Source organism: Fundulus heteroclitus, unplaced genomic scaffold (genome assembly GCF_011125445.2).
Source record: "Fundulus heteroclitus isolate FHET01 unplaced genomic scaffold, MU-UCD_Fhet_4.1 scaffold_503, whole genome shotgun sequence".
Lineage (NCBI taxonomy): Eukaryota > Metazoa > Chordata > Actinopteri > Cyprinodontiformes > Fundulidae > Fundulus > Fundulus heteroclitus.
Window position 1 is genome coordinate 3,498 of NW_023396927.1, and position 71,128 is coordinate 74,625.

At 39.5% G+C, this 71,128-nt stretch overlaps 4 protein-coding genes across 4 annotated transcripts in view; 3 read left to right on the forward strand and 1 right to left on the reverse strand.

Annotated features, from left to right (window-relative positions):
- The first annotated feature begins 3,387 nt into the window (after nucleotides 1-3,387).
- Nucleotides 3,388-32,372, forward strand: LOC118560888 (usherin-like). Its single transcript, XM_036132428.1, has 22 exons — nucleotides 3,388-3,396; nucleotides 3,824-3,874; nucleotides 11,850-11,931; nucleotides 12,025-12,170; nucleotides 13,120-13,461; nucleotides 13,630-13,991; nucleotides 14,098-14,467; nucleotides 14,898-15,179; nucleotides 15,280-15,449; nucleotides 16,783-17,110; nucleotides 21,921-22,127; nucleotides 22,294-22,386; nucleotides 23,433-23,578; nucleotides 23,669-23,787; nucleotides 24,683-24,781; nucleotides 24,880-25,056; nucleotides 26,207-26,290; nucleotides 26,387-26,528; nucleotides 26,636-26,723; nucleotides 28,989-29,057; nucleotides 30,178-30,378; nucleotides 31,166-32,372. Exons 1-22 carry the CDS (start codon nucleotides 3,388-3,390, stop codon nucleotides 31,253-31,255), a joined length of 3,657 nt encoding a protein of 1,218 aa, XP_035988321.1. The 3' UTR covers nucleotides 31,256-32,372.
- Nucleotides 32,373-35,054: 2,682 nt separating this feature from the next.
- On the reverse strand, nucleotides 35,055-49,029 carry kctd3 (potassium channel tetramerization domain containing 3). The gene is made up of 19 exons (XM_012881530.3): nucleotides 48,525-49,029; nucleotides 48,143-48,196; nucleotides 46,932-46,977; nucleotides 46,704-46,777; nucleotides 46,527-46,585; nucleotides 45,172-45,252; nucleotides 44,908-45,036; nucleotides 44,346-44,436; nucleotides 43,076-43,266; nucleotides 42,831-42,946; nucleotides 42,612-42,699; nucleotides 42,268-42,384; nucleotides 41,345-41,515; nucleotides 41,082-41,237; nucleotides 40,810-40,906; nucleotides 40,521-40,714; nucleotides 40,275-40,413; nucleotides 40,058-40,180; nucleotides 35,055-38,779 (listed from the first exon to the last, which is right to left on the reverse strand). Exons 1-19 carry the CDS (start codon nucleotides 48,593-48,595, stop codon nucleotides 38,269-38,271), a joined length of 2,508 nt encoding a protein of 835 aa, XP_012736984.2. The 5' UTR covers nucleotides 48,596-49,029; the 3' UTR covers nucleotides 35,055-38,268.
- Nucleotides 49,030-49,808: 779 nt separating this feature from the next.
- On the forward strand, nucleotides 49,809-64,168 carry LOC105939392 (nuclear receptor-binding protein). The gene is made up of 18 exons (XM_012881521.3): nucleotides 49,809-50,109; nucleotides 50,293-50,694; nucleotides 52,785-52,907; nucleotides 53,206-53,307; nucleotides 53,410-53,499; nucleotides 53,654-53,694; nucleotides 53,815-53,909; nucleotides 54,438-54,521; nucleotides 54,701-54,759; nucleotides 54,846-54,944; nucleotides 55,081-55,213; nucleotides 56,210-56,297; nucleotides 56,726-56,776; nucleotides 57,111-57,246; nucleotides 57,392-57,445; nucleotides 57,555-57,618; nucleotides 61,238-61,293; nucleotides 62,184-64,168. The coding sequence occupies exons 2-18, from the start codon at nucleotides 50,461-50,463 to the stop codon at nucleotides 62,241-62,243; spliced, it is 1,569 nt and encodes a 522-aa protein (XP_012736975.2). The 5' UTR covers nucleotides 49,809-50,109; nucleotides 50,293-50,460; the 3' UTR covers nucleotides 62,244-64,168.
- A 1,387-nt stretch (nucleotides 64,169-65,555) lies between these two features.
- LOC105939393 (keratinocyte-associated protein 3) overlaps nucleotides 65,556-71,128 on the forward strand; it is a 7,097-nt gene continuing 1,524 nt past the window's right edge. Inside the window, exons 1-5 of the mRNA XM_012881523.3 lie at nucleotides 65,556-65,689; nucleotides 66,935-67,119; nucleotides 69,839-69,898; nucleotides 69,999-70,196; nucleotides 70,312-70,446. Of these exons, the coding sequence (XP_012736977.2) occupies nucleotides 65,677-65,689; nucleotides 66,935-67,119; nucleotides 69,839-69,898; nucleotides 69,999-70,196; nucleotides 70,312-70,446 (591 nt within the window). The 5' untranslated portion in view covers nucleotides 65,556-65,676. The remainder of the gene's footprint in view (nucleotides 65,690-66,934; nucleotides 67,120-69,838; nucleotides 69,899-69,998; nucleotides 70,197-70,311; nucleotides 70,447-71,128) is intronic.

The window sequence follows — 71,128 nt, forward strand, 5'->3', positions numbered from 1 at the left end:
TCTTCATTGTCATTGCTGACTAATGTTACTGCTACTTTTGTATCCTATGTTGGTTATTAGTTGAATTTTTAATAATTTTCAAACAGAAACACAAAACCATCCCGGCTGTCTTACAGCTAAGCCAGTCTAATGACGAAGTTGCTCAGGGTTGTCCATAATGTTCTTCATTTTATGAATAATTCTTCTTTGCAAATTCATCTCCAGAGGTCCTAGAAGAATCCCGAGAAGAGAGACGGCCGTCTTTATAAGCTTGTTGATCTTCTTTAGCTCAGTTGCTCTGATGCTGCTATCCCAACAAATGATGGCAGAAGAGATTACATTCTCCACAACAGACTAATAAAAGATCTGCAGAAAATTGCTGCAAACACTGAAGGACCTAAGCTACCTCTGTAAATCCAAACCCTTAACTTTTACCAATCCAAAAAGTTAAATGTATGTGTTTTTTTTCTACATCCAGTGCAAGTAATATAAAAAACACAAATTATTGATTTTACAATTTGATAAAAGTTCTCATACCAGCTCTATGCTAAACTTTTCATTAGAAATTATTACTAATGCTTCAACTTTTACTGCACAAACTTTAATATACTATATATGATGCAAAAACATTTGCTATAACTGTGTATTGGGGCTTTCAAGTTGCTCCTGTTAAAAACTATGTGATACAGAGACCATTGCACAATAAACACACTTATACATTTTTTAAAACTGTTTCTAAGATTTTGATTTCATGAGAAGGTGTTGTGCTTTTAGACTTTTCATGTGCCCTTGCTCTTAAAAACACCTTTTGACAAGTAAGGGAGATAAATGATTGGAGGGGATAGCAAAATTCAACACTGAGTTCACAGAGGTTGGAATCAGCAAGAAAGGACTGGGTGAGAAAATGAGAAGACTCATATATAGAATTTGTTTGGCCCTCGGTCTATGAAACCCCTTTTTTAGAGGTCTCCAACTCTGATTGGAGAGCTCTTAGTGTTCTGCATAAACAGCCAAATAATCAGGCTGCAACCCTTCTCCTTACAGCAAATCTTCTCTCTGCCTCCTTGTCTTTTGCAGAACTACTTCCAGTAGTATCTCTACTCCTTGAATCCAACACAACATTTCTGTCTGAGGCGTCTCTGCCTCTGTATTAAATTATAGTTTTTATGTTACACTCATCCATCGTGGTTTGCCCCCTTCTTTTCCTCTTCTTTTCCTCTTTCAAGTGAGTTTCTATTTCCCTGCCACTGCCTGCTCTCTCTCTCTCTCCTCCCTCTTGTTCCCTGACTCTCAAACACACAGTGTTTCTTGCAGTAATAACAGCTGTGTGTTATTGTGTCTCTGTCTGTGAAGAGGCCACACCATCCACTGCAGTGCTCTCCACTTGTTCAAATGGCTGTTTAATGCTACAGCTGTGACAAAATGGGATCACTTCAGATGAAGGCTCGGAGTGAATGTGAGTGTAAAAGAGAGTGATTAAAAAAAGTGTTAGTTGTGTTTCTGATCACTGAGCCCATTCAGCTCTAGAGGAGAAGATGTTTGGTGTGCTTCTGCATAAGCAACTTCTGTTTGTTTTGATTGATAGTAGGCATTACTTAGTTTTGAAGAGGCCCTTCTTGCCTCGGTGAGCTGTCTCACAGCGTGCATGTGAATGGATTGGGTTTGTGTTTGTAATGGACATTCAGTAAAATGTCTATTGTCTGGTGGTGAGAGTTATGCTAGATTAAAGACTATTATATTGAGACCTGGCCTGTTTATTAACGAAACCCCAAGTGTAATTTTAAAAGTTTGGGTTAAGTTTCATATTACCTTTGCTTATGCTATGCTTGTAAAAGTAGTCATACCTGTTGAACTAAAGGCTGGGTCACACGGCGGGATTTTAAAAAGTCGGACGGTTTTCAAAGAGATACCACACGTAACGATAAAAAATCTTAGATTAAACATGTTTGTCCCTATAGTATGTGGTGTCCGATCAGACGGCAAGCTCAGCACACCACACACAAACAGATTTCGCTTAAGATCATTCAGATATCAGATGAGAAATCTTGTGAATCCTCTCAAGATCAAATGTGAGTTCAGAATAAATAAACATGGACGATTAGGAAGAACAATGCCGACCGTCTGTGGACTAATTTTAACAGAGAAAAAACATAACAAAAAGAAAAGGAGTTGGTTAAATAAGCGGAGACAACACAACCGGGGGGGGGGGGGGGGGGGGGGGGTATGGGGTATGCTCTACACTTGCTGCACTATAAAATGAAGGCGAGTTGGGGGGTTTTCTCTCTCTAGGAATCCCATACCTCACTTTCCGATTGGCTATGTTGTCACGTTCAACAGGCTGCACACTCTTTTGTCCTCAGGGGACACCACAAACAGCAGGATATCGGGGTAAGACAATCCAACATGTTGAATATCCTCGATTTGAGGTTGGCGCGGTCCCGACATTCCACCGAGCGGACCCGATCGCTCTTAACAGGGTCTGAACTTTGACTGGTCCATTCTAACTTATGAATATGCTTTGATCTAAACCATTCTATCATAGTTCTAGCTGTGTATTTAGGTGACTCTTTGCCCCAGCGGTAAGTTTTTCATGGCCTCTAAGATGCTTTCTTCCATTAATACATTTTCTTGATCTCCATCACATTCTCCATCAACAATACCATGAACGCACGGCTTCGCTCACTTACGAGTGTTTCAGGAGCAGTTTTTTTTCAGGGCCAGCCCGGGTTTTTGCGGCTCTGCTGAGGAGTAAGGCCACTGCGAGCTGACTCGAGAGGAGTTTTGAGTGAATGTCCTTCTTTTCAGTGATAGGCTGTGGGTAGAGAAGAAATTAGAAGGTTTTCTCTGAAGAAGTCCAGAAAAACTGAAGAGCGACACATTAATATTAAGGACCACTATAAACAGACTGGGTCAAACCGAAACATTATTTTATTATTTTCAAACCATAAACCTTGCCTAAGGGAAAATAGAGAAAACACACTTCAGCTTTCTATACCAAGACAAGCTGTATCTAATCTGAGGATTTCTCGAAGCTTTCTCTCATTACACACTGAAGGCTCTGAAGTTTTGTCTCTGAAGTTTCCATCCATCCACGTCATGTGGTACAAGGCCGCGGCTGTCTGCCTTTACCTGCTGCCCGCCCGTCTTTCTGTATAAAGCACCCGGGGGGAGCAGTGAGGTACTTTCACAGAGGTGGCCGCTGAAAAGAGCTCAAATACGGTCAAACCTCACCCTCCTTTCACTGACAGGGCAGCCTGCTGTGAACCAGTGGTGTTCTTGGGAGCTCTGGCCGTTCTACAAATGCTCGATCCGAGAAAAGATTGAAGCAGGCTACGCTCCCCTGGTTTTGCAAAGGATTAAGCCCAGAAATCAAACCCATAAAAAACTCACTCCTCCCTCGCTCCCGCAATGGTTGAGGTAAATATTGACAACGTGTCTGAAATCCTCGAGACGAGGCAGCAATGTTCTTCAGGAGCTCTGGCCACTCTACAGATGCTTGATCCAGGGAAACATTCAAAGCAGGCTCCACTCCCCTGGATCAGCCGGGATTTAATCCCAAAAATCAGGCCAATAAAAAGAATTTAATTGCGGCTAAAAATCATTTTTAGTGTGTTCTCCTCGCCTCGCAATAGCTGAAGTAATAGTTCTCAAATTGTAAATCAGTGGATAAAAACAGCCAGAGAAAGCAGCGGTATGGTTTGTTATTGTGGGCGCTATTCAGAGCTTAGACACCAAAAGAAATAAAAAAAATAACACAAGCCCCACATAAAGTGGTCTGACTCCCACACAAAGTCCTGCAGTAGTCGCTGCTTGTCCTCCCGTCTTTTGTATTCCTTTTCTTCAGGGGTTCCCGCCTCCAGTCAATGCTGACCATCCCACCCCCTCCCCCTTCCAGGTGATTATACTTTCACACCAGAACGGGAGGCCATGGAGAAATACCTAAGTAACTCCCTGATTACGAATATTATTCACCCATCCTACTCCCAGTGGAAGCTGTTTTTTTCCTTGAAAGTAAGATAAGACTCTCAGTGTATTAAATTCAGAAGATTCAATCAGATCACTGTAAAACAATATATATATATATATATATATATATATATATATATATATAATATATATATATATATATATATATATATATATATATATATATATATATATATATATATATATATATATATACGTAAGGCAGGTCTTTCAAAGACTCCAAAAGAATCATCTATTTGTCAGGCAGAACATGTACATTTTTGTGAACTCCATAGACTTCCCGGGCTTCGTTGGAAGATGCTTACTTATAGTCTGGTTGTCACAATGCTTACTGCACTCACCTCAACCAAAAGGGTTATTTCCTGGTCTACTGAAGTTGATAATGTATTCTTTGAGTTGAAGAAACGATTCTCTGCAGCACATATCCCGATTCATCCAGATCCATCCTCATAGTTCATCATGGAAGTGGATTCCTCGGTTCCTGGGGTTGGAGCTGCCCAATGTGGGCCTGCTCCCATCAAATCCATTTAGGCAAAGGAGGAACCTTAAGCAGAACTTTCCAAACTGATTGGGTGAAGCGACACCTAGTACCATCCTACCAAACATTGGTTTTAGCCAATCACATATCAAATGAAGATGTCGTAAGCAGCAGGCACCATGAGAAAGTGAAGTCGCGGGTTTGGGTTCTAAACTAAGTGACGCTGCCACACTACAAACACTCAGTATGACCAGCTGAAATATCCCTTCGCCTCATAACGCCCTGCAGCTCATCCTGACAGCAGCAGAGTAAACTCAGGAGGAGCCGCTCTGCCGTATTTTCTGCAGTTGACGGCTGCAATAACTGATGATAACTGCTGAAAGTAGATTAGGCGGTGCTATTTTGAGATCGGTTCTAAAGATGAGTTTTTACTCCCTGATAACATTGCAGAAACATCCTGCAACGTGACGTCACAAACTGGGAGGTGGCAGTACTGTTCTCGGCCAACATGGATGGCTCCAGTAAAGCACATTCAAATGAAAATTACTCTTAATTAAAGAAACTTATCATTTATTGAAAAGTATGTAATAATTTTATATTTAAAGTACTTTCAGCAGTTTGAATTCTGATTATGACCGGACTTCTCCTTTAAAACTTTTTGAAGTTGTGCTACGTTGGTTTGTGCCTTTAATTCTGCACATAAACCTTCTTTATGTATTCAGGTATAAAAAAACTGTATTTGCTCGGTACACATGCATACCAAACTGTACCAGCTCTCTTTGGTTTGAATACTTCACTACGCCCCTAGTGAATGACCATGTATTAGCAGGTCAGGAGTCATGCCAAACCATTTTTATGATTAAACAGGGCATCAATAAATGCTTTAAACCTTTCCACAACCTTATCCTTGTCGTGCCTGATCTGTTACTTGGTTTTCATGGTGCATTTTGGTCACAAACAACTAGTTGTTAAACTAGCAGTTTATTTTTTTACATCTAAAATTAGAGGACCAGTGGAGAACAAGCATATCCTCAGTTATTTTGATTTCAGAGGATGGCTTTTAAGTATGTCCACTAGTCATTGTCTACATCACACACTGGAACACACATACACACAACATGATACTGTATATGCCCAACAAATTTGCTGCTCCTGGGGTCTTGAGCCGCCAAAGCCAATCATAGATGTCGGTGTGAAGTGGGTAAGCCTGCTCCAAGCCCCTACAGTCCCTCTCTACATCGGTGCTGGCCACAGACAAAATGCATGCCTAATGGCACTCTGTGTGTCAGTGGGTGTGTCTCCACATGCCTTTGTGTGTATGTATTGCACGGATGGCTGTATGTGTCAGGGTTTGTCTAACGCATCCTGACTAGCAGGGACACCCATGCAGGGCATTTGTAAACAGACAGGGCAATCGTTCCAGCAGCATTGAATTAGGTATGCACATATAAATATGCAGACACACACACATACAGATTTGGCTTTAGAGCTTGGCATGGGGTGCGATGGATCAGTGTGTGGTGCACTGGCTCACCTCAGAAACCTCCGAAAACAATTACTGCTCTCACAGGGCTGCTCAGGGCACAGCTTGGACTAATAGACTGGACTATTAAGGCAAAGAACTGAACTGCGCAAAATTTGTGAATCTACTGATGAACTGAAACTGGTTAAAATGAGTTTAGATAAAAGCATAAGGATACTGAAAAATTATGAAAAAGTGTGGTTTTGTATTTTCTGTCCCAAACTTTTTGGGATAGACTACTCAAAGCATTTGAAACTCATTCACATTTAAAGTATTTTTTTTCTTCCCATGAGTTGTCATTGGTTCTCATGTTATGTGCATGTGTGTGTTGGATCTGTGTGTAAATGAGAAACAAAGAGTATGCATGCTTCTGTTTCAATTCACATGCATATATGTGTGTTGCCATATGCTAATGCTGGTCTGGTCCTGAGTCTCTATCTCTCTGCGGGACCCAGTACCGGGGCCTGTGTGAGATAATCAGCATAATTCTTTTGACAAATACACATGGTTATTCTTAATTAGTATCACACACTGTCCCCCTGGCTTTACTATGCCTCCCCACCTGAACATCAGAACTCACACAAATGGCCAGTCCTCACATATAAATAAAGTATATTTGAATTGAATATAATTTTAGGCATCCAAGAGTCCGAGTAACAAAACAAAAGGCTTGCAGATACACACTTGTTAGTATATAAGCAACAAAAACTTGATGACACATCATGGTCCTAGGAGCTCCTTCTTTTGTACAGAAGTGCACACTGTCGGGTAGATTTAAAATTAGAAAAAAAGATTTAATGGATTGCTTCCTTGCACTCGTTGCTCAAAGTTGTGTTGAACCATGTTGGATCGGTGAAGGCTTTAATGTATAAATTAGCAAGACCTCTTCCTGTCTCCTCTTCTCTGTTCATATCACTCTCCTTTTTTCTCCCTCTTTCTTGTTTACACACCCCATCATCATCCATCCCCCCACCCCCGCCCCTTTTCCCTTCACTCCTTGCTCCTTTCTGTTGCATTTTGTATGATTAACTAGTGACTTTGATCATCTCCATACAGATGCATACAGTTGAGTTCACTGAATTTGAGCTGACAAGAACCCTTTCCTTTCAAATCTTACTCTACAGCTCCTAACGTGTCTTCATAAGCTCAGAAAAAAGGCATAAGAGAAAAAAAATCACTATTTACATAGATGTATTTTTTTAGTGTGAAGCAAGTTAGCAAGTCAGACAGTATATCAGAAAACTGCATAACTGTTCCCCCCCTGAATTCAGAAGCTTGTAGAGCCATCTTTTGGAGGTGCTTTTTTAAGTTGTAGTGTTGAATTTACCAACTTCATCACCCCCCTCGCAACTTATGCATTGCAGATGCTCCATGTTGCAGTCGGACTTGTTGGCGTATCAAGTTTGAAATGTTTCCAAATAGCAGACTTGGCTCGGTCCGGCACTTACTCCATGTTGCTTTGTGTTTGCTCATCGCTAACTGCTGTGCATACTCTGCGTATCCACCTTTGCAAACATAGAATAGAATTGACTAGATTGCTGTAACTGTAATGCTGTCTATGATATTAATAAAAAAAATGACTGGATCAGAATGCTGGATCGGCATCAATCATCCAATATCCAATCCAGTTAATCAATGCATCTATAGTTATTTTTCTGGCCACTCTTCCATAAAACCCAGCTCTGATGTGTACGACAGTGTGAACTGTAGCACATACTGTGGATTACATGGACATACTTTTCAGAAAGCTTGAATTTTTCTGTTTCTTTGTATGAGTTTTATGTAATGTTCAAATTTTTTGAAAAACTGAAATTTTGTTTTTATTAGCTGCATGCATCGAAATTAACAAAAATAATTGCACAAAATATATCACAGTGTATGTAATTAATCAACACTTTTTAAATGCTTCTGTGTATCATTTAAAGTGACTCATAAGATTTACACCACAGTCAGTGCAGTCAAATATATAATGTTGTCAACTAAAATTAGTTATATTTATGTGCTGTTAACTATAGCTTACTTAATGTTAGATGTTTTATGCACAAATGTTTAGACATGGTGTAGTTGAGGTCCTGGGTTCAATTTCCAGCCTCGGGCCATTCTCCATGTGCATGGATTTTCTTCAGGTACGCCTGCAAACTCCAAAAACCTGACCTTCCATGGTGTACCCCCCCCCCCCCATCTGATATACACAATGGATGGATGTTTTATACATGACATAGGAGAAGTAGATATTAATAAAGAACAAAAGAAAATTTAGACTTAAAGCTCAATAATATTAATATTACAAATGACAGTCAGCTTGTGCTAAATGTGATAGATTTACGGATAGAAGGTTATCCTCTCAGTGGTTAATCTTGGTTTAAAGTCAGAGTTGGCGATATTTTCAGAAGTTCCCCCAAGTCCCTTTCTAAATAACTGCACATGCACAATACCATCAAACCTGCTCTTCCGCTCTTCAGGGGGATCGCGTGAAAAAAAAAAAATCTCCCAAATCCTCTCTGGTCTTATTTCTTTTCACTGAGGCCTTCTTCTTCAAACTTGTAGGCAGTTTGCTTCTTGCGACTGTTCAAAGTATACGGTGAGAGCAGCGGAGCTACAAAGAACGGCTAACACTGATGCTAACCGCTCAGTTATCAGATACATAAAGACTAAAAGTGTGCATGTGCAGCCAGCAAGCTGAAACTAACAAGGAACGTGCACGCACATTAGCATTATGTGAGCGCGTCAGAATGATTTGGCATGTGGGACAACCTATACATAAGGTGATACCCCTGTAACGTGAGGGACTGGGGGGAGTGAGAGCAGGAACAAAACTCTGTCAAATCCTTGTCATTTGGACCGAATGGCAAACATTGGTCAGAGTTTTTACAGGCCTGCAGCTCTCACAGAAATCCAATATTTTATCCTCCTTTTTCTGAATAGATAATGTATTTACTACTTTCAGGATGAAAGGACCATTTTACTTTTATTAGAACAAAAAGTGTTTCTGAACAGGATTACCTAATTAAGTAGGGTTATTGCTGAAAGAAATTATTTATATTTTTGCTTGCATGTGTTACCAACCAATTCCTTAAAATGCTTTCAGTATGAACACAGGTGTGTGTATGTATCAGAGTGAAATAGTTATTGGGGGAGCTGTTAATACAGTGTAATAGTTGTGTATTTCAGCAGCATTTAATAACAGTCTGTTCACCTGCATGCGTGTGTGTGTGTGTGAGAGATAGAAAATTTCACGGTCAGACCTTGATTGGTGTGTGTGTGTGTGTGTGTGTGTGTGTGTGTGTGTGTGTGTGTGTGTGTGTGTGTGTGTGTGTGTGTGTGTGTGTGTGTGTGTGTTGCAGAGAGCAGCCCGTTAATGCGTTGTGTTTCAGTGATAAAGTGTTTGAATGTATTGCCATCTAGAGGCATGTAGCAGAGTCTCCACGCTCCTATAAAATCTGCCAGCGCCAGATGCTGCTATTGACAATGTGCATATGTTAACCGCTTTATAGGCCACATGCCTCACATATTTCACTGGCTTTTAAGGTAGAGAGATCTCTCATTCTGGCTCACTTAATCTGTCTCTCCCTTTTGCCACATCTATCTTTTTTTCCCTCTACAGATTTAGCCTCCTCCACTCTTTCTTTACTTCACTCACTCACTCAGTTTCTCTCCCGCCATCCCCTTTTCCTTTTTTTATTTTCATCAGTTAACTAACTCACATTTTACTTTTTCTTAATAATCTTTCCTTTTTCATTTTTTTACCTTCTTTTTTGCACTCCCTCCACTCCTTTCTCTTTTTATCCCCACTCTTTCCCCACCCGTTGTCATTGTGGTCCTCCCTCCCTCTTTTAGAGAGAAGTGTTGTGATTTGCAGGAGGATTTAGCTTGTGTCTAGGTGTCTAGGGGCTTATTAATCCCGTTTTACTGTGAATGAAAAATATGTTGGCTTCCAGACATGAATATAGTGAGTACATGCGTTCTGGTTGTTGTTCAGACAGTTCAGTCTTGGTACCACGCCACGGTGATTTGTCGGGGATTTCATTTGATTCTGTGAAAATTTGAGCCTTTTTGATCCTGCTGCAGTTGCATTGAAGTGGGTTACCAGTTAATCTCTTTACATATGCTCGGTTATGTGCAAGCAAAATTTGATCTGCAGACTCAACACTTGAAAGAAGCCTACCCTCCTGTGTTATGCATTCACACAAATGTGTTCAAACACAGCGATATCACTCTAGAAGCTGCTTCAGAGCTCCCAGCTGTAAAGAAACACAAAGACAGGGTATAAATGCTACATCCTGGAGCCTAATGCTCCCGGACTTCCGTGTCATCACACGCCAGGGCCTTTTGAAACAACAGTGTGTCTCTTATCAATTAGTAAATGGTGTTTTCACTGTATCACGCACGCATACACACTTTTCCTGCATCTGCCAGGCTGTTGGGCCGGGTCCCACTGCCTAAAGCTACTGGCACACACCCTGGGTTTGTGTGTGTTTGTGTATATAATATGAAATGGTGCATGTGCGACATAAATACTTAATCTGGAAGCTTTGAATTCACCCGCCAGGGACAGCCGTTTGCCTGCTACGTTTCTCGCTCTGTCTCTGCCTCTCTGGCATGTGTTTCTTACTTGACCATGGCAGTGCCTGGATGTTGAAACATTGATATCACAAATCCCATGTTATGTCATCTCAGTTTCCATTGTTAATTTTCATTCCTCTTTTAATGGTTGATGCTCTGGTTTTATTCACACAGGATTTGAGTGTATAACTAATTTCCTCTGGCTGGCTATCAAGTTGGCATTTGACCCACTTCATCATCAGCTTCTCTCTATCGTCTTTTCATTCTTGCTCAATTATTCTTGTCTTAAAGCCAACTTTTCATATATATCCAAAGTAAAAACTATTTAAATCTAAAAAATTCTGAATATCACCATAATCAGACATGAGAAAATAGTAGTACAACAACATTTGAACTATGTCTGTATGCTATAACATCATAAAAACTGTGAAAATTAAGGAAACAACGTATATGTATTGGCACTGCATACTGTGATGGACTGGCGACCTGTCCAGGGTGTACACCGCCTCTCGCCCAATGATCGCTGTAGATGGCCACCAGGCCCCCTGTAACCCTGCACGGACTAGCGGGTATAGACAATGGATGGATTGTTAAAATTGTGCTATAAAAATAAAGTGGATTAGATTGGATTGGATAGATGTCATTGGAAGATTGACAATTTATTTATGTTTTCCACTTTTGCTTAAAGGTTGACATTTCCAAGTTTCAAATTTGAAAAAGGAACAGGAAGGTCCCTTGAAGTCAGTATTTCAAGTGACAAAATAAGACCCTTTTTACATTCCCTAACGTGATATCCAGGATGCCACAATCCAATATATCACAGTTTTTGCTCACACAATGTATGGTACAACCTGTCTTAGTGAAAACGTTGCTACAGCATTTTAGGAGATTTAGCATGTGTTGCTAATAAATAAATAAATACTTCTGGTTACTGAATGTATCAGTTGGCAATTCCACATTTTTTTAAATTTGGAGCTAAAATACAAGTCCTCATTCCCAGTTTGAAGTTTGAAGCATTGTCTGTTACTGTCATCACTTCGACTTGAACGGAGAATTTTGAACAATTTGATCAGTGTACTTTTCTGATTGAGAGTTTTTTAATAAGCAAAGATCAATGTTCTTCAATTCAAAAGTACTTTATTTATCCCAGAGGGAAATTAAATAACATCTTTTTGAGTTTTGGTGCTTTAGTTTTAGTATTTACCTTAAAAGTACATTGTGCCAAATATCATTCTGTGTGCCATTAAGTCAACCCAAGTAGCATTACTTGTAACTGCAGTTTGAGAATCAGGGTTCTGTAATATGTTTTCTGTTTCCCAGGGTTCAGTGCTGGAGGCAGCAGTCTTTGGTCTTGACCCCTACAGTCGGTACAGTCTCCGTGTGGAAGCTGTGAATGGGGCAGGTAGTTTGAAAAATGAAAAGAAGGAAATTTAAAACATGTGGCATGAATAACAAGATTACCCTGAGTAAGTCTGATTGTTTCGTACCACTTCAGGCAGTGTTTCCAGTCCATGGGTGGAGGTCATGACCCTGGAGGCTTCTCCGACGGGCCTGGGAAACATCACAGTGGAGCAGAGAGAGGAGGGCAGAGCGTTGCTGCTCAGCTGGGATGAGCCGCGCGCTCCAAATGGAGTAATCACGGTACTAATGCAAAACTAGAGTTGGCATGTCACTAAGATTTCATTTTTATGATTCCAGCAACCTTTTTTGAAACCATAGAAAAAAAACCTTTTTTTTTTCTAATGCACAGTAAAAAAAAAACATATTGCCAATTGCACTGTGACAATATTTCATTGTATTAAATAGAACAAAAAGAGTAGTGCGAAAAAAAGATTTAGGAAAAAAATATATAGCAAAACAATAAACAAAATGACATAATAAAAGTGGAAGTATGTACTTTGGATTCAGTCCTGCAATTAGTTGGAGCACTGATTCTTTTACTTTATGAACATGGATCATAGATCTGGACTACATTTCACACTGTAATCAAGGCTCTTCCATAAAAAAAGTTGTCTGTAGTGTACATAAGGGTCTGGTCATAAAGCAATAGTCTTTAAGATGCTTCGCCAGGGTTGTAGTGTTTTGTAGCCCCCGTTCTGTTGGCTAGTATCTGCCTCACAGGCAAAGAACCTCTGGAGAGCGCTTTTGCATTTGTCTTTTCAACTAAAGAGGGTTGCAGAGGCTCTTCTCTGGATGTGCTTGCCAAATTAGTGATTTAAACTTAGGGATTTAAACTTCTAGCAGCAGCTCAGTGTCTGCAGCAGTGCTGTGTGAAGTTAGAGTGTCTTGAAAGAAACATTTTTTTGTATTTATAGTATTGAATATTGATTATTTTTGAACACCCTGAAAGACGTGACAAAAATAATAGACTAAGGGCGGGGTTAAGGTCATTGTAGTGACAACATACAGATACTATATTGGTTCCCTCTTGTGGTTCATTACAGCTGTTATTTTTGACTTGCCTTTAAGCAATCTGCAAGTACTTTAACAATGCCGCACACACGCAGAGCGACCGTAAACAACTCATACAAAACCTTGTCTCTTCAGTGTCCTATCTTGACTGTTTTCTTTCCCATGTCTGTCCATCTAGATGTATAATTTGTACAGTGAGGGGAACCTGGAGTTCAGCGGACTATTGCGGAGTTTCCTGTTCCGTCGTTTGGAGCCATGGACCGTTTACTCTCTGATTCTTGAAGCCTGTACCGCAGCAGGCTGCACGCACAGCCCTCCTCAGCACATCATCACAGCAGCGGCGCCACCTGCTTCCCAGCTGCCCCCCAGGCCTCTTTCAGTCGGCCCCGACCATGTGTCGCTTACTTGGTACCCTCCCTCACAACCCAATGGGTTGATTGGAGAATATTCTTTGCTTGGAAGGAATTTGGATGAGATGGGGAGGTTACGAAACAATGAAGAGGATACCGATGGGGGAAAGGTTGGAGAAATATTGATCCTATCAATTCAACTGTTTGCCTGAAAGAATAGGTTATGGCTTTGATTTCACTCATAACACGTTTTGCACAGTTTTTTTATTTTTGTTTTGCATAAAAATGTAATTCTTAATTGAACCCCTCACCTTGATGAGCCATCGTGCCTCCCACAGGTGCTCTTCACAGAAACATCCCCGCAGCAAGCTGAGTCCTTCTCCTACACAGTAACTGATTTGCGCCCCTGGACCCAATACGAGTTCAGCATCTGTACTCACAACCCAGCCGGACACACCTGCAGCCCCTGGGTAAATGTAACAACTAGACAAGCCCCCCCTCGTGGCCTAGGCCCTCCAACTGTGAGTCACGTCCGGGGCCGGCCAAGTGAGGTGGTCATATCCTGGGCTCCTCCGTTGGAGGCAAACGGGGTTTTACAGTCCTACAGAATACAGAGAAACAATGTCAGTTTCTCGTTCAGTTTTGACCCGGATGTCCTGACCTACACAGACGAAAACCTGCATCCATTTTCACTATATAGGTATTTAGTGTCTTTTGTTTCCATTTATTTGTGATCACTCATCTGCTTACAGATTTGTTTTTTAAATAAGCTCAAAAAGCCCCATATTTTTTTGTCTTTTTTATAGCTATTCAGTGACAGCCTGCACCTCTGAGGGGTGTATAACCAGCCCCCAGACCAACATCACAACGCTAGAAGCTCCACCTGCTGTGGTGGAAGCCCCCGCAGTGGACGCCATAACTTCTGATCATATAAACATTTCATGGAGTAAACCGCTGATGCTGAACGGAGAGGTGACAGAATATGTCCTGAAACTGAACAACAAGGAGGCTTATCGAGGGAGAGACCTCAAAACGACGCTGTCAGGTCTGCAGCCATATACGTCCTATCAACTGGTTCTGTTGGCTTGTACCAGAGGTGGCTGCACTACCAGCAACACAATAACCGTAGTTACTGAGGAAGCTCCCCCAACTCACCTGGCTCCCCCAACTCTTAAGGTAGTTTTTATCTCTTACTTGGAGTTCAAACTTTTTTTTCCATTGTCAACATGAATATTTCATCTTTAGATTCGCTTGCGTTATTTTCTCTACTATAAACAGTGTGTAACTGTCTTGGAAACTGTTCCCCATTGTGGGACAATAATGGATTTCTTATCTTGACTAATTTTTAAATCTGTGGTAAATAAAATATATTCAATTTGAGTTATTCCATCTCTACTGTTAACAGTAACATTGTAAAATCAATGAAACAAGCATATGGTTATTTGAAGGTTTGCCATTTGTACAACGTAAACAGCTTTTTAAGTTTCATTGATGCTTTGTTATTACTTCTTGGCTGATTTTGTTGATGTGACCAAAACGTAGTACCTCCAGTTAACCAAGTCATTACCCTGTTTAATGTATTTCCCCTTCAATTATATATTATAAGGTTACTGGCCCCGAGTCAGTTGAGATCACCTGGAGACCACCCAATCATCCTAATGGGATCATCACTGGGTATGAGCTCTCCAGAGATGGTGAAGTTATCTATGTTGGCACAGACACCCATTATCATGACTTCACTCTTCTGCCAAGCAAGGAGTACAGCTATATTGTCAGGGCCAACAACAGCAGAGGGGCTGTCAGCAGCAACGTAGCCACAGCAAAGACTCATTCATCAGCTCCGTCTGGTGTGGGCTTCCCAACACTAACATCACTGGAGGCAACCCAGGTGGGTCTGTTGTATCAAATGGACCTGAGTCCAGTGCTCTAGATGTTGTCAAAGTTGTCATTGAACAGTTTTGATGCTTTTATGTTCTTTTCCTTGTCAGGTTAGAGTAGAGTGGCAGACGCCAGCTAGACCTAATGGAGACATTGTGAGGTACACTGTGTATCTGAGAGATCCAGTCCAGTCTAACATCACCAGTGCTGTCTTCACTCCAGAGGACAAAGCCTTTTCTGACAAGCAAATCATTCTGCGTGGGCTGGGTCCTTACCATAGGTCAGTCAGACGGATTTCTCTCACTAGCTATGTTTCATGATTGAATTAAAATGTATTTGATTGTACTGTTTTATATGGACACTCAATCAATTACTCTGATATGCTGGCTATATTCAGAATAGAACCCCTGACATGTTTGATAAAAAAAAAAAGAAAAAGAAAAAGATGAGGTTTAGTGTGGAATCAGCTGTAGTAGATTGAATTGCATACAGTGTCTTTGCAAAAGCACTCATAACCCTTTAACCTCTTAACATTTTGTCACATTGATTGCAACGACAAACTAATGTATTTTGGGGGAATTTCATGTGATCACAACATGTAACGAAGCAGTGCATAACTTTGAAGTGGAAGCAAAAGGATACTTGATTTTCACAAGTTTTTGCAATTAAATGGTGAATGCCGGTTACAGAACGCAGTCCAAGCTCCTTCCCCACTGTCGTCCCGACATAAAAATCTGAAAGGCATGACATATATGTATGTATTTAGCCCCCGTAACTCTGATTACCACAGATAAAGTAGTGCAACCAATTGCCTTCAGAAGTCACCTAATAGGCACATAAAGTCCAACTGTAATTAAATCTCAGTATAAATCCAGCTGTCTGTGTGAGCTTCAGGGGTTTGCTAGAGAACATCTGTGAAAAAATTGTACCATGAAGACCCAAAACCACACCAGACACAAAGCAGAGTTAGCTTATAAAACAATCCCTTGCTTTAAATACCTGATGGAGAATGGTAATATCCATTATCTGAGGATGGAGCACGACAAACTATGGCCACCCACCTAAACTGACAGGCCAGACATGGAAAACCTTGATTAGAGATGCAGCTATAATAATAACCTCTTTATTTATCAGTCCCATAACCCTCAGGATCATGGCCTGGGCAGTGGTGGTTCTTTGCAAGAAGCCCTGCTTTTGCATATTTACAGTTCAGTCAAATTCATTGGCAGAAAGCCTTTTTGCTCTTGCCATCAGTGGGTGACGGGAGTGTGAATGCCAAACAGCTATCCACTTAAAAACCAGTTTATGCACAGATTCATAGTTTTCAGTCTTTTTTTTTGGACCTTTCAGTCTTTTGTAATACATTGAGCTAGGCCAGATAAAATCCTAATGAAATTACACCTAAGTTACAAAATGTGGAAAAGTTTTAGTAGCATGAACACTTTTCAAGATACTATTAAACAAAGGATTTGTTTTCCAAATCAAGGGGAAAATGGTCAAGAAAAAGCATTTTTTGTGTGAATGTTTTGATTTAGTCTGTTATTTTTGGACATATTTGTTTTAAAGAAATTTCCCATGTACATTCCCAATAATTTCTTTTTTAATCTGTGTAGGTATGAAGTGAGGGTAGAGGCTTGCACAGTGCTTGGCTGTTCCTCCAGTGACTGGTCCTCAGTACTCACGCTGGAGGCTCCCCCTACTGGTCAGCGGGCACCACTTTTAGATCTCACATCTGACCCTCATACCGGCCTGCAGACAAGCTTTCTTCTCACCTGGTCCCCCCCGGCCCAGGCGAATGGTAGGATCATCCATTACGTGGTCCACCGCAGGCTGGGCGCCTCAGACAGAGACGAGACGGGTTCAGCAACAGTTGTTTACAAGAATGTCTCTACATCATTCAATGACAGCGGACTCCAGCCTTACACGGCGTACCAGTACCAGGTAAAAAGAAAAGTGTATTTTGAGCAGATCTTCTGTAAAATACATCAATAAAAACACAGTTCTTGTGATTAACCTAAATGAGCACTAAAATAAATTATTTTCTCCTTTTATGTGCGCGGGGGCCGCCCATAATGGGTTCTCACAATTAAAAAGGCCCCATCATCTCTGTTTTGAACCTGGGTGTCAGGTTGTCAGGCAGCATTTTGGTAGTGGTCCTTTGGCTGGAGCATATGGGTGGAAAAGTAAAAGAAAAATTACATAAGATTTAAAAAATCTTGGCTGCAACAGAAACTTAAACAGCTTAATTTGATGCAAAAAACGGGTTGTTTTACCGTGAACCTCTTTCAGAGACAGGACTAATGTTACTAACACATCAGAGGCTCTGCAATAAAATTTATCTTAAACACCTTGTCTGAACTACAAGAACATCACGCTACAGCACCGTGTCTTCCAGCACCCATTATCCCCAACAATCACAGACACACCAGCGCACATTCACATAACTAATCAGACAGGTGTTAAATGGAGCAGTCCATAATCATGCTGTTGTGCTTGTGCATTGGCCCGCTAATTGACAGGTTAGCCCTTTGGAAGCAACAATAACATTAGCATTCCTGCCTGTCAGGCATATGAGCTGAGGCCAGAGAACGGATGTAATTGATTGAGTTTGCCTGATTGTGGTGCCGTCTTTATTTACGAGACTTCTAATTTATGACATGAGGAGGGAGGGAAGGAGGAGCTTTGGGAGATGACGAGCGGGCAACGGAGCCATTAATCACCGGGCCCTCTGAGCACCCCACTTCCTGATTACTAGCCAGCCAATCGAATTAACTGTTAGCCTGCTTGGTAACAGAGCTCGTATTGGAAAGACCTTTTAATGGTGACCGCTACATGTCCCTGGAGAATTCAGTAGTGGAGGGGGGACTGAGGTGGATTGACAACATGGTATGTGTGAGTTGGCGATAAGCACAGGTATACAGTTGTACCCTGATGTGGGGTGTGTCGGGGGAAGAACGGTCCGAATTTCTGTAATCAATTTATCTCCGTTTACTGTCACTTTGTCACGTTTTATGTGGTTCTTTACATTAACTTATCATGCTGTTCACTCACCCATCCACCTGTTATTATTCAGTGTTCATATCTGGCTACTGCACTTTCTCTGCATGCGTCTCAAGCATACACAAGGACGAGTTAGTTCAGTTTAGCACACCACAGCCCGTAGAGAGAAATCATATTAGGCTAATTACACTGGGTCATAAGCTCCTATTGACAGGTTTATGCGTGCTTTTAATTACTGCCCACTTTCACACAACTTAGCCCCTTCACCCCAAGTAGATGCAACCGCCAAGTTACTGTGTCGGCCTATCAGAGCACTAAACTCCTGCTCGCCGTACTGCTGTCCAATAAAAATGCTCAAATCCTGCCTGGAAGTGTACTGAAGTCGTTTGTTGCCATGGCGGCTCTTTTGCTGCCGTGGCAGCTAACAGGATATATTTTTATTTTGTGTCTAACAAGCCAAATCATGGCCCAATAGGAGGCAAGAAGACAAGAGTGTAGAGAAGGCAGTAAAAAGTTTGTAGATGATATAAGGACGAAGGCATGAGTTGTACCTTTTTAACACTGGATCAAGGGCGAGGTGATGTGGGCTGACTTTAAATTTGAACATTTATTCCCTGTTCTGACTATATGGCACAAAGTTTTTATTATCACTCAAAGTAATACATCATGCTGTGGTCTTAACTTTGTTGCTATGGAGAGAAGGAACATAGATGTTGCTGGGTAAAAGTCTTTTATTCCTTATAAATTTGGTTTGTTGTGAATTGGCACTGCTTAGGAAAATCAAAACAGGTAAAAAAAGGGTTTTAGTGCTTGTAGAGGTCATTTAAATAATTCCTTGTTTGTACTGTATGTGCAGTGTGATCTGATATTTTGCTGGATGAATAATTATAACAATGGTTTTTGCTGTAAAAAACTGAACGTCACAGACAAGAACTAACTGCTCACCAAAAAATGCTGTGGTCTTAACTTTGTTGCTATGGAGAGAATGAACATAGATGTTGCTGGGTAAAAGTCTTTTATTCCTTATAAATTTGGTTTGTTGTGAATTGGCACTGCTTAGGAAAATCAAAACAAGTAAAAAAAGGGTTTTAGTGCTTGTAGAGGTCATTTAAATAATACCTTGTTTGTACTGTATGTGCAGTGTGATCTGATATTTTGCTGGATGAATAATTATAACAATGGTTTTTGCTGTAAAAAACTGAACGTCACAGACAAGAACTAACTGCTCACCAAAAAATACAGTCAGTTTTCATTGTGTCTCATTTATTTCTAAAAAATATCCCCTTCAGTAATTTATTAGTGAGCAGGGATCACTTTTTGTCCACTTTGGTCAGATTAAACCAGAATACATTTTTTTGCTTACACCCCAAGCAGTAAGAACACCCCTCTGACCCTCAAAACCTAGAAGGAGTCTAGAAAAATGTAAAAGATGGATAAATGCATGCAGCTGACCTTAGGAGCAGCTGAACACAACTGTGATTGACGGGGAGCTACCGCATGTTCATCTGCACAAAGGTAACTCAATTTTTGTTCCCAATTACATTGTATCCTGAATGGTTAAATTAAAGGGTAATGCTGTTGATGTTGCAACTTCTGCTTGCACAAGATGAGTCTTTGTGCGCTATGATCATAACAGAACTCTGATTTTGAACAAAGAGATTAAAGGGTAGTGTAAAGTAAAATTTGGACTCCTAATACAGAATTTCACCGTAGATTCTTGCCAATTATTGCTTGATGGCGGCATGAAAACATCTACTGCTGCCTGCAGTAACTTTCAAGTCACTAATATATATTTTAAGTTGGATATAAGTTGTATATTTTAACTCAGGCTTTAACGTTGATTTGTCCATGGTTACCTTGAAATAACATTACTGACTTTATGTACGACTTGTTTGATAATTTCTTTCATCTGTTTTTTTCCCTTAATGTTTGTAAATTAGACAAAAATTACTTTTGTGAGCTTCACTATCACCATCAATACAATTGAATGATTAAAAAAGTATGGATGAATAAACATGTAAATATTTAAGTTAAATCAAGAATTTCTTAACAACGTAAATGTATTACTGTTATAACCTATGAATATGAGACATTTTTGTCACGTTCTTTTTCTAATATCTTTCTCATTGATGTTGTTCTGGCTTCTTTTGTGACCTCTTGGATGAGTCGTCCATTTGCCCTTGAAATAATTTGGCAGGCTGGCGGCTCCTGAGACCGTTCACCACTGTTCCATGTTTTCCCTATTTGTTCACAGTGGCTCTCACTGTGGGTCATAGAAGTCCCAAACCCTTAGAAATTACTTTGTAACACTTTTCAGCCTAATAGATATCAGTAACTTTGCTTTAGTTCAGCTCATGATGTGTTGCTTTTACCTTATGCCTTGAACCTATTTCCGTTTGTCCACCATATGATTGCATAGATAAACTGTATTTGAAAAATGTTAGTGACAACAGTGGTCTTGCTTACTGTGAAATATTTACATCTGTACCTAGTACAGATGTTTATCTTTGTGCATGTCCCTTTCAAATAAATCATTTTAATTTGAATATTCAATTTTAATGATTTAATGTTTCTACAGGTCTTTCTTAGCTTGGCTAGTAAACCTGAACTTAGCTTTCCAAAAATTTGGGCTAATCACTATTATTTCATATTTTACAAGATAGGCAAATTTATATTCTCATAGTTTATTGCAACTTGTCTATTTTAAAACAAGGTTAGCTATATAAAAAAATATTTGATTTAATTGTTTGCTTAAAGGTGAGACTGCTGGTAGTCCTTTAGGAGCCTTCTTGGTCACTTTGGACAGTTTTTAAATGGAAACACAAATTAAATGGAAGTAAAACCTGATCCATCTGTAAAAAGTGCAAAGTAATTAAATTAATTTATCATAGGCCAAGTTATTTCCTTTGATACACAACTGTTTTGATCACATCTGCTCTTTTTATCTTCTGCAAATTATTCTTGTTGACGTCACTAAAAGCTAAGAAGCAACTACGCTATCATTCTGGTTTCACAACTTCTATCTCGTTTCTCCTTCTTGCATCTTCACATCTTGTCATCCTTCCCTCCTCCTCCCAATCTCCAGTCTCTCCATTTTCTGCTCTTATTTCCCCTCTCCCTCCTCAGTCCATCTGTCCTGTCACTTAGATCAATCAGTCTGATTGATTACGGCCTAATTGACTATTATTGAGGTTAATTCAACTCTTAACACACATGCAAGCGTATGCATACACTCCCAAATCTCGTTGTCATAGCCACAAACAGCAAACCATGCACACAGGCACACACTTTCAACACTAAAGCTTAGAGCCATCCATCTGCCTTCTGCACTACTTCTGACAGGCTACAGATGACTTACACATGCAAATCTCCACCCCGCCTGACCCTGTGCTGTGTACACCCTCTAATTATACTCAACACAAGCACACAAATAAGATTACTGTGTATGTGTGTGAATAACTCCTTGATGAAGGTGAAAAGTAATTGTCATGCAGATATGTTAGTATTGGGCTGCATGGTGGAAAGGTTTTGCTCTCTCTGCGGATGGTAGTTTTGATGGATGGTCAAGTGAATTGACTTGTTCTCATCTGTTGGTCAGGTGGATGCCGCTTAATTAAGAGAATCCGTAAGACTTCATAAAATGCATTTTAAATGTTGATGATTGGAGGTTATGTTTGGATCACTTGTTTTTTTTTTTTTCATGTGTGCTTTGAGCACATCATTGAGTGATTGTGTGGTATGTGACCAACAGGTGTGGGCTGTAAATTCAGCCGGTTATGCTTCCAGTCCATGGGTCAGTGGCAGAACAGGACCTGCTCCGCCTCAGGGTGTGGGGCTGCCTATTTTTCTGGATGTTTCTGCAACCTCAGCAGTCGTGGACATACACCCTCCGGCTCAACCCAACGGGATTGTGAGCCTCTTCAGGGTGTTCTCTGTGGACCGCGACAATCACACCCTGGTAACAATAGTGCTACTGAAGAAAACTACGTAGTTACCAAAAAAAAAAGCTTACAACTCAATTTCTATAATGCCTTTTTTTTTCTTGTATATGTTTCTCTGCTTTTATTTTTAATTATAAAAAACTCAAGGTAATCTCATCCTGATGCTTTTTTTCCCCCCTGCAGGTCTCTGAGGGCACGTCCCATCAACAGACGCTCCATGGGTTACGTCCTTACACTCAGTACTGGGTGGGAGTTGAGGCCTGCACCTGCTATCAGGTAAAACTGATCAATGTTGATTCTACTTTTTGAAAAGTTGAATTAGCTCAATATCAATTTAAAACTTTAAATACGTTGATTTTATTTTTTGATACACTGTATATATGTGGACACACTGTATATACCTTATACCTTATGCACCTTTTCCTCCTTTTGGCACATTCTTTTGTTTATTAAGCCGATGTGTGACAAGTGAATTTCTCCACTGTGAGATCAATAAAGCCTATCTTATGTTATCGTATCTTATCTTATCTTATCTTATCTTATTTATGTCAAGTGTTTACATCTGTTACTTTTGATGATTATGACTGAGTTAATGAAAACCCTAAATGCGGTTTCATATAAAATCATATAAAACTAGTTCAAAAAGATTTTGAATAGAGAAATATCAACCTACTAAATCTTAGGTAAAGTTATAGCACAGTATATAAATTGAATACTTGTTCAGGGCTCCTTTTGCATGAATGACTGAATCAATGTGATGTGGCACAGAGGAGATCAGCTTTGGGAACTCCTGAAGACGCTCAGGTTGCAAGCTGCACTATTATGTTTCCTGTCTCTCATCTTCTTCTTGCCCATACTCCCTAGATATCTACGGGATTTCTATTAAACAACTTCTTTAGCGAGCTTTTATGTAGCTTACTCTCCTTGTGGGGGGGGAGTTAGTGACTGCCTGCTGGACAACTATCAAACCAGCGATGTACTCCAGAGTTGTGTCGGCCATGACATAAACATAACAGAGAATTCTGTATTTAAAAATATTCTTCCTTGGTCAGATTTTCTGATGAACTGAACTTTGCGTTTTCACCATCTGTAAGACATAATAATAAAAATTAACAGAAACACATGCTGGAAATATTTATCTCGGTTTTCGATGAATTTATATAAAACATGAGCTTCTTTAGATCAAAATTACTGACATGAATTAACTTTTTTGGAAGATATTTTAATTGATTGAGATGTATGATCTGTATAATCCACTTTGACAACACTAGTTGTATTATTGTGACTCTAAATTAGTTGTCTCTGCTTTGAACAATTATCAGTGTTGCAGCCGGGGTCCAATGAGAGAGCTTCACACCCTTGCTGCCCCCCCAGCCGACCAACGTCCCCCTCGTCTCATTACCCTGACCTCCCGCTCGGTTCAGATGGAATGGGACGAGCCGAAAGCACCTAATGGAGTCATCGAAAGGTGGGGAAAAGTCCTGGAAGAGTGCACCTTGGAAGAGGCCAGATATAATACAAACCTTTAATCTCACTCAATGTTTACCTGCATGTCCAGCTGCGAGCTTCATATCAGGTCATCCTGCCCTCAGCCCCCCCAGCCAATACCATCAGCTTGCACTGAGGGACCAACAGAAATCTGTTTCTTTGGCAAACAGCGGAGCTATAATGTCACAGGTAATTCCACAGATGGGTTGAGTACGCATTACCTGAAATTAATTCTGTATCCAGACACACGTTATCACTTTAAAGGAGACATATTGTGGAATATCAACTTTTTTTTAGCCCTTAAATCCAAGTATTCCAAATGCACAAGAAAATGGAAGTCTCTTCCAGGTGCTGCGTTGATATCTTTATATACTGTTTGGGTCATATTTATCAATCCGTTCAGTTTTCTCTATTCCTGATTACGTGTTCTGAACAATTGCATCAAGGTATTTAGTGCAGAGCTGCTAAACAATGTCATGGACTAAACAGTTTTGTGAATCCGCCGTTGCAATTTTGTAGGCCAAGCTGAAGGAGGCTGAGGCTGCAAGTGGATAAGTCAAAATGTTCAGTTGTTGGGTGTATTATCCCACACAATTCATCCCCCAGCATAGTACAAAAATGGTCGAATGGGGTAAAGTTGAACGCTCTGCAACCTGGATGGGAGCAGTGTGTGAAATGTCTCCTTTACATTTAAAAATGCTTTCAGACACCTCAGAACAGGCTTGTTCTGAGGGCCTCTGGAGCTAAATTAATGAGAAATTCAGACCAAAGCATTGCTGTTCCACTTTATACAGACCTCATCTGAATGATTTAAATGTAAAAAGAAAGAACTTAAAAGCATGATATTTCCCCTTTAAAAAAATGTCCAATTAGATAATAATAATAATAATAATTAATATTATTATTAGTAGTAGTAGTATTCCTGTCTTATTCCTGATAAAAGCCCCCAGTAATTCTTAAGCATGCGATAAATCCATGAGTGTAAGAATATCAGGAACCAGGTTACCTCCTGCTCATCTAAATGCTGAACTCTGCATGTCTTCACTGGAGAAAAACATTAAATAATATGTATTTAACTGTCCAGGTCTCCAACCATACTCTACCTACGAGCTGAGGGCTGCCTGCTTCAATAACATGGGCAGCACTGCCTCCAACTGGACAGCCGTCAGCACACTCAGCGAACGTAACATTCAGTCTTCCTAATATCACAGCTAAGCAGTTAGACGAAGCAGTAAGACACAGTTTAAATGTGTTTGACCTCTTCTCTGTGTCTCCCCTCAGCCCCCCAGTATGTGTCTCCGTTCTCCGTGGACAGCAACCTGACAGTGATCTGGCTGGACTGGGCGGGGACCTTTTCCCTCAACGGGTACCTGAGGGAGTACACCGTGACCGAGAGCCAGCTCAGAGTTTACAGTGGCTTCTACAGCTACCTTCATATTCCACGCACCTCACAGAAAAGTAACGCTGCACACAAAAAACACATACATGTACTCCAAAAGAATGTGTAACATTAAGACGATAACTAACAACTATACATTGTACTTCAATATTTTGTTTTGTCAAAGCTTCAATAGTTTAGAGACAGATTTGCCTTTCAGCGTCAATTCGTACAAATGACTCCTGATATGTGGTCTTGCCAGACAGATGCTTTGACACAGAGGATGTAACATTTAAAACATAGTGTCTCTCAAACCTATTTAATCAGCAGATTTCCCACTTAAAAATTTGAGACCTTTAAAAGTCAAGTTTAAACCTTTTCTAAATCATATTCTGTAAAAATCACTTTTAAAAAATAGAAAACTCTTCTTAGGGAAAAACATATAAAATAAAAAAGAGGCCACAACCTTGTTAATTAAGGATTTACTTGTACAGTTATGTAATAATTACCCATGTCCCTGGTGGGTTCATGTGTAAAGCTAGTTTTAATTTTAAAAACATGTAGATTTTGACTGGAAGTATGATTCATGCTTTGGAGTGGGACAGTCCAGAGTCCCAACCTGAATCTGTTAGGTGATAATCATTGGAGGGAACTACAGATTATTAGGGTGATGGCAAGGAGGCCTTCTGACATCAAAGACTTGCAGCTCCTCACCAAACAAATCAGACGGGCAAAATACTGGTGGAAACATGCAAAAAGCTGATCAGGTATTATCAGATGTGTTTTATTACTGTTATGCCTACAAATACTTTTCCCATGATAATTGAGAAGAATATGAGTAATTTTTGTACTGCCATTATTCAATAAATAATAAGTAAATAATACATATAATTTCTTGGGTGGAATGAAAGATTTAAAAATCTGAATTCGCCGGGCCAAGGTTCTGTATATTTATACCAGACATTATGGTTTGTTTTACTGAGAGAACAAAATCAAATATTTTTGCCCATCACACAACTGATGAAATCCTCTGGTTGCCAGAATTGGGGTGAAGAGAGAGAGCGACTATAATATAAATCTTTCATTTTCTGATTGTGTGTAATGTGGTTTGCATAGTGTAAAGTCATACGGAAGAAAATAAGTGTGTTTCATGATAACATATCCTCATGAAATCCTGGCAACTTGCAATGTTTTCTACCTTTATCTCTGTTTTCATCCTTTTTTTTGTAGCTCTGTCCTTTCAGGTGACTTGTATCACAGACAGCGGCAGTGCCAGCACACCCACCATCAAATACAGCCCAGCCACTGGTCTTGGTAACACAACCTCTAGTATTTTCCTAAATTACTTAAAACTGAAGGCAATAGCTTATTTAGTTGAGCTTTTTAACTTCTCTCTCTCTCTCTATGCAGGTCCACTTGAGCCTGTTGATGGTGATAAGCAGGGTGTCAGCATCTCAGCCACGCCTGTTTACTCTGAATTGTGGTTTATTCTGTTGTTCACTCTGCTGGGTCTGTTCCTGCTTGCAATACTGATCGGCTTACTGCTAAAAAGGTATAAGCATATACAGTGTTCAAAGGACATTTTTTATTTTTACTATTCTTTTATCTTATTTTAGAAAGAACAACCAAAATTTAGTAGATTTCTTTTTCCCAATTTAGAGCTTTGAGGAAGAATCCGTCAGCCAGACAGCGCCCTCCACTGGTCATGCTTCAGAAGACCAGAAAGGCTGGAGGAGACACGTACACGGTGAGGCAGAAAGAAGAGCAGCTCTGAAACGCAGAGGTTAAAAAGGAGGATGACTGGTAGTTATAGATAAGAACGAAGGAAAAGAAGACGCCATACAGTTAATGTAGGTCAAACCAAACATAAATATTGCGTTCTGTAACATTAATGACCAAGCTAAAAAAAATAGACATTACAGTTGCATCTCAATAAATAACAGTATCATCAAAAAGTTAATTTGCTTAAGTAATTCAATTCAAAACAGGAAACTTATGTGTTAAACAAATTCATTACACGCAGTTAGATATTTCTCCTCATTTTAAAGATTATGGCTTGATGCTAATTCACAGCAGAGAAGAGTAAAGAGTGCCTTCACTCTTCCTCCAGATTCTGGGACCTTGATGTTCAAATGAAATGCAAAAATGTACTTTTTTTTCCTTTACCTTTATCTGAAAAAAGGACTTTGAACTAATGTGCAACAGTCCAGTCCTCTTTCTCCTTAGCCCAGGTAAGATGCTTCTGACATTGTCAACACATGTAAGCCCATGTCCTGGATCTGCCTGCCTGATGGGTGACTTAAAATACCGAGTCTGGCTACAGTCCACACCTTGTGAATCCTCATCAAACTCTTGAATGGGCTTTGCTTCGCAGTCCACTCAAATCTGCGAGAACCCCAGTTGTTTGTGCACCTTTATTAACCATACTTTTTCTGTCCACTCAACTTTCCAGAAATATTCTTAAATTTAGCAATCAGCTTCTTTAGCACTGACGTTTTGTGGCTTCCTCTAATTTTAGAAGGTCTCAATGACTTTCTAATGAACAACTGTCAAGTCAGTGGTGTTTCCTGTGATTGTGTAGGCCGGAAAGTGATAACTATGTATTAAAAATATTTGTATAGGTCTTGTTTAATTCTAAATGGATCTGAGAAACTCATGTTCGGTTTCATTTGCTAGAAGCCATAATTATTAAAATTAACAGAAATAAATGGTTGAATTATATCACATTTCGTACAACATAGCTAACATTAAGTTAACTTTTTTAACTGGGTAATCTGAATAAATTAACATTACGACAACATTGCAATTCTTTATTTGTGCTTTTAAATGTCTAACATAAATCAGACTCAGTTTAGTTTTCTTTCCTTTGGGTGTAGCTTTAAGTTAGGCTTTAATGATCAAATTTCATCTTCCACTGCTAAGCAATAAAGGACAACAAGAATCTGTTCTCGTATCACCAACTTCCAGAGCTGTTTCTAGCTGTGTGGGGGCCCCCATGCAAGATGCTTTTTGGGGTCCTCCAGTTTGCCAATGTAGAAGACATACCTAATTCATTAGATGATCTATTAATATATCACAGTGTTACACTTTATGAGCAAAACAGGCAGCAGTCATAGAACTAAAAAATAAGTAAGATCCTCTTGAAATTTGTGTATTTGTCCTTGCTTTGAGCAAGTAAATAAGATTTAAAATAGGAACAATTCATCTCCATGATCTTATTTCAAGTGCAGCGTATCTGATTATCTTACTGTAGAAGTCAAAATACTCATTCCATTGGCAAATAATCTTATTTACCTACTCAAGTCAAGGACAAATACAATAATTTCAAGAAAATATTACTTACTTTTGTTCCCTTTTTTGCAGTGTGATAGCTTCTTATTACAATTAAAAATGTTAGGCTCAGCCATCCAAGCTGCATAAAAGTGAAAATTCAAGGAAAATAACCATCCTCTATATGTCAAATAACAGACAGTGAGCAAACACTGAAAAAATTCAATTTATGCTCAAATGAAGATGAGAATTCAATTTCAGGACCCTCTAAATGCTTGTGGGGCTTCATGCAGGAAACAGCTCTGCTAAATAGTACTGCTATAATAACATAGCTGTTTTCCTCTATGAAAAATATAATATTATGATAAATAATAGAGATAATAATATTGTGTTTTGAGGTAAAATGTTTTATCTTTAATTTAAATTACTTCACCTCAACACCCTGATTAATGTTTGTTTATATAGTAACTTTTCTTTATAAATGTATATGTTTGGTCTTCTCTCTGTTAATCTGTTTTCATTTTTTTTATTTTTTTTTATATCTGTTTCCACTCCGATCATACACTGCTCCCTCCATCTGGTCTAAACCTCAATCTTTCTCTCAGAGGCCCTGTCCTGAGCTGTGCTCTAAACATCTCTCCGGCTCTATGCTCCTCTTTGATCGCCCTACAGTAAGATCATTTTCTGTATTTTATTTTTCTCTGCCAGAGCCCTAAATGTTTATCTCACTGTCCCCCTGCAGTTTGACACTGTAGCAGACTGTGTTGAGATCAGCAACATTATACTTAAAAGCTACACTGTGTACACAGAGGTATGGGAAAGTGGATGTTGATGGGTTACCCTCCTGCGCATGTGCTTTGTGTTTGCATCTGCATGCTTTTATTGTGCACGTATGCATACCACCGCTTATCTCATGAAAGCTGTGGTTTGTCGTGGTCACTGGGGGTAAGAGATGTACACTCTTTCAGCTTGTCTTTAATCATACACTGCCTATCAAAAAAAAACTCACCACCTCGATTTAACAAAGCAAATATGCAAGAGTTTCCCATTTCATGAGTATGTTTTAGCTGCCAACAAGTTATCTAACTCTAAATGATGCAGTGAGTAGCTTCTCATTGCTTAAACGACCGTGTGGGTGATGCAAACTGCGGAGATGGAAAAAATGTTAGTCTGTTTCAAAAGGGTCAAATTATTGGCAGGTAAGATGCAAAGTAAAACATCTAAAGAAATTGCCAAAGCTACTTAAATTGGTTTGAGAAGAGAAACTTATTATTAAAAACTGGAAGGATGGCAGGAAGTCATCATCAGGTCAAAGTAGGAAATTGGCTACCAGAGTCCAGACCTTAACTCCACTGAGGATCTTTCGGATGTGCTGAACAGGAATGCAAGCAGCAGTGAGACTCTCCCACCATCTCTTTAAGATCCTGGCAAAAAATGAATGCAGTTCTGGACAGAAATATATCTTGTGACATTGCAGAAGCTTATTGAAACTGCGTTCTGTAATCAAAGCTAAAGGCGGTCCAACAAAATATTAGCATGTGTGACTTTTTTGGGATGGGCAGTGTGGTTTAAACTTTATACATGTAAATAAAACAATAATAAGATGCTGTAAACATATTTTACATTAATTTATGACATCACTAAATACTCGATTTTATCAAAGGGTTAAATCTTGCAGAGTTTAGTGCCCCTGTTGGATTTTTCTGCAATCAAAAAAAGGAGAGAATAACAAAAAAACACATTATTCCCCTTACTCAATTTATATCTGTATTTACATTTTGATTTCAACAAACAACAAGTTAAATTTATGTTGTATTTCTGCAGTTTAAGTATCCAACTACAGTTATTTTTGATTGTTAACAGCAATTGAAGTATTTGTCAAAAGGATTTCAAACATACAATCACTGTTGTACTAACACTGTACCTCACAGGGCCTGACAGACACAAAGATTGTTGGCAGCAGCTCACGCTACAGCCCCATGTCTGTCCTGCGGGCTCCCAGTCAAACAGACCTAACACAAGCCTACTCTCAGCATTCCCTGCACCGCAGCGTCAGTCAGCTGATTGACAGGAAGTCACTGATGATGGAGGAAGGATGCTGGGATAACCCACTGGGACATGATTCTGGACTGGTGAGGACAGACATGCATTTATTTGTTGATGACGGTTAGAGTCCCGCCGGAGTTTTTGAATCTTTTTCTCTGTGATTTAGCAGGTTATAATTTCCTAGTTTGGTTTGTTCATTTATACTCACCAGGACCATAAATTTGTATTTGTTTCTGGGAGATAGAACAACACATGTCGTGGAAAGAAAGTTTCACATGGTCTTCATTGTTTTTATAAATTTTAAATGTAAGTGTCCAAGTCAGTAACCACCTTTTGCACAAATAAAACAGCATATCTTTTGGGGTAGGCATCACCACAGCATGATGCTGCCACCACCATGTTTCACCATGCAAATGTAACACAGTGACCCTGAATAGAATGAATATAGTACAGAAAATGGGTGTGTGGATGAGATAAATCAACAAATTTTGCCACAGGGGCATCGCAGTGCCCTTAAATATATCATTAGATTTTTTGTAACACCTTTCACCTCTAAATTTGCATAAAATTTGGTGGCAAGAAGTCTAAACCTGTATTAATCATGCTAACCCTCCATCTGATCTACAAAACATTGTTGTATCTACCTGTATGTATAATGACAAATAAAGCACCTTATCCTTAACCATATGATCATCTCCACTATAATCTGCTAGGTCAGTGATTGAGTATGACATCAAGAAATGGAGGAGGCATTGTTATGATGACATACATCACAAACTATTAAATACTGCATTTGGTTATTAGTACATGCTTCAGTATTTTTTCAGTCTTGTTCGACATCAACCTCTTTGGATCTCGTGTGCTTTCTTTCAGTATGTGGAAGAAGATGAGTTTGTGGACGCCATAAAGGCCTTAAGTTCTGGGAAAAAAGAGCACACCATGTTCACTGACACTCATCTTTAGGACAAGATTCCAGAAAAGACAAGGCTGTAAACACGGTAAAACACTCGTCCTGTTTGGAGTCTTTTTATCGTGCCCCATCAGTTGTATGAGCTAAGCAGTCTTTGCTTGAGTAGAGTCGGGGACACAACATTAATGTTACAATTTAGAGTTTACATATAGACTAAAGCCTTCATATCTGGACATTTTATAGCATAGATCAGTGATCCTCAACCCTGGTCCTCAGCTGCCATCAGGTGCTGCAGAAGCCAGGTTTGTGGCAGCAAGGGAACACCTAAAAAGTGACGGACAGTGGGTCCTGAGGACCAGGGTTGATATCCACTGGCAGAGTTTGTTTGTGAATGTTTGGGTTAGATTATCATCCACTTTGTCTGCTTGCCAACTGCTTTTAGAGGGTTTAAATTCTCAGTACGAGCAATCCAGAAGCAGGTTCATGTCCTCGCCTGGTAATTGTGCCTATTACTATATCTGTAATCGACACCGCTGGGGCTTCAATTGTAGACGGACGCATGGCCTTCATGTTATTGTTACTAGAGAGACTTGCCAACTTTTTAATGTTTATTATTATTATTAATGTAAATGTTGGTGGTAATCGCAGATGTGCTGTTTGTTGTGATGTAACCCAAAAGTCCAAACTGAGATTTTGTCTTACTGTATCTTTGTGAATTTTCTGCTTATTGCAATTTAAATGTAAAACAAATGGCTGATAGTCAATCAAATGTGTTTACTTGTTAATGTGATCACTGACTGTTATTATGTCTGTGGCTTACAGATTATTTCAGTGTTGTCTTGTTAAAAACTTCAATTTCAACTAAAAAGAGACAAAGGGAAAGTCCTGTTTATTATCATTTATAGGAGTAAAAACACTGATTACGTCTAGATTCCACAAACTGAACCTAGAAACAGTATTTATTAGAGATATATTTACTTATATTTGAATGTTGATGACTTATAATAACTTATGTGTACAATATTCAAGTTTGTTGTTATGACCAACCTTTTTTTAAAAAAAACACTGGCAGTATTATGTATGGACGTATGTTTTTTTTTTGTTTTTTTTAATACTTCATAGATTGAGTATTTTCAGGTGAATAATTAAAGGAAATGATCAAAATCTGAATGTTCTTGTTTTCTTACAAACAGGGTGCACCTGAATAGAAAAGTTTGCTCTCTCCCAACAAAAATAGAAAGCAATGTTATTTTCTTGTAAATAATAATTATTGCACAACTTGTGTCTATCTATCTATCTATCTATCTATCTATCTATCTATCTATCTATCTATCTATCTATCTATTTATCAAAAACAGAGAACAATGGACAGATAAGAAGTTTAATTTTTCTTTACTCCATTGTGAAGTGAAATGTCAGTATTTGAAAGCAGCAAGTAAACAAAATAAGCACAAATGTACCAGACTGATGTTGAAACAAAATAACAATAAAACGTTTTACAATAAAAGGCAAAAAGGAAACATCACTAGACACATGTAAATGTTTGTTCTATTTGATGAGGTTAATGTTGTCTTATCAATATATATTTAAACAACATTAAATCAAAATCCTTTGCACATAGTAAAAAAAAATAATCCATATGTTGGTGGCTTGAGGTGTGAGTAGGTGAAATAGGATAAACAGAGCAGCTTTGTGCACATTTAATTTTTAAATGGTTCTAAACTAACGGTTTCAACACTATTGAAGCAGCTGTATCTAAAACTCATGTTTCTAGCCGATTTGTGCATTTTCTGCTGAGTTTGTACAACACAGATGTGCCAGCAGCTGTCCAGCGCCTTAGTCACCACACACACACACACACACACACACACACACACACACCAGCGCCACTGTCTCCATCAAAACTATGCTGCCGTAATTTACTTTTGCTGCCGTGTCCCTTAAGGGGACATCTAGGCAAGTTTAAAATTAACAAACTGGCAGTAACAACCGAGCCCCCCCCCCCCCCCCCCCCCCCCCCCATTCTCAAGGACGGCAATCTGACAAGGGCACTTCTGAAGCGTTTGCAGCCGCATTCACAGCTATTGTCAGTCACAGAGGGAGGGGAGAGGCTGTGAAAGGAGAGCTTGTGGAGTGATTGTAAGGGACAGTATGGCCCTGAGCTACACACTCACACACACAGGCTTTTATTAAACTCATAAATCACAATGACGACAGACGCCATCTAAGAGACTGTCTGACGGGAAGGTTAGTGAAATCGCAAAGATGAGGAAAAAAAAAATGCACCTCTGTGATGCTCAAAACAAAACGTTTCTGCTTTTGAAATGTGTCTGAATCATGCACGCAACAAAACCCGTCTCTGCCTCTTGTCCAGTTTGAAATAGCTTAAAATCATCAATAAAACATCAGATTGTTTGGATTAACCTCATCAAAGTTATTCTGCTGTAAAGCAATTCAAACTTGGAAATGATCAGATTTTTTTTTTTTTTAGAAAACAAATACAGGACAGTGCTTTACAGAATAGATATGAAAAGCATTGTTAAATAAAAATATGCAATTTTAAGTGTAAGCTAAAATAAAAATCTCTGGTGCAAGCTTCAGGTGGGCATGGGCAGGTTAACGGCATGATTGTTTTAAAAAGTTAAGGATTCAACTGGATGAAATCTTCCTAAACCAGCAGAGAGCCACTCATCATTCTGACGCTTTTAAAGGGAGTCATTCCTTTCCTTTTTTTTTTTTATTCCAAATGTGTCCTGTTTGACTGTGTAGCATTAAGAATTGCTGTCTTAGTGCCAAAGAGAGCCCAACATATGTACTTTCACAATTGGAGCATTACTGCTTTTGCTAGTGCTCTGCGTGATATATATGCAAAAAACTTTATTAGATATTATTTTGGGATTATTTTAAACTCAATGGACACAGAAATGGAAAGGTAAACGAGAAAGAAAGGAAGAGAAAAAGATAAGGCAAAACATTAAAAGGGAGAAAAGTTGACAAAAACAGAGCAGAGGAAAAAGAGTGCAAGATAACACCCTCTGCTCTGCTTCTACACCTGCAAAGAGAGATATAAAAAGAACAGCAAAACCAACCAATAAAGTATCACAGTATCAACAGCTTGATACCATGACAGAAAAATGTGCAGTATTGTTTAATACAAGATGTATTTCATGAAAATCTGTAAGCACCTGGATCCAAGCACCTGCGTTTGTAAGAGTGCGCAGGTGTATGTAAGGTTTATCCATAAGAAACATGCTCAATAGTGGTTGTGAGGAGACCTTCCTCCAGAGCGCCGAAGCAGACACCAGGGAGTTATTCCTTTCCACTGTGGCCACATGCATGAAATCTCCAAAGTTAGTGAAGTGAAAGGTAACGATGCAGTCAGTCGTTCTCTGTCACTCTCTTGCTCTGGAGGTGAGGTCCTTTTAGATCAACAACCCAATGCATTTGGCTGGGCTTCCTTAGATAGTACAGTTTTTACCTAGTATGCATTGTAAACTGAGATTTACTGTCTTGTTTTATATCTACGATCAAATTGGGATGTATGTAACAGAATTTGAATTGAGTCTATTTGACTAAAATGATTATTTATATACATTTCTGTATATAAACTGGATCTGTCTTGTAAAGTGCCTTGAGTGAGCAGTTCTAAATTGGCATTATATTGATAGATTAAATAGAAATTAAACTGCACTAACTTCTAAATATAGCAGTTGTTCATTTTATATGTGCAATAACATTGCTATAACCTTACTCTGTGTGTTAGATAATTTTTACAGTGGTAAGCATAATCATTGATTTTTTTTTTGGTATACAATTCAAATATTATTAAGCATTTTAGCAACCTCTTTTTTCTTTGCATATGGAGATACTGTAAAACTGTGATATTTTTATACAAGGCTATCATACCTTTAGAAACTCACACCAGCCCATGCCCACTATCAGGTTGGAAAAGACCAATAATGCTCTGTTCATTAACAGGTTATAGTGAACGTCAACACTCTGATTCAATATCAACTTCATAAGTGATCAGTTCGGCTGTAAATAATATCACCTCATATCCCAGCATTTCCCTAAATTCAGTACATAAAACAGTATCACACAAAGAAGCATAAATAAACAGATATACGCATATGTTGTAGCTCATTAGAATCCGGCTGTAATATAATGTAAACGTAGCCAGACGAGAGTTGATGGACAACAGAGAAAACATGCTGCAAACAAGGAAACGATGCTCTACAACACATCTTAAATTGTATATTTTGTAATCTAAAATAAACACAGAAAATCTACTGCAATATTAGACTGTATAGTGCAAGAAAAACGACATATTTAGGTCCAATATGTGATCACATCAATATAGGCCTTATTATGTATACATGTTAGTATAAACATACAACGAAACACATGAGTGCATCCTTATTAGGATTTTGTTTTCAATATGCATGTCGACTGACTGTAATGTTACTGTATCAAAATCTGTGTTTTCTGTACAAGCAGTGGCCATAGTGAAATAAGCTACACAGCTCTCAGACTTCCTTACTTCACAATGTTGGTCTAAGGTGTTAAAGTAACACAAAACTTAAACAAGCCACCTACAACACATCTGGAAATGCATCGATTAAAATATGTATTTAAAGCCTTCACTAATGCACCATATACACAGCCTTTTTTTTTCTCTCCTTGTGGTTTGTAATTAACTCTAATCTGACTGGCTTTATGTCTTTCATAAAACTATTCGTCTGCGAGCAGGTCCATCATGTTCCTACACAGTGATCTCCCTCTTCACAATCCTTTGGTCACCATTCTTCTCCGATAAATCACAACATACAGGTAAATAAGGCACTACAACATCCATCTGACACAACGCAGGGAGTGTATGTGTAAAATATTCCCATTAGGTCAAGTATAAAGGTATGAAAAATGAAACTAATAAATGTTATTAGTGTTATTAAATGGTCTTGCACAGGCACCTTTTGGGGGAATGTGGTATAATCTCAAGCGGGGTGGGAAAAAAAAGCACTTAACTCAGATTTGAGCCCTAAAAAACAAGGTCTGACGAGTGTTCATGTGAATGTTATTTTTTAAGGACTATCACTAAATGTCAAATATACAGTACCTTGCAAAAGTATTCCTGTTCCCCTGCAACGTTTTCCTATGTTGTCACCTTACAGACACAGACTGTTTTTAATTGCTATGCATGGTTTTCAAGTTGTTTCAACGCTTTGATCTGGACGGTTCTATCGTAGCTGTGGGTGCGTGTTTGGTGATGTTGTACAGCTGGAAAAGTTAAAGCACCAGTCGAGCCTCAAGTTTTTTTTGTTGTCTTCCCATCAGCTCTATCCAACATCCCTGTCCCTGCTGATGAGCAGCATCTCGCAGCATGATGCGTTCTGTTTCAGATTATGTGTAGTGTTAGTTTTCTCCCAGAGGCCAAAAAGTTCAGCTGTAGTCTCGTCTGAACTGAGCTCCTTCTCCCACGTGCTTCCTGTGTCCCCTACATGGCTCGTGACAAACTGCAAATAGGAGTAACGAATGTTTTTTTTAAACAATGGCTTTCTTCTTGCCACTCTATCAAGACCAGATTTGTAATAATTGTCCTGTCACAGATTCTCCCAACTGAGCTGCGGCTCACTGCACCTCCTCCAGAGCCTCTTGGCTGCCTCTCTGATTAATGTTCTCTGAACCTGGTCTCCCAGCGAGGTGGTCGGCCATGTTTTGGTGGCGTCTGGAGTTGGGCCATACTCTTTCCATTTTCAGACGGTGGATCAAGCAGTGCTCGGTGAGACGTTCAAAGCTTAAATTGTTGGTTTACAGCCTAATCATGAGCTTCCTGCTGAGTTCTTTGGTCTTTATGATGCTGTTTTGTTCATATCTGTATTTGAACCGATCATTACAATTAGATTAAATTTAAGGATATCTGAATAAAAGAGGTTGATGCACGCCATGTATTGCTTTGTTTGGGTATTTCTCATAAATTTCCAACTAAATACGTTGAAAAATATTTGGGAGAAAACATGTGACGGATACTTTTGTAAGCCACTGTACATTTAAAATATGACATTAAACAACTGGAATTTCTGTGCTAGGGTCAAGAAACTGACAGAGGCCTTTATGTTTATATAAAGTCAAGGTAAACTAATGACAATCTACAGTATTTAATCACACATGATCGTTTGCCATAACCTTCATCTGGGTAACGGAGTCCAGCTTTCTATTCTGAATCTCTGCTGCACTGTTGCATTGCGCTGAGCGCTGACACAGCTAACAGTGAGGCTTGTATTGCATGCCCGACCTGCAAAACTTAACTGCTGCCTGTCAGCTGTTGTTTAATGTAAACCCCTCTGACTCTGGCTGCAGTAAAGTAAGTCTTCTGGAAATCAGAGTAGCTGCCAATATTCTGGATAAGGGAACATGAATTAGGTAAATTTCATGAACATCCAATCCGCGATAGGGTCTTATGAGCTCTTATTATTCGGATTATTGCAGATATAGGGCAAAAAAGCTCATGTATGTCAAGCTTTTTCAGGTAAATATTTGTTTCTAGGACAGGTTTTTCTAATTTACTAATGCTGATGACGATCTTAAAAGCACACTGTTAAATTTCCGGTATTTTGACCAAACAGAAAGTAATGCCTTTGTAAATTTGATTTCGCATCCCTCTGTCCCAAACTATATGCTTCATTCCAACGCATGGTTATTAATATTGTGCTGTTTTGTCTTTCTGGTCTTACTCTTCCTGTAACTGACCTGATCTGTGACCTTTGCTTTGCTTCTGAAGTTGTCGACTTTTAAAACAGACTTAAAACACACAAAAAGCAGATTGAGACAAAAGAAACTCCAGTTATACCTCGCAGATTTGAGTAAAGAATATTATGGAAATGCATTCTTCCTCAGATGTCATACTGAGAGCGTTGGAAACTTGTAGCTTCTTCATGAGCCACACCTATGTGTAAGAACGGGACTTTTCTTGCAGCTGATTGTGTTTTCTTCCTTCGCCTTCATATTTAGCACTGACCTCCAGCATGCAGCTACAGGTTAAATCCAACGATCAGGGGACGAGTCGCTCTCACAGGCTGCTGTCATGACTGGAGGCCTCAGCCGCTGGCTTCCTGTGTCGCGGCGAGGTGGAGGACGACAGTTTGGTTGGGGAGGGCGAGGCGTTTGCGGATGAATCACTGCCCCCACCTTCAGATCCAGAGGAGAGATATGGAATTGGAGGCGCCCTCTTGCGCCCCAGGAAGCCCCCCTCCAGTACTCCCCTCTTCCTCACAGCTCCGTCGGCCTTCACACCATCTCCGCCTGATCCGACGCCATCTTCTTCCTCTGGCTGAGGGTGCACCTTTCGCCTCGTGTCCGCTCCTGGAACCGGACTGTCTGGGGTCTGCTGAGGTGATTCCTGACTCGTTTCTGCTTTAGTCCCTGAGATGTTCCCTGGGTTGCGTGAAGACCAGAGCTCCATGACAGAGGTGCTCCTCTCACTGTCCTCAGGCCCAAAGTTACACAGAGAGCGTCGGGCATCGGGGATCTGGCTGGGTCCAGTGTTGGATGTCTGACTCAGGCTAAAGTTTTGGAAGTCTCTATAAAAAAATATACAGGAGGGAAGTTAGAAGACAAGACTTGCTTTTATGGCTGGAGAACACCGGCTCTTCCTGTTTTGTCAACAACTGACAAGCTCCTAACTGACTAAACAAACAATCAACCAGTACAGCTCAATAAATCAGAATCTCATTAAAAAGGTAATTTCTTTTACTTATTTAATTCAAACAGTTAAACTCATATATTATATAGATTCATTACACACAGAGCGACATATTTTACACCTTTTTTTCTGTTAATTTGGATGATTTTGGTTTAACATGCAATGAAAATCCAAAATCCAGTTTGTAATATGATAATATTAAATATGACTAACAGAAAAATATTTTTGAAGTGCAGAAATGTTCTGTTAGTGCCTTTTTAACACTTGGAAAAACTGCAGCCGTTCAGCAGACAAGTCATCAAGCACATCCCAGAAAGTAACTGCAAAAGAAGCCGGCTGTTCATGCAGTACTTTATCCAAGTTTATAAATGGAAAGTTTAGTGGATGGAAAAAGTGGATAACCTTAGCCTTGAGAGGATTGTAAAGCAAAGTCCGTTCAGTAGGACATGGGCTGCAATCGTTACATTCCTGAGGTCTCTTGAAGCAGAGGAGATGTCAGAAGTGCCTAAGCAGGCGAACTGAAGGCCACTTTTATAGCACCTTGGGCTTCATTAACACCTTAGAGCCACAGGCTCATATGCCACGCTGCACTGATGCAGTAATTAATAAAAAAAATCTGATCTTTATTAGCTGTAAGCCCTGATCATCAAAATGAACAGAAATGTATCACTGAGTAATTAATCTATAAATGAGTAAAACTCTTTCAAATAAACCGCTTTTTCAAACATATTCTAATCTTAAACCTGTGTGTACCAACAACAGTGTAAGTGGTTCATAAACTGAAAGAGGAGTGCTTTCCATTTTAGCATAATTTTATAGATCATTTACAGTGAGATTAATGTATAAATGCTTTACTGTTTGCAATTTTAACCTCACACATTAAGAAACTGCAAAACATAGTTCATGGGTGCCCAACTCCAGTCCTGGGAATCTACCTATCTGCAACGTTTAGATCCTTCCCTTCGCCAATGCAACTGAATCCAATGAATGGCTCCTTACTTCTGCAGAGCTGAATGACTGAAAGCCAATGAGGGAGTTCAGCCATTTGATTCAGGTGTGTTGGAGAAGGGATGCATCTAGACGTTGCAGGACAGCAGCTCTTGAGGAACGGACTTGGCCAACCGTGATCTAGATAGCATGAGAAGTGTCGCTTCACCTGTAGCTGTTAAAGGATTCGGTTCGACGAGCGCGGGCCAGCAGGGGGCTCTCTCTGTAGGGCCGCACAGCTCCATAGGTGGCCTGGCTCTCAGGAATGGGTTCTGGGGCCTGCAGCTGCAGACTGTAGTTCAGAGGAGACGGACAGGTGAGACCTTTAATGGTCAAAAGCATTAGCGAACACTTATACGGTGTAGTCAGCGTGCCATCTGTCAGACCTTGACATGGACTCTCTGAGGCGTGCGTGGTGCAATAGAGAGGGGGCGGGGCTAATATTTGGGGTTGCACAGCGAGAGGTGCTTAGATCGCACTGGTCCAGCAGCTGAAGCAGCTCCTCCTCTGTCGGTCCACCTACATCTGCCAGACACAAGACAAGCCTTTACAACGTCGCTTCTTCCTTTACACGACACAGCAGCCTGGTAACAGCTGAATCCTTCTCCTGCCACTTCTCTCTCCTTCCTCACCATCCTTCTTCCTCTCTTCTCCTTTGTTGGCTGTGTCCATCGCAGTGGTGAGGTCCCACATCTGGATACTGCCGTTTCCATGACCGGTGAACAAGTAGCGCCGCGGTCGGGACCCCATCCTGCTGGACCCCTCACACTCCCGAACCATGAAGCAGGTGATAGTGGTTCCATCCACTGACTGCACCTCACAGATCCTTAAAAAAAAAACAACAAATAAAGGAAAGTCAAATGTGACCCACGATAACATGAATCATGCCAAGCATAGAGAGGTATATAAAGGACAGTGTGCCTTTTTCCAGTTGAAGAGAGCCTCACAAATAATTTGTTGGTGATGGGGATGACCTTCTGGATGAACACTTGTTGATCATCTCTCTCTCCAAACGGGCCTGTGAACACAAGACAATTAAGCGGATAAACGACCAAAACTGGATCTCCACAGCATAATACTGTCATTACCATGTGGATCATAGACAGGATTTAACAGGAGCTCCTATTTCAAAAGCTAAGATAAAATTGGTATTAATCTAAATTTGTATGAGCTTCTCGTGTTCCCACTCTCACCAATATCATTCCCAGAGCAGTAGCTCCCATGGCTCTCCGTCTCTTCCAGGGACAGGATCTTAAAGGAAGCCAGTGGGGTGGAGCCTGGCTGTGTGGAGATCATCCCTCTGAACCGCGTCACCGTCCACGTCCGAACGTGGTTGTTGTCCGCACACACTAGCACGCACGCAAAACAAAAACAGCCCAGTAAGATTAAAAAGATTAAAAATAGAAGGTTATTATTAGTGCCTTATGAGGAAACTCGACGGAGGAACTTTTGTTACCTGACACCAGATGTTTCTCTGACAACATAATCTTTGTCACTGGGCTCCTGTGCACAGTGAACGTCTGAAAGAGCTGAGGGCCCGATCCCACTGTCTCTGGGTGCTGCACGATCACTCTCACTGCACCGCTGCTCGTCCCGTAGGCTATCTCTATCCAGTTCCCACTCACACCTGAGAGCAGGGTCGAGGGTAAGAAAACACAAAAAACATACAGACAGGAGAGCAAGTTGTCTTCGAATTAGTATTTTTTTCAGTCCTGGAGGCTAAAGAGAACATTTATCTAAATTAGATTTAGTCTCATTTGTGTAGCATCAATTAAAATCAAACGTTTGACAAGCAAGTCTAATACAAATACACTCGTATGTGAAAATATTAAAACCTCCTTTAACTTTTTCACATTTTGTCACATTAGAACCTTTGGCGTATTTTATTGGAATTATATGTAATAGATCAACAAAAAAGTAACACATTACAGGCATCCATGTTTTCACCATTTTTTTTAGTAATAAAACTTGTGTTAACATGTGGCTTACATTTGTATTCAGCCTCTTGAGTCAACAACTCTGGGAAACTACGTTTAGTGGCAATTACAGCTGGAAGTCTCATAGGGCATGTCTCTACCAGCTGAGGCCCAACTCAGATTGGATGGAGAGTGTCTGAGATCATCAATTTGCCAGTCGTTCCACTTATTAAGTGAATTTTAACTGGGACAATTTAACAAATGAGAAAAGAACTGCCTCCCCAAAGCATGTGGCTGCCACTACTGTGTGTCACCATGTGGATGGTGGGTTTAGGGTGGCATACTGTGCCAGTATTTCGCCACGCAGTGTTTTTCCATGTGGGCCAAAGAAAAAAAAAAGGGAAAAAGCAAAGGCTCCATCTGATCTAACCCTTTGTTCTTTCAGTATTTACAGAGTACTTACTGGTTTTAGGCGTGAGGTACACGGACAGCGCAGTAATGGCATCGTTTGAAGGGTCGTGATAAAGCTCAGTTACTAAGAGATCATTGTCCTTCATCCTCAGAGGAAACTTTTGCATGTCTGAGAAGAGGAAGTTGAGATGTCATTGAATATGTGTTAAGAATTTTAAAAAACTTTTGACATCAGATAAATAATCAATCTAAAACATCTGGACAGAAAACCTTTAGTGACAAAAACAGTAGCAATCTCTTTGTAATTTATAAATAATTAAACAGAGTTAAAAATTCATCTTTACGTTGTGACAGGACTTGACTATGACTGGTTTCTTTGTGTGAATGTGTTTGTACCTATATAATAGATGGAGCCATTGGTGCAGCCCAGTAGAAGGAAAGACCCGGCTGTGTCACAGCTGGTGATGGGAACTACATCTTGAACCTAACAAAATATGAAAAGTGAACATATTAGGGGAAATAGAGGCAAATAGAATGAACTGCACAATATGGCAAACATGTATAAATGAACACAAGCATTCAGCATATTTCCGTGTCTTATCCTAAATATCCCACCTGCCAGTGTTGTGTGACGGCGTTCCACACTCCAACCTTTCCTGTGTGGCTAGTAGCCACCAGCTGGTTCCCGATGAAGAAGAGGTCGTCAACGGGAACGCCGAGACTGAATATACCTAAGGCAGAAGGTACCATGAATGACAGGAATCGGAGTGCAGGACTTGTGGGATCCATGATCAAAACTTGTGATGTTTCCTGTAATTCCTATTATCTGCTTGAACACATTTTTAACTTGTAAAACCCACCAATTTCATTTCCACTGCCTCCGTCTTGGATACTCCAGAGGATAATCCTGCTTCCAGAGGCGGCAGCCACCATCTTGTCCTTGTCGCCGTGTGGACCACCCACCACTTTAGCATTAAGTGCTATACGTTCAATCGTCCAGTCAAGGTAGGGAGAGGAGAACACCTGCTGCCATCCTGACGATTCCTTTATCCTGCACACAGAGCATGCACATACTGTAACCTGTTTTTAAGGGATCTTTGTTTAAATTGATCTATATAAAGGAGCTATAAGTAATACTGACACCTTGTGGCTCAAATCGGTACAACACCTTGCCAATCACAGCAATCTGATACGCTGTTTTTAAACGGTGTGTTGCTGTTGTGAATTTTTACTTACACAAGACAGGTATATGCTGTTGTATTCTGTTCTATTTCTGGTCTGCTTCTCTTACTGGCTTCCATGTTCTCAGGCTGCTCTTTTGCCAAGATAAAATACCAAATGCTGCGCTCTTTTTTGGGAACCCTGGGAACTCTCATATGATTGGCTTAGAAACCAGGAAGTAAACACGGGCTACACTTTGAACCAAAGTAGTTCCAGAACGTACCTCTAGGTTTGAAAGGAGAAAAACGTGACTAAGACATTGTTGATGGAGAGGATCGATTGTTTATAGGGATTGTTACTTCCATCCCAGGAGACAACTGAGAATGATTTAGGTTGATTTTACAGTGAATATCATACTCACAGCTCCTTTTATATAAAATTAACTTAGTGGTACAAAAGCATCTAGACCTTATTTTTGCCTTCATGTTCCTTGTAAAGGTGCATCTCAATAAATCAGAATATGATCGAAAAGTTACATATGGTTTATTAATTCCGTTTAAAAATAAAAACTGGTGCATAGATTCATACACGCAGCAATATATTACTATTGTTTCTATTCAATTTAAAGACCGCATTCAATGAAAACCCAAAATTTTGTTTCTTAGAAAATTGTTGTATTACTTAAGATCAACACAAAAGAGATACAGAAATGTCCCTAAGAAAGCTGGCCATTCAGAGTGCTGTACACAACTTATTTAATCGAAAATTTTAGTGGAAGGAAAAAATGTGGTGCAGAAGCAACAGGGATAACCACAGCGTTGAGAGGACTGTGAAGCAAAGCCCGTAAACGACCTTGGGGGACAAATTTGTAAGGCATGGACCACAGTTTGAGGCACAGCTTCAAAAACCACCAATAAAAGATTTATGCTTTTAAAATGAGAGCTGGATGAGAAATGTTAAAAATGTTACCTGTAGCAGATGACAAAGTGTGCGTAAGCTGCAACGATCCAGTTGTGGTGTCCTGCTATTATCAGCACTTTCCTGGGGTCAACTATGGAATCTGGAAGCACAGACAGAACAAACATATTTTCATTTTTCATTGCCTCTAACAGTGAACTGTTGTTTCCACCTTAATCCCTGAATGCTTGAAAGACGAAAACTTTGCCAGGAAGCAGGAACTGAATACCCTGTTCTCAGACAGCAGGACCAGGTCAATATATGAAACTAGGCTACTTCAGTCAGTGCTGTTGGAGCATTAAAAAGATTTCAGGTCACATTAGCAGCAGCACTAATGCACTCTCACAACAAAAGCACAAACAAATACATACACATACTCTATTGTGCATGCATTTAGGACGCGCAAGTGGACAAACTGAAGAGCCAAGTAAGTATTTTAGATGCATTTCAAAGCGCAGACAGTAAGCCGGTCAATACAGACCCTTAGCAGAGATGTTAAAATAAAAGGCATCACATGTCCTTGTAATGTTTTAATCTAATATAAAAATTGAAAAGTGTCTTTTTACCCCCTTACCAAGTTTCTCTGGGCCATCTGTTCCAGACAAGGAAGGATGAGGAAGGGGAACACGGGTGAAGCCCTCCGCTCCACTCGGGCCCGGTCGTTCATCAGAAGCAGCAGAGGTTGACTTACGAGTTGGGACAGCTGTCCAAAAAAATAAAAACAAATCTCCACTTGCTTTACTTCTACACTATTCTGTAATATTATAGCGACTTGGATTGTAGATTGTTTCTGTGTTTTCGGTTCATTCAGTGTCCAGTGTGAGTTTTATGTTTTTACCTGGGGGAGGCAGGTAACCGTGGAAGAGAACGCTACCACATGATGAGCGATCCAGCTCCTCGCACAGCAGCAGGCGTCGCACTGCACAGGTTCACACACACAAACGCTCATCAACATAACCACTTCACTCAAGTTATATCTGTCATTACTGCTACTATTGGTTTGTAAAGAATGTGTACTTGTTTTACTTTAGTTACATATACCCTGTGCTTTCAGTTTCTATTCTCTTCACTTAATTTGTGACGGACGGACAACACTTCCATGAGTATCTCTGTCATGTTTTATATGATTTCAAGAATGTGACTGATTTCTAAAAGGTAACTTTCCCTTCGTTAATGTGGGGAAGTTCCAGACACTGAAACAGGATGTAAAACAACATGTATGTGGAAGTAACACTGTTATGGGTAAGACAATGATTGACTCTAGGATGAAATCTCGTATGTCCTGTTATGATACAAATCTACCTAAGGAAAATAAAACAAACATACTGTGTGTATATATATATATAAAAACATAACTTATGTCTTATACAGTGTCTTGCCTATTTTGATGTTATAAACCATCTTAAAGTGGAAGGAAATTGTACATGGTTTTTCAATTCTTTTGCAAACTGAAATCTGAACGTGTGGTATCCAGTTGTATTTAGCCAAATACTCCAGCAATCCCCTGTCTCTGCTAAAGTAGAACATCTTTACAGCACAATACTGCCACCGCCATGCTTCACTGTGGAGATGGGGTTGTATTGGAGAAGTCTGCAGTCAGTTGTTGTTTTTTTTAGCACACACAGCATTTTGCATGTTGGCCACAAAGTTACATTTCGGAGTCATCTGTGCGGAGCACCTTCTTCCATGTCTGTCAGGAACGGTAAAGGGCCATTTCTTTGTAGGTTTGCAGTTGAGCCATACTCTTTTAAGTTTGAGATGAGGGATTGGTGAGTGCTCTGTGAGATGGTCAAAACTTTTTTTATTGTTTTTCCACCCTAACCCTGCTGATGTTCTCTAATAACCCTTTGATTTACGGCGGGATGAAATTGCACACAGCTGGACTCCATTTACTAATTTGGTGACTTCTGAGGACAATTTGTTGAACTAGAGGTGACAGAGTAAAGGGGGCTAAATATAAATGCACGCCAGACCATTCAGATTTTAACAAAAAAAATCAGCATTTTCTTCCACTTCACAGTGATGCACCACTATCTGATGCTCTATCACACAAACTTCCAATAAAATACACTTAAGTAATCCTCTATGCCGGAGTATGAACGCTTCTACAAGGAACTGTGCATGGACCTGTGAATCCAATCAGCATTGTTGCGTTCCTTTTTAGTCTAGTTTGTGAAACTGTGTTTAACAGACCTAAAGGAGTGATCCCATAGAACTCAGCTTCGTGTCGCAGCACACTGATGTTGACGCCTCTGCAAAGAAAAAAAAAAGACACGGAAAAGTTATTTCTTTTTGTACAGATATACATAATGCCTCCCTTTAAAATGAAGCAGTCAAGCATATTTGGCAAAACTGATTTGAAACTCTTACCGCAAGTCCAGTTCTTTGGTTCGGAGAAAGTTCAGGATTGGTGCAAAGGCTGTAGGGTCTCTGTCGATAAATATCTGAAAGTGATAAATCCAGGAGTTAAAGATTAGATGACTAATTGAAATAAATATTATTAGTTAGTTTTAACTCACAAATCACACTTTACAGAAGCCATTTTATTTAGGATTTCAGGAGAGATCCCAAATAAGCAAAAAGCAGCCAACTACTCACAGCTCCAGTTTCATCCCGCAGAGTGGATATCCTCCCACTCAGTAAACTGAAAAACACACACAGACACACACGTTTAACTAAACCAGTGCTCCATCTCCACGCACCGATACCTTTAACCACTACCACCAGTTTATCACGACACCAGGAAAAACAACGCTAACGTGCCAACTCTGAAGTCTAGATTATTAACCTCGCCGCATGTTACAGCATTAGCTTGTATTTAAAAAAAAAAACACACACACACTCGGCTGTAACTGAACCACAGACAGCTGGGAGCAGAGACTGACTGACTGACAGGCAGACATGTGTTTTTAGCAGCAGCTCTGACAGGCGTTTATAGCACCGCTCAGCTGTCGCAGAGTTGCACTTACTGCTGTGTTTAATTTTATAACACGTCTCAGCCGCCCCAACCTGCTGCATCTCTTTAACTGTCAACCCCTATTTGAAGTTTTTTGTTTTTTTTAAGAATTTTTAAATATTTTCACAGAGTTCACAAAATGCAACAATCGAATAACTGAGCTAATTTTCCTCCCTTTCGAGTGATCCTAACGGTCGTTACTAATTTCCTCTTTGTCTACCACAAACTTGGCACAGCTATGAAGACGGGAAAGAAGAAGATCATGTAGGAAGAAGAGCATGTCCACAAACTTCAAACGCCTTACAAAAATATTTATACTTCTTTAGCTTTGACGCATTCATTGTGTTATACTCTACAAACTTTAACATATTTTATTGCGCTGCTATAAAACACAAAGCATCGCATTGCTGTAAAACAAAAGAGAGATAACAGTTGGTGTATAAAAGGTCTTTACAACTATAAATCTAAAAGTGCGGCAGGTTCTTTGTATTCAAATGTGGCCTACATGCAAAGCTCTGTGCGGTTGGGAACATGGTGGACGGCAGCATCATGCTGTGGGAAGCTTCAGCAGAAATGATGAGAAGTTGGGTGGAGGTAATTACAGGGGGCTGCAAAAGACTCAAGACCGGGACAGATGTTCACCTTCCAGCAGGGAAATGTCACTAAACACACTGCCAGAGCTACAGTGGAGGGGGTTTCAATCGAAACATCTTAATGTGCTAGAAATACTCCAACCGAGCTGATCAGATAATGTCATGATTGTAATGTCAAAAAGTTTGAAAAGGTCAGCGGGGTGTGAATACTTTTTGTAAGGTGCCGTGTATAAAACAAGAGCTCAAACCACTGAACTAACCTTGAGAAGAAGGAGTCGGGGACCCAGGTCAGCGTCTGCCTGGATGTGCTGAACCTTGTGAAGGATAAAGCACACAAGATCAGAGCTCCAAACGTGTGACTGAACATTTTATGTAATTAGACATTCAAAGTCGGTGGTTATAACACAGAGGAACGCGATTTACAAGAAACTATTGGGTTGCATTGTGAAGAAACGGTACATTGTGTACAAAGTAAATTATTCATGCTGTGGCAGCAGTAATGATGCCATGCCTTGGAGGCGTAATCTGCTTCAATTACATAAGTACCAACAACGTTATGAAGATGTTCTGAGCATAATAGTAAGAGCAAATGCTTACGAAAGGATGACAATCGTCTGTCAGTGCCCGCTGGACCTCGCTTACCTTGTCCCCCCGACATTTAACTGGACGATCTCCCCCATCCCGGGCGACGAGCTGTTACCGTTCGTGGCCATGATGACCGAGCCGAACCGGGGGAGTGTTTTCACGAAAATGTCACACGGATGGTCACGAAGGCTAGCTCGCTAACGCTCCTCTATGGACTCGGCTGATGCCCCGACTCCCCAGCCTCGCAGCTTCTCCCTGGGACCACCATCCGCCACATATCCGCTACGCTCAGCCTGTGTAAACCACGGCGGCCGCATCAGAAAAGCCTCCGCATCGTGGACGCAGAAGGTCGGCGGCGTTTTGTAAACGAAAGCGGCTACATGAGGATCTTCTTATTACTCCGGCGAGCTTGATCGCATCGCTGCACAGTGTGGAAATCGCGGGATGGCAGCTCGCGCAGAATTTTTAGCAACGTGAAACAGCTGGGATGCGCGTCCGCATTGGAGCAAGATAGTTCCCCTCCGATAACTTGCTCCTTCGTTTAAACATATGGTGCTACGTATGGAAGAGCAAACCTCTCTTCCATAAAGGAAGTGTGTTGTAGTCACTTAGGGGGAGAGAATAAGAGGCAACACATAAACGAAGGCAGATAAAGCGATTTTTAAACCAAATGCGACGAATACGCAGTTATCGTGAGGGGATTTATCTTGATTGTTACACGTAAAATCTTTGTTGCAAAAATTATTATTACTATTATTACTATTTATTATTATTATTTTTTTTTACCCATTTCAATTAACACGTATACACAAATATATTGCTACTTTTCTATTGCTGTTCTAAAACTGCTGTGATGTTATTTTGCCACGGTCTTTTTCTGTGTTACAGCCTTGGCCAGAAATACAAATACAAATATCAACCCGTGAGTTATTTATTCCTCGTGTTCTTTTTTTTCTTTCTTTTTTGGGGGGAGGCGGGTTGCTGAAAAGTTGCAATAATTTGCTCATCTTAATCTCACATTACTTGCTGTGCAAAATGTCAAGTTGCAAATTTGTTCCCCACCCGCCTCGACGTGTTCCCTTATTTTCTGTGATCTTCAGCACATTTATAGTAAACAAACTCGTTTAAACATACTTAAACATGTTTGTCGTACTCTTTTAGATTCTAAATAGACGTGGCACAAACATGTCAAAAGCAACATTGTTCAAATGGCTCCACCACCGGGCAGGGAGCGGGGGGGCGGAGCCACAGAGCTGTGACGTGTTCCGCAGCTTTGGGGACGTGATGTTCTCCAGCAGCACGCTGCGTTTTCTGTGCGCACACTGGCGCTCCTCACGTCCCGCCCCGCCCCGCCCACCCCGGCTTGCACAGAAAGGGAATTGAGATGCTACATTTTTATGACGAACTAGCATTTTTGTTTCAGACCTCTATTTTCTGTTACTACTCTCGTCAACATGTAACTAGAACCGTTTTATAGCCGTTGTTGGTTTTTTTGTTTTTCCTCTGTATGGTTTTAATGTGCTGCTTTTATACGCATTGTAGTCGAAACCAAGTAGTTTATTTGGCTTTCACTAGCTCATTAGCCAGTGGAAAGTTAGCAAAGTAGTGGGTGGCTGAACTTTTAGCTACTGGTGCCGTACAGGTAAGCTAACAAATTTGATGGCTCTTTTCATGAATCAAGTTAGTAATAGACACGAATAAATGTCGTCGGCTCCCAATAACTTTGTTAAAATAGTATTTTAAAACGTGACGGCGCCTTTTAAAGTTATCGCCTTGGATAGATAGACCATGCATTGTCTTATATTTTATTTTTTTATGTTAACAGCTTTTCTTCCCTGGTCGTTTCATTGATGTTCGCCCCATTTCGGAGAAACTGGATTCATGATCGACTCAAAACCCAAGAGGGGAACGGAAGGCAGAGGGACTCCATCTCTTGTTTCCGGTCAGACTCGGGGAGTCTAGCGAGGCCACGTTAGAGTAAAGGTTCGCTGTCATGTCGGAGGCCGAGGAGCAGCCGGCTCCCGGTACAGATGCGAGGGCAGAGGTACCGGCAGGAAACCTGTCCCCGGGGACGACGCAGACACCGGGCGGGACGCCCGCAGCTTCTTCCCTGGCCTCGCCAAAGCCCGCTGCCACCTCGGCGACTGAGGATGAGGATGAGAGCGAAGATGAGTCGGAGATCCTGGAGGAGAGTCCCTGTGGTCGCTGGCAGAAACGTCGAGAAGAGGTGATTTCCTGCAGCACATGACCTCTTTCACTTCTCTTACATTTAAAAGGACTTTCAAGTTTCGGTTGCATATGTGTTTGATGCACAGCTCATTTAAACGTCCCTGTCAATCAGAGGATGTCTAACCCAGGGGTTCCTAAGATTTTTACCCTGTGACCCATCAAAAGACAGTGCCAGAGCTTGGCGACCCTCCTTTTGACAGGTGGGATATTTTGGGGGGTAAATTATGAGAATAACAAAATTATTATTTTTTTTCAGATTAGATTATACTTTATTGTCCCCATAGGGCAAATTTATCTTGGACTACATGTGCTAAAAAGATAAAATAAACCAAAATTACTACCACCATAAAATACAATAAATAAACATCAAATACACATATTACACATTACCACAGTAAGTGCAGAAACAAAAGCATGTGCTATACAATAAAAACATAAAAAAAATACACCAGACTGTATATATTCAGCAAAGCAAATCATCAAAGCAGCCTTCGTACGTCCACACACTATATGCCTACATTGCTTATTAATCTGATGGAGGTAGGGATGAATGAATATTTGTATCTATTAATTTTGCAAACTCTATACCGTTTGCCAGAAGGTAGCCCTTCATGTTGTGAATAAAGGATATGATATTCCAAGAATGTCGTAAAATTACGAGAATAAAGTAGTAGTATTTTCATAGGAACTCTTGCAAAAAAAGGGGAGCCTTGTATAATTAAAACTGATACCATGGTATCAGTTTAACAATTATGCCCAAATCTTTTTAGCACAAAAGCATCAAATCATCCTGCAACCCCCACTTTGGGAATCTTTGGTCTAGCCCCATCTACAGTAATACTTTTAAAACATTTGAATTAATTTTATTGCAGAGAAAAACATTGCTAAAGCTGAGGTAGAGGCTGACTTAAACTTGAAGTGACGAAACATTTGAGAGATGCTCTTATCAGACATTTTCACATTTAAGATCACAAATTTTAGTAATACTGTTACCTGGTGATACTGATTTTATCCGATTGTCTTAATAGCAAAATGTTTATAGTAAAACTTTAAAAATATATGTCTCAAAAACAGCTAGAAGTTCATTGAAAATCTCCAAACACGGTAAAGTGTTTTAACTCCTTTATGAGACAGAATAAACTTGACAGCTGAAGATGTCATTTACACTTTCTAAGTTGTTGTTTTTTTTTCTCCACACAAGATCCATTCTGTGCAAATACCTATTAATATCCAACTTAGCATTTAAAAGGAAAAAAAGCTCAGTTTTACTGCTATTTAATTTGATTATTAAATCATTCATCTATTTGTTGTAACTGTAGCTTGAATACCCCTTTGTTTGGGCATCTAAATTAGGAGCTGAGTCGGCATAACACCATGTGTGTTATACAGAGTTGACATTTGAAATGTCTTTAGCCACTAATAGTAGTGACAACCAGTGTTGGCATTAGCAACTGTAAACCTCATTCCTTGTTGAAAATGTCAGCCCTTATTTTCATTTAGGTTTCCAAAATCCTGTCCCCATGTAGCGATCCCGCATGTCTCATGTCAGACGGGGTTGGAGTGACATCTGGGATGTCATTGACATAGAAAATGCTCACGCTTTAAAATGCTTCCTGTGTGAGACAAAACCGTGAGGAGTGTTAAATCTGTTGCTGATTTAGACTTTGGTGACATTTCTGCCGAGTGCTGATTATATTTTTTATTTGTTTCCAATGTAGTCCAATGCAAATTTGATTGTATATATTTATAGCGACGAAGAAGCCTGGGATTGAAAATAATGTTTTAGACAATTGCTTTGTTTATTTCCTCGACACTGAAATGTGCGCCAATTTCAGTGCATTGTATTAATGTGAATTTGTTACACATATTAATGCTATGCAAAAACAAAAATTTAAGCTAAACTAAAATGACTCACATCTCCATTAAATGTAATTAACCGATAACTGTATGTAAAAAAAAGAAATGTCTGATGTTTGTGTAAAAGGTTGATCCTGACTTGTTATGCTTTGTCAACCTCTACAGATTCTCAGCTGTCCTGTATGGGAAATTCCTGATCTAACAGGTAGTTTCTGATGCCCTTAAACACAGGTGAATCAGCGTAATGTCCCTGGGATCGATGCTGCGTATTTGGCCATGGACACGGAGGAGGGAGTGGAAGTAGTTTGGAACGAAGTCATGATTTCGGAGAGGAAAAACCTCAAACCCCTGGAGGTGAGGCCCAGAGCTTCAGGTGTGAAGGAAAACGGTTAAAGTTTGACTGTGCCCTGGTGATTTTTTTTCCAAATAATTGCTTGCTTCCATGAAGTATGATGATAAAAATATAAAGATCCACAACATGCATAGTTATTTCCTCAATTTGGGCTGCATGTTCTGCTGCCTGACATATGCTCTCATTTGTTTCACGTCCTGTGCCAACCTGTTAATCATATTGAACTGCATTTTCAGTTTAAATGAAATTATACTAATGTATTATAACTTAGTATTGTTTTTGTTCCTGGAATGGGGTTAGGAGAAAGTCAAGGCTGTATTTGATAACCTCATTCATCTGGAACATGCCAATATTGTCAAGTTTCACAAGTACTGGGCCGACACAAAGGACAACAGAGCAAGGGTGAGTCTCGATTAAGATGCGTCCTTTTTTTCCAGCTAGATAAATAGTTTAACTACTTCAAGGTTTACGCTTAGATCGCTTTCCATGTCTTTTCTCTGCCAGGTGATTTTTATCACTGAATATATGTCATCTGGAAGCTTGAAGCAGTTTCTTAAGAAGACAAAGAAGAACCACAAAAGTATGAATGAAAAGGTACGGTAAAGACATTTAGTTTTATTTTTGTCTGTTTGAAAAAAAATAAAGCTGTGTTGTAGTGCTCATGCACTTTTTTTTAATACACTTTGGTCTATTCCATGCTGAAAAGCCCCTACATTGTCTTCTGATAATCTTCTTGTTGATATTTCAGGCGTGGAAGAGATGGTGCACTCAGATCCTATCTGCGCTCAGGTCAGTTTCCTTCTGTCAGACGATATTCTAACTTCACCTCCAATTTAATGGCCCAGATGGTTTCATCGAGTACTTTGTGTTGAATGTTGAATTTATGTTTCTTTTCTCCATGTTTTACAGTTATCTCCACTCATGCGACCCACCGATCATTCACGGGAACCTTACCTGCGACACCGTCTTCATTCAGCACAATGGGCTCATTAAGATTGGATCAGGTATAGAATTACAACACTTTCATCCCTATGGCTTTGACAGTGGAGGGTAAACAGTGTTGGGAGTTAAATTGTGAATTAAAGAACTCGAAACTTTCCTTTCACTTTTATTAGTTGGACATTACATTTTTTAACATTATATAAACCTAAAAAAGGCTCATATTCTCCCTCTTTGGTTGAAAGCAACCATGTGCATTTATATGAGCGGCCTATTTTGCATTTGAGCGGTCCAGTGTTGTTCTAAATCTGCTGCTATTAAATCTTTTTTCTTCTGCGCACCCCATAGTGCCAGATATAAACATTCTTCAGGTGTTCAGTATGGATTCCCTTTTTCATTCCACTTTATTACACACAACATTTTAATCATATAATTTGTTTTCTTTTCAATCCTTGGATTACCTGGAAAAACGTTGACAAGTTTGCTGCTAGTTTTTCCCGCTGCATATTCTCTCTTTCTTCTTTCTACTTCATTTGCTTGCTTACTCGTTGATGCTGAAGTAAAAAAGATAAATAACCTTTTCTAACTTGCAGTTGCTCCAGATACCATCAACAACCACGTGAAGACGTTCCACGAGGAGCAGAAAAACTTGCACTTTCTTGCCCCTGAATATGGAGGTAGATGTCACCAAACTAAGACTTCACTGATTTTCCTTTTTTCTATGAGACGCTGAAGGTTTCACAACCTTTTAAAGACTAATGATTAGTAGTGACTATTTTTTTTAAAGTCTCTAGAAAGAACTAGGCTTTGAAGACATGCATTAGAAACTTTCTTTGACTTGTTTCTGCTATTGTAGCCGACAACGACGTCACCACGGCTGTAGACATCTACTCGTTTGGCATGTGTGCCTTAGAGGTAAGATTTGTCCCAGACTGAGTAACACATAATAGCCAGAGCCTTTTTACCACTGCGTCCTGTTACCATGCGTTGCTGTGCTGCAGATGGCGCTTCTGGAAATTCAGAGCAACGGAGACTCGTCGTACATCTCTCAGGAAGCCGTCGACAGCGCCATACAGTTACTGGAAGACCCTCTCCAGAGGGTAAGATGCAGAGTTTTCATGGTTATTATGACTCTGTCCGATAAATTTGGAAACCTGTGTGTAAAATTCAGTATTCATAAACAATGGGTTTTTTTATCAGTGCATAATCTAGATGTTTATATTTATTTATTTTTAGGAGTTAATCCAAAAGTGCCTTGAGTGCGACCCCAGTATGAGGCCTACAGCCCGGGAGCTGCTGTTTAACCAGGCTCTCTTCGAAGTGCCTCTGTTGAAACTGTTGGCTGCACACTGTATTGTCAGCTACCAACGTGAGTCCTGAATGCACACTTCTAAACGTACACAGAAAGAAAATCCACATTTTTTTTTTTAACTAGAGAAGATTTCAGACGATTGTAGTTGATTTGTGGCGTAAAGGAGCGATAAGCCAAATTTCAATATTTTAGAGAGAACAAAAAAATAATGATGTGAAGAACTAAAGGTAATATTTCAGATGGACTATGGTATGATGTCACATCGCAGCTCTCTGCGTTGTTCTCCAGTCTCTGGTTTACATAGCTGGGCAGGAACGTGCACGTACGTGCATGTGAACAGCTGCCATTCAGGTCTTAGACCCTCCCTGCCCTAAAATGCCACCGTCAGAGCAGCGCAGCTTGGAGCGACGTGGCGGAGAGCACCCCAGCAGATCAAAATGTTCTCTTGGTAGCAGCATTATAAAGTTATACGTTACTTACTTCTTGGCTAGAATTGTTCCCCTGAAAGGTGATGCTGTTTTGCTGTGTTTTTGTCCTTTATAAATATACATAGGTGAAGAGTAAGAAGGGAAAGGAGGGGCTGGGTTTTGATTTGGTCTACAGACAGTGTTCAAGCGCCACCTAGTGGTGAAATGTCGCTTATTGCTCCTTTAGGATTTGCATGGTTGATGAAGCAGGAAACTTTAGATTTACCTTGAACCGGTGACTTACTCCTAAACAAGGTCTTCAGGGACGGGTGCTATAAAAACCCAGGGGGGGACTTTGACATTGGCCTTAATGGCTTTCACAGACATATTGAAGCGATTTATGAAACTCAAACTCAAACAAAGTGATTTAAAACACTCCATTGTGAATTCCCTGCAGCTCTCTTCTTTTTAAAGGGCTCCAAGAGATTTCCTATCTGTCCTGATGTTGCTAGATCAGTGTCTGCTAGAACACAGAGACATTCATCTGCCTTCAGACAATTGTTGGACTTTGTCACCTTACAAGTGGATTTTCTAACACCCTGTCTGTAGTCATGTGAAGATTTTCTCTGTTTATTCTCTAATTCAGACATGATTCCTGAAAATGCTCTTGAGGAGATCACTAAGAAGCTGGATCCCAATCTGGTTATTGCTGTGACTAAAGACGTTCAGCTCAAGTAAGTGTCAAAAAATGTCGTTCAGATTCGGATGAAAGGCGAGATACGGCGAAATTTAAAACTTTACCCATTTAGGTGCAATAATATTGGACAACCTCCAACTCAGTTCAGTTTCTATTGCACTGATTCACAATAAATGCCTGATAGTTTTTATTGTATTTCTAATGAAATATGTAATGTTCCAGTTTACAGTCGGTTTGGTAAAAACAGTTTTAATAGGAAAATGGCAGCAAATTGATACCGATTATAGATTAATTTGAACTCTGCTTAAAGTGGTTGGATGTTGCTTACCTCAGCTCTGTCCTTTTTGAAAATATTTTACACGGTTTTCTGGGTTTTAATAACAAATATATGGCTTTAAACACAACAGTTTTAAAGAGCTTAAGTTTTACCTTAAAGTTGTATTTTTGTTTTTATTTTCTCTGTAGGCTGTCCCAGTTTCCTGCCTTGGAGCTCGACAAATTCTTGGAGGATGTGAGGTGAGAAATCAATATAAAGGAAATCTGTGAAGCTAAAGTTCGGCCGGACAGTGTTATAGCCAGTGTTTTTAGATGATTAAAGGTTTTTTAGGTGATTAAAATGCTCTTTGTTTTCTGACCACATGGAAGCAGCATTGAGCCATAATAAAGTCCTTGTTTCCATTATTCCTTATAGATATGAAATCCTCTTCCATCCATTCTTGTTCTGCAAAAGCATTGATCCTATAGTCTTTATGTAGGACCTCTGTACCATAAATGTGTTATATATTTCTATTTTAAATCATCTCTTTTTCTCATGCCTTCCCTACGTCTCTGCTCCCCCGCTGTGGATCAGGAACGGCATTTATCCGATGACGGCATTCGGGGTGCCCAGTCCCCAGCAGACCCGACATAAAATAGTCACATCTCCTGTTGTCATTCCTTTGGTCAAATCTCCCACACCTGAACCCACGGAGCTTGAGACACGACGGGTGAGTTCAGTAGAGATCGCTGCCTGGTAAATATGTGGTTGTTAAGGAAAGTTATGGATCACACAGATGCCAGACTTCTTTCCACAGCTGGAATACATTCACATCAGCAGCTTTTCCTCTTTTAATTTAGCTTTTTTATCTGTAGGTTGTTCAGATGCAGTGTAACTTGGAGTATATTGAGGAGGGAGCAAAATACCATGTAAGTCTGTATTTTTGTTATTACATTTCTTGACTTGTGTCCTGGTAAGATTTGGTGATTTGGTTAAAAAATGACTAACTTGTTCTGTGTTCTGTTTCTCTCCATCTAGCTAACGCTACTGCTGAAACTGGAAGATAAACTGAACAGACATCTAAGCTGTGACATGTTACCTCGTAAGACCAACCTCTCGTCATTGCTTTTGTATCTCCCATCGAAGCATATAGGGAACCTGGAGTCCTGTCTTTAAGTATTTTGATCCTGCATAAAGATGCCTGGGAAAATCTCAGTTATCCGGGTCTTCGCAACAGCATACGGGCTTAAAGCGGAGGCAACCGGATTTTTGTTCAGATCTTTCTGAAAACGTTTTGACACTTATCCAGGAATTGCACTAGAGCAACCTGTAGTTGGTGCACTGCTGTTTTTACAGACATGGAGGCCCATTTGTATCTGGCAGAATGTGCCTAGGAGGAACAAAATTACAAACTTTAACATTAATTAACGTAAGATTTTGTACTATTTAAAGTTGAAAGTTTAATATGGTTGAAGGTGGGGGCTTCTCAAAGAACAAAAATGAAACTTGAAATTATCAATAAGAAATAATCAAGGAATATTTTTTTCTTAATTTTGGTGTTTCAAGTTTTTAAAAAGGTCATTTCAACATAACTTTGAAAATTAGTGAGAGTGTTTTGTGTTTTTATGATGCTTTTATTTGCAGTTGCCACAATAGTGTAGGGTTATGGCTAATTGAACAAAACCTGTAAGAAGTCATGTTTATAGTTTGCCACAAAGCCTGTAGGTCACAGAGCAAACATGTGGAACAAGGGGACTTGGTCTTTTTGGCCTAAATGCAAATCATATGTGGTCAAAATCTGTCATCCCCACATTTAAACATGATGAGATGAAACTTGATGAGATGAAACACCTTTCAGCACGAAAGAAACCCCAAACCATGCAGCAAGAGCAGTAATGGAGTGGTCTAGATCCAAGCATTTTACCGTGTGGGACAGCTCCAGGCACAGTCTGGACCCTTAGTCTGAAGGGGAAATATGGAAAGTCTAGAAATTTGCAATAACCTAGTTTGATTGATCTTGAGCTGTTTTGTGAAAGCAGAGTTGGGCAAAAGTTTCAGTTCCATACCCCAGAACCACATGCAGTTATCATTGCAGCAAATGATGATTCTACGAGGTATGGGTTCAGGGGGCCTAAATACATATGCACACCACACTTTTCAGATTTTCTTATATAAACGACCCTATGTCAATTATACATCACATAAATCCCAAGAAGTAAATTCAGTTTTCAGGTTGCAATGAGACAAAGTGCTAAACGTTCAAGCAAAATAAATATTTTAGCAAGGTGCTGTAAATATAACCAAGTAAATACGGTAATTGAGATTTCCTCTGGAAAATAAAGTGATGATTAATATGTCTGCTGCCAGCAAGTTATTTAACTGCAGTTGATGCGTTAAAACGCCTGTCATTCTTTAAATAATCCTGTCAGAATATACACACTGCTGTTGCAGAAAAGATCAGTTTCAAAAAGGTCAGGTCATTGGAAAGTGAGCAGATTGTTTAAATGACTAAAAATAGGTAAAGAACTTTCCAACACAAGTTAAAACTTGTGTGTGTGTGTGTATATATATATATATATATATATATATATATATATATATATATATCTGTGCCACAGAAGATCACTTTTGGTAGATTTTTGCTTGCAATGACAGCCAGACTATCGAGAACATCATATAACTGGACAGAAAAATTTTGGCAGTTAAATCTGATGCCAGGTATGGCCGGCATGTGAAACGTTGCAGACGGGCGGAGAATCTCAGGACTGTGAAAGGCTGCAGCTGACAGCTGTCATCTCCTCTGCCCATCTCTTACTTGGCTTTCATTTATGCTCACACTTCCAGTCATTTGCTGTTGTCGCTCCTGCTTTTCTCTCTCCCCTACTTCTCAATTCACATGTCTTTCCTCGCACTCTCACTCCTCTGACTTGCATGCTGTAATTTGATACGTTCTTCCAGCCACACACATTAATCAGTCTCACAAACACACTGTTGGCTTCTTCCCGCTGATACTCTGAAAGCCTCTTCTATCCGTTCAAAGTCTCACTACTCGGTCACAAGATAAGTGGTCCAATCAAATTTCACCCCCTAGTTGAATTTAGTAGTCCTTCAACTCTCACTACTGTGCACCTGCAGTTTAGGGTTATTACGTTTGAACCTTTAATGGAGACAGATGGCTCGCTCTGGTGACCCTTAAAAGGGAAAAGCCAAAAGAAGAAGGCATTTGGACCTTCATTTAAAAATATAAATGTATCAACATTTTGTGTATTTCTTTATATTGGTCAAAAATTGACATAAAATTAACCTTACCATTTTAATCTAAACTTCTATATCAATCTGCTTTCAGTAAAGCTGCAACACAAAGTGATTATGTAAAAGTTGCTGTATATTGTTGCTATATTTCTAGGAATGTTAGAAATTGACAGCTTGGTTATGATGAACGGGCCATGGCTGCTCCTCTGCTCACCTGGATTAATGCAAACGACGTCCCAGTTTTGGGAATTAACAAATACAGTACTGGTATATTTGTGTTACGTAATCCATTGCTAAATTTGGAAAACATAAAGACTCAAGGACAGGCTATTAATGAGTTAGAAGTATAAAGTTAAATGAAGTAGGTATCAAAGGTCATGGAGTGATTTTCATCAGGAATTCTGACCTGCGTTGCTATATTTTAGTGTCTACAATGTTTTCACACAGTTTTGTGCATTTTTTTTTTGACGATCTAAAGACTCAATTATTACTTTTGCTATTTCAAGTTTTTTTCCTTGATAATTAGATTATATTGTTCAGAAACACTTTATTGTAGGTGCCAGAAAAGGGTGTGGTTTTATTTTAAAGCAAAGGATCCTACAGTTCAGCAAACAAGTAATTACATATGTATTATTGTGATGATTCAAATAAATGTGGAAATATATTCTTTAAATAAGTAAATGCAGTGATAATCATTTAAACGTTTCAATAATATCTTTAATGCATTTATTTTGAGAATTAAACACTCAAAGTAATCTGATTTTATTCTTTGTCTATAGCATGTAAATTATTTTGGTATTACTATTTTTCAGTGTTTTGTAGCAGCACAGAATAAATATATTGCCTGCCTTCTCCTTAAAATCAGTAGGCGGAGCTAACGCTGTTGCAGACCAGATGATTGGACTGCAGATAAGGTGACCTGCAGGTTGACCAATCATATGTTAATGTCTGGTTGACAAGTCATACTGACTGTTTCAATTATTTCTGTAGTAAGGAAAATAATATTTAAATACTAAAATAATTTTACATAATTTTTAACATATCATGAATGTGTTTTTCTTAGTGTATTTTATATTTTCTAAATATAGAGTAATATAGATTTGTTTTATTTTTATGTATTCATACATTTTATTCAAACCCTTTCATTCCGTTAGGCCCCAAATTATTCATGCCCCTTCTAGATGTAGTTTTAAAGTGATTGTTTAATTTGTAAGTTGACCAACATTTTCCTTCTGACTGGAAGTGATGCTACGGTTCTGGAGCCAGAGTCCCGTAGGGAATCTGTGGAGGCAGCTGCGAATTAGGGTGATGGCCAGGAGGCCTCCCAACCTCAAAGTATCAGAGCTCGTCATCATTGCAGAGATTTTGGCCACATCATGATGCAATAGCTGCTATGGTTCAGCATGGTTAATGGTAAAGTGATCTTAACGTTGTTTTCATTACCACCACCATGATGCTGTGTGTTTCAGATGAAAGTGTTCAAGATTTGGCCGAAGAGCTGGTGCAACTGGGCTTGATCAGTGAGGTGGGTGTTTTTCTAATTAGTGGATATGTGTGTGTGTGTCCTAATACAGAGGAAAAACATTGCTTTATAGCTTTTAATGCAGTTAATTTAACAGTTAATGGTTAAGCATAACATTATGACCACTGAGACATAAGTGAAAAACAATGACTGGTTACCATGGCACCTGCTTGGCTGTGTGTCCATAGGGAAGGGATCAGGTTGAAACTAGATGTTTTCTTTGACGTTAATGAGTTGGAAGCAGATGAAAACGGCATGCATTTTGTGATGGCAAAGTAGCTAGAATGTTTTACAAGGTAAAATCTGAACTATATTGTGTTGTTTAAAGAGCATATATCATAATATGTGCAGCTTTTCCTTTTTGAATTCTGTTCAGGCTTGTAGTTTGTCACAATGCTTTACAGACATAAAAAGATTTGTTGGAAAAGAAAAAGCGTGAAAAAATAAAACAAAAGCTGCATTACTGATATTTGTAGCAAAAGTGCTCAGTACACACTTTTTTTTTTTTTTTTTTTTTATTGACCAAACATCCACTCGGCGTATTTCTGAGTCTTTTTCAAGAAAATATATTTTTTTTTTTTGTCAGAAGGGCATCATCCATTTAACGCTGTGCTTCCTGTTTTTAGCTGGCCTGACTCAGAAAGCTCCTTCTGCATCAGAAGAGTACATTTAAAAATAACTTTTCCACCATAGGTGACTATGAAAAGGCTGATTATTTATTTTTCAAGCTTTAAATATTTATAGGTTTTTGTTTCTTAAAAACTTTTATAAGTCTTATTTCAATGTTTGAGTTTTTGCTTTCTATTGTCAGGCTTGAGGGAATTACTCAGTTACAGCTTGGTGTAATTATTTTGTGTTCTTGGTTATTTAAAATCTAACTTTGCTCTCTACAGGTGGACCAAATAAAAATATCCTCGCTGCTTGAAGAGACTTTCAGCCAAGCTGTCCCCTAGCACGTCTCATCAGAAGTGCTTTTTCTGCCTGGTTACCTGTTCCTCCTGGATGCACAACAGATTGTTTGGCAAGTCTTTCTACAGAGCTTTGAGTGGTTTTATTATTTGACCAAAACACTGAAGGATCCCTTACACCAGGGAATAGAAAATATTTTAAAAAGCACAAAACATCCAACATAAAGCCAGACGACCCCCACACCCAAAGAAACCAGCAGCTGTGAACTTTGTGTTTTACTTTAGGCTGAGTAATAATTGTTAGGCAAATTCATCCCAGCCTGGGAAACCAATGCCTTCTTCAAGTGTGCTTTGTTTACATGAGGAGCTGCCCTGCTTGTTTGTTTCTTCGGAGGACTTAAGTCTAAAGCACCTTGGAGATCTGATTGTCTCCTTCACCACCCTGACGGTGTTGTCCCTTTGTTTTCGTGGCAGCATCTGGACCCGCTGACAATCAGCACAGCAGTAGTTTCCCTGGAGACTACTTATCCCCTTTCCAAGTACATCATACGAGCCAGGCTACTCTAATTCCTCATTTCATATATGGTTCTCATTGTTTTTTGTTCAATGTTTACGCTTTCTTTCATATCATTCTTGGCTTTTTGTGCTTTTTTTTTCTGACCAAGCCTTCTAACTCATATGTGTGGACATTTTTGGCAGGCACGAAACTTCTTTAGGTGACCTTACTATCAGAAAATATTCATACTGTAAGAAGCCTTTATTAAAGAAACAAAGTAGGTGCATTATGGTATTTAACTTTTTGAAAGTACATTACTTCCTTACTTTGAGGTACTGTGAATTTGGTGTCTTGAAATGTCAGTTTGTTTTTTATATTTATGTTTTTCTGTCTGTTTAAACGCTTTCAGGTCATATATATATATATCTTCTGTTTACAATTGCTGCTGTCCGTGTGGACCAGTTACTCTGCCCTTAGATTTCATATAGATCATGTGTACTGAACTTAGGTGTAATAACGAGTCTTTGCTCCAGTGGTGCGTTTTTATAGGAGAAACAGGTACCTTATCCCAAGTGTTCTTTCCATATTTTCTTCTTGCATACCGCTGCCCTATTGAGGGTCTGAGCCAACAAAATACCTTTTTAGTTATTAATGAGTTACAACTAAGAGCTTTGTGTTGGTTTTGCCATTCTCGGTTTAAAAAGTTTGCACACAACATTTCATGCAATATAGATCATAGACCTTATTTGAGACCAGGGAGTTTATATTGGCTTTTTTCTTTTTAGTAAATTAGCCTCCAAAATACCGGTATTTCTTTTTTTTTTTTTTTTAAAAAAAGGTCAAATATTTCTAAAAACCTAGCATAAAACAAAACTGCGAAGAATTACAGCAATGTCTGTCCGTGTTAAACCTTTGGTTCCATAAATTGATCCTTTCTATATCTTTCACTGGTATTTTTTAACACTGTTTTATGAGCTCTTTAGTTGCTCCAGCAGATCATCAAAACATGAGCTCCTCTTAAGTCCTGTTTCCAAATGTATTCCAGTTACTATCTGCTCCATGCTGTCAATCTTAGCGCATTGTTTATGTCATTTTAATTATTTTCCCTCTTTGTGAACTTCTAAGATTGTATTTAACCAGGGGAATGTAAATGGACCCGCCTTCGAGGACCGAAGTGGTTCAGACCAACCAGCGTGACCATCAGAGTTTGTATTGACTGTCTGCAGCCTATCTGTTCTTCATTAGCACCCCATTCATTAGCGGTGATAAAACTGGTTATTAAATAATCAAAGACATACGACAGCTTTAGTCTGTTACTCCACGATGTGAGCTTTTGGTTGTATTTAGGTATTTTATGGATTGTATTTGACACAGATGTCAGTAAACGTGTGCCTTTTTGATGCTTATATACTGGCTTAAGTCAGGACCCAGGTTCATGCAAATAAATGGATGAATGAATAAATGGATGGCTCTGTTTTGTTCTGTGTGGCATTATTTGTAAGCCTATCAACAAATATACATGCATGTCATCTGAGATGGTTGTAGTCACTTCTTAAAAATTTACAGGTGCAGCTCAATAAAATGGGATATATATTTAGGAAGTTAATTTCACTAATTCAATTTTGATGATTGTTGCTTACACTTATTGAAAATTCAGAATTTCTGAAATTCTATCACTACATAAGACTCATAAAAACTATATTTTTGTCCTAGAAAGTGGGAATACTGAAAGGTTTGTCTATGGACTGTACAGGATATGCACTTTATTATTTTTCCCCCTGAATTGCTGCAATGTTGTGCGGTCAGGAAGCCATTTAGTCCGGTTCTGCTGAGTTATTAGGAAGCTCAAGTTGCTTTAATAGTGGCTTTAAGCTCATCTGCATTGTTGGGTCTGTTTTCTTACATGTTCCTCTTGACAGTTAAACACAGTGATACCAAATGCTGTTCAATTAGGTATTGGTGCTTTTAGCAGTCTGAGCAGAGGTCGAGCTCTGCTGAAAAAAGAAATTAGGATCTCTATAAAGCTTATTAATGGAGGGGAAGCATGAAATGCTCTAAAAACCTGGTAGATGGCTGTGCTGACTTTGAAAGTCATAAAACACAATTTGACCAGCAACAGCACAGGATGTGGGTCCTCAAATCACCACTGGCTGGGAAGTAGTTATAATTCTGTTCCTCTCCACTCTTCCTAGGACTTTGATTTTGTAATGTTATGCTATGTTTACTTTAATCTGAAGAGAAGTAGTGGGCCACTTGGCCACCGCCAACCCATTTCCCCCTTAGCTCAGGTACTCTAAGACTCAGTTTCAGGAGTGCAACAATTTTGGCACATGTCCTAGAAATGTCTCGAGAGCTTTCTAGGACACCAACACAGATCTGTGTTGGTGGCTCCTGAAGCGCTGACTCCACCTGCAATTCATGTCTTGTGAATCTGTCCCAAACTCTGATATGGCCTCTGCATCACAAACCTCTCAAGGCTGCATCAATCTCTGTCCCTTATACAACTTTCTCTACCACCCCTTTTTTTTCTTTTTTTCTTGAACCCAATTTTTTATAAATATGCCTGGGGAAATCAGCTTTTTTAGCTTTAACTTTTTGTGGCTTAGCTGTGGACGTTTGAGTTTTGAAAAAATATTTTTAATTTGTAAGAAAGTGAATTATGGCACTTTCATTGGGTGTAAAGGGCAATCATCTAAGTTATTAGATTAAATATACCCCCTGCGTTTAATAAATTCAGAATAAATTAAAATGTAGATATTTTTGAAGAATAAATTATGATTTCTAATTTAGTCGCAGCAGGGGCGCGCCCAGGGGCTCTCAGGTAATTCACAGGTAACTGATGACGTCATCCAGGAAGTGGAGAGAGGGACGTCCGTGTGGGACACAGTGGCTCAAGACGCTTTTGTTTTGGAGTGGCTACTGTGGACAAAAAATCCAGAAAACACCATAAAAGGAGGAAAGATTTTAACTTCCAGCAAAGAGATGTGCAGCTTCGGTGAGTGTTTCCTCACTTGTTTTGGGAGATCTAAAGAAAAAAAAAACGCGTTTTCAGAGAGGGGTCAAGGGTTGTCCGCCTTTTTCCTCCACCGCTGTTATTCACAGCAGGCCTGCAAGCGTTGGACGGATTTTTATTAACGAAACGTGGGCATCCTTTGTCAGTTCATTTACGGAGTCTTAGAAAATAATACAACTTCCAGATCAGCAACAGTCCGTAAAGTACGGCGGCCACCGTAGTAAAGCCTTTGCGTGCATAAATGTACTTTCTGCGATTTAACCTGTTCATTAAATTTTTTTTCCTGTTTGGTAAAGATTTAACCCAGCAACAGGGAAATGATTACGTGTTTAGCTAAACCTTAATGTGTGAGCCAAGAGCTATTTAAGCTATTCACTGGTTGGTATATAATCGTTCCATATATTGCTTGCTTGTAGCCTAATGTCTGTAAGCAAGTTATTAATGCTATCAACAGATCTAGATTTAAAGTAATCTTTTAATTTTGCCCACATTTGTCTTCTGCCTTGAAGTAGTTAATATTGGGTTCTGGAGCAGCTGACTAGAATCTGGTAGAGAGGGAATCCGTGGAGGCAGCTGCAGATTAGGGTGATGGTAAGGAGGCCTTCCAGCTTCAAAGACACGAAGATACCATCACCATGAACAAATGGTCAAAAACAGTCAGTAATTATAAGTAGGCTTTGTTTGCTGTACTACCAAAAATAAACTTCAATTATTATTGAGAGGGGTGGAAATATTTTTTTAACGTGCAATTCTTAGTGAAATGTTGCTAAACTTTTTTTTGCTTTTTAAAGTTGAAGGTCCTTTTACATTTTTATCTTTTCAATACACTTGCCTCATTTCTAATCAGAAACAAACTTCCAGGTTAATTAAAATACATTTAAAAATTTTCAGGGGTATGAATAACTGAATAATGACTTTAGTTGCAACCCCTCTTCCTGACCAATTAGGTGGCAACAGAAGAAAATTGTGTTAAATTCCCATTTAACACAAATAAATCTCCAGCAGATCCATCTTCCAGCTCAAGGATATTATTTACCATTTAATCTTAAATATCTGCTGAAGTCTTAAAACCTACACGTATTTTTACTGTGACAGTAATAAAATCTAAATATTTGTATTAAAACTAGAATGTGTCTCATTTGTCTGTAATTATAGCTTCTCACTAATTCCTGTCTTGCCTAAATGCACTGAAACATAGAAGCTATTCCTTGTTCTTCTGCCCCGCAGATAAGGAGAAAGGGCCTGGCAGGCTGATGAAAAAGGGGCTGATTCTCATCCTGGTCGGCCATATCAACTTCATCCTGGGCGCCATCGTCCATGGCAGTGTCCTGCGTCACATTTCAAAACCCAGCCAGCACATCAGTACTGAATACACAGTAGCCAACATCATTTCAGTCACATCTGGCCTGCTGGTGAGTTACTTCTTCAGACCTTTTGTTTGGTTTTAAATCATCTCAGCAGTTCAGGTGGCTCAGTCTGTGCTCCCATCCAAATCTGAAGGACCATGTTGTGTGCCAACATCATTACTTTTTCTTACCCCGGTGTCGCCTTTATATCTTCTCTCTTCTCATCCAAGTTCACCTCTCTGTTTTAGTCTTCCTCTCCTCTGCTCTTCCTCTTTCTCTCTGCTGATGAGAATTACTAAGCAACCACAAATTTCATAATTGTTTATTGTTTAATTTTTCTGGTTTGAGAATTAGGTTTAATCTTAATTACATGATATTTATTCATATTTATATTGTCAAGATTAAAAAAAAATTTTCACTTTTTTTAATGGCAGAAAAAGCCTCCAGCAGAACCAGGTTCAGCATGAGCAACCATACATTTTATTTGAAATACATAAAATCTATCCTCTATCCAGTGGCTAAAATTCTACAGTTTGTTTAGCTGGGCTTATTGAGCAGTATACTTAGTTTTTAGTATTTACGTTGCACTGCAAAAGTGTTAATACTTAAAAATGTTTAACATCTTTTAATGTTATAACTACACGTCTCAAAATATTTGATAGATTTTTTTTTTTTACATTTTATTTAATTTAATTTTACTTATTTTTTGACAGATCAACATTTGTATAACTGCAAAGTGGAGGATTTTGGAGTTTATGCAAATAAAAATATGTAAAGTCTACCATGCTTCACTGTTCGGCCTCAGTGACCCGATAGTTTGTGGAAAAAACTTTTTGCTGTAGTTACATCTGCAAGGTTGTGTTTGTTTTCACATCCAGAGTAAAACATTTGACAGTCTTCTAGTTCATGCTCCATTAGGTTGGTGGAAGAACTTCTGCACTGCAATTTGTGGCTACTAACACAGCTCACCACCGTCAGGGTGTGAATGTGTGACTGTAGTGTGAAGCGCTAGTGTGGGTCGTCAGACTAGTTAAAGTGCATTGCAAGTACAAGACATTTACCATTTCTTTATTCTTTCATCAATTTAACAATGTTGTCACTATTGCCTTGAGTTCAGATTTGTGGAGATTTGTGTTTTTTTTTTTTTTTCTTGGTGGGTAAGCAGTCTTTTCATTTTAAGATGTCTGATTAAACAAACGTCTGGGACTTCTTTAGACATTGTTTAAAGAATGTAACTGTGCTTTAAACTTGTCCACAGCTTGTTGCACCAATATCAGTATTGATTCTGTAACTTCTACATTTAATATTAAAGGGGACATATCATGTTTTTAAATCCTTTCTTCTTACATTGAAATCATTCATGTGTGATCTATATACAGTGAAATCCCCACGTCCCCCCTTCGTACCCCTGTTCTGAGGTCTGAGAAAAACTCTTTCTGGAGCTGTTTCTTTAAATCTAGAGGGACTTCCTTCACACCCCCCTTGAGAGCGTTGCACTCCACCCTGTTCGGCCATTTTTGTAATATGCTGGGGGACAGTGTAATGAGCAAGCAATCATTTTCAGTCATCCACTAGTAGCTTTGCTATCCTTCACCCTTGACTATAACATCATTCTGCAACTTAAATATGATGAATTTGCAAAATTGGTAAGCCAGACGTCCATGACATTGTTTAGCAGCTCCGCGGCAAATATGGTGACGTAATTGTTCCAAAAACGTAATAGAAAATGGAGAAAACTGAACGACTTGAAAAACAGAGAATATAAAGATATCAACGCAGCACGTGGACAGACTATTCAGTATTTCTAAACTACTACAGACTCCAAGTGCAAAACAAATATGTATTTAAGAACTAAAAAAGTTGATTTGTGCTTGATTTTGCGCTAACAGCAGCTTTAATGTGCTGTTGATACAACAGGAGACCTCTCACCTCGGCTCCACCCAGATGGCCAGCTATATTTCCTTTGAACTCCTGAGCTACCACTCAGCAATTAATCTGCCTTTGTACACACTCCCGCCCTCTTTCTCTTTCCACTGCAGTGTTAAAAGTAACCAGCATGAGTTATGTAGAGTCTACTTTGATCAAAGACATAAAAATAGCTTAAAGAACACATAAAGATCATAACTAATAAAGATAGCTTACGCTATCATGTTATTTCTCGCAGTTTGATGCGCATTAACCTTTTTATTTCTTCTGTTTTATGATTTAGGACCCATAAGAAAAGACTTGTGTCTCGTGATTTCTGTTTCGCTTCTGCCGTGGAGCAGCAACTTAACAAGCACTAGATAGAAACATTTAGGTCCCAGAGTTGATTATCCTCTCTCTCTGCTCAGTAATACTGCTGTGTTTTTCCTCTGTGATCAAGACCGAACTTGCCCGTCATAAAGGAGCTGGTTCTTCAAACCAATCAGTAGTCCCTGGAGGGCAGGCCTCATTACATTCATTTATCAGATAAACTGACACTTGTCAGCCATGAGATGGTGTGAACCTTCACTCTTTTTTAAAAATGACTTACAAATGGGACATGACGGTTTTAAACGAGGCAGAATATATAGGGGTTACAAAATGTATGGATTAGATTTATTTTTTTTTTATCGATGGCTTTGTTTTCTTGATGTGCTCTGTTCTGTGCTCTGAATTAGTTCACCTTTTTTTTTTAGCCAAACATGAAATTAAAAATCCAGCTTCACAACCGGGGGCTAGGATTCCTTGCTGTTCCACCCGAGCTAATAAAGCCTACCTTGTTCATAGTTAAAATGCTCATCTTCTCATGTTGATCTGACAGAGCATTGCCTCTGGGATTACTGCCATTGTGGTTTCAAGGAACCTTCACAAGATTAAGCTGGTAAGAGTTTCATTTGGCTTCAGATAGTGAAACACATCTGGTTGTGATTTTTTTTTTTTTTTTTTTGGCAAATCTCTTGATGTTGTGTCTGAATCCTCAGCAAATAGGGCTTCTGGTTTCGTCATTCCTGAACGCTTTGCTGTCGGCGGCGTGCTGCGTCGGTCTCCTCTTGGCCATTAGCATCACCATTGCCCAAAATGGGAGCGGTCTGATGTATGGATGCAACGACACAGTGGTGCCCATCAATGCCCGCTCGCCTGTCAGTGCCCAGTGCCCGTTTGACACGACACGAATCTATGTGAGTGAAGGGTGGAACGTTTCCTGCTTATTTTTCTTGTATATGATTTTGCTTTTGCATTTCTAAGCATCACAGGAGAAACTTTATCTTGGCTCCACTTCCTCCTGTCCCTCAGGATACCACTCTGGCTCTGTGGATCCCCTGCGCTCTGCTGTCGGCAGCCGAGGCCGGACTGTCGCTGTGGTGCTTCATCGTTGGACTGGCGCTCAGAGGGCTGGCACCCTGTGGGAAAAGCTACATCAAAGAGCAGGTGGGTTTCTTTGTGCGAGGCAGACGGATGTGCTTGGAGGCTCTAACTGTTGTCTGTGACTGTCTGAATCTCTCTCTGACTCACAGTGGTGTTCTGGTTCTGGCTTGATTTGAAAAACATTTTATAGGAAATTCCCTATAAAATGTTTTTCTTAGCCTTTTATTTCTTTTTAATAGTTGAAGAAGTTCTAAATATTATAGTAGGTAAGTATTCAGTGAACATCTCACTTTTACAGGAAAATTTTCAGAAAGGCGTCACTTTTATTTTGACCTAAATTATAAAGCAGGTTTCAGAAGGTCGTATTCTCTTCTATTCTCTTATGTATGTGTTATCTAGAGTATATTAGTATATATATGGTTAATAATAATAGTAATCATCATAAATGACAATAATAACAATGAATAATGAGTATTTTCCCCATTTTTATTCACCTTCTAAAAAGTCTTTAATATGTAAAAGTGTTTTTTTTCCCTATTTTCTGTGGAGGCTTGATATGGCTAGGAATACTTGTTGGTGTGAATCTAAATTAAAAAGTGTGTTAGGTTTAGTATTTAATCATTTCTACACAATTATAAGATATGAGACATTAGCTTTCATATTAAGCTATTTAATCTGCAATGCTTTGTCTTTTGCATAAATAATCATATGAATGGGACATAACCGTGACTACAGCTACGGTGGA

What these genes read in the sequence shown, in the direction of transcription:
- LOC118560888 (XM_036132428.1), top strand. An exon ending in CAGCCCAGCCACTGGTCTTG is followed by an intron (nt 26,291 to 26,386) that starts GTAACACAACCT and finishes CTCTCTATGCAG; the next exon opens with GTCCACTTGAGCCTGTTGAT. An exon ending in GCTACACTGTGTACACAGAG is followed by an intron (nt 29,058 to 30,177) that starts GTATGGGAAAGT and finishes TGTACCTCACAG; the next exon opens with GGCCTGACAGACACAAAGAT.
- kctd3 (XM_012881530.3), bottom strand. Translation starts at nt 48,595, where the DNA reads ATGGCCACGAACGGTAACAGCTCGTCGCCCGGGATGGGGGAGATCGTC. An exon ending in CTGCTCTGGGAATGATATTG is followed by an intron (nt 40,907 to 41,081) that starts GTGAGAGTGGGA and finishes TTGTGTTCACAG; the next exon opens with GCCCGTTTGGAGAGAGAGAT. An exon ending in AGAAGAGAGGAAGAAGGATG is followed by an intron (nt 40,414 to 40,520) that starts GTGAGGAAGGAG and finishes TGTGTCTGGCAG; the next exon opens with ATGTAGGTGGACCGACAGAG.
- LOC105939392 (XM_012881521.3), top strand. Translation starts at nt 50,461, where the DNA reads ATGTCGGAGGCCGAGGAGCAGCCGGCTCCCGGTACAGATGCGAGGGCA. An exon ending in AAAACCTCAAACCCCTGGAG is followed by an intron (nt 52,908 to 53,205) that starts GTGAGGCCCAGA and finishes GAATGGGGTTAG; the next exon opens with GAGAAAGTCAAGGCTGTATT. An exon ending in AGGAGGGAGCAAAATACCAT is followed by an intron (nt 57,446 to 57,554) that starts GTAAGTCTGTAT and finishes CTCTCCATCTAG; the next exon opens with CTAACGCTACTGCTGAAACT.